Raw genomic sequence first — 69,566 nt, forward strand, 5'->3', positions numbered from 1 at the left:
CTTTTTTTGAAGTAATCCGTCTGTTCACTAATTCGTTAGAAAAAGGCGTTTTCAAGAAAGCTAATTATATGTCAGAAAGAATATTGATTATGACGTTAATAATACTCACATCTTGTTTGGCTACATATTTTTTTACTCTGCTGAGTGCTTTCAGTACAATAACTTTGTCAACATCGAATTTTGAGACTATAAGTGATTTGCGAAATTCAGATTATAAGATTTACACTCTTAGTTACCTTCAACGACGTTTACAAAAAGAAACTAGCAAAAAGATTTATTTGTTTAACAATGTAACTTCGTGTATAAAACAACTTTATAATAATGAACGTGTTGTATGTGTTGGAAATTCGCTTCAGCTCAATCTTTTTAAAGTCAAAGAAAATAAAGATATTCATATATCTAGGATGGTGGCAATGCAATACGACGGCTATCATTTTTCACCAGACATGCCGTTATTGCCGAGATTCAATTGGATTTTTCAACAAATGTTTGATACTGGTATCACCATACAATTTGTCCCGCGTTTAAGAAAGCGTAGACATCGTTACGATTTAGGTAATAGCGGTACAAAGGGAAGCGAAGTGGAGCTGGCCAATATTGTTTTGTTTAATGGTTGTGGAATTGCATTATTGATATTTCTATCGGAATTATTGAGGAAATGTATATGGTACTTCAATAAAAATACTGACGTGTAATTCACTTTTCATTTGTTATTTTATTAATTAAAAATAACTATGGGCTTGAATTTTAGATAAACTTGAATGGTGCATAAATATTTCAAACGCACAATTGATTTGAAATCATTACAATAATCGATTACCTTTTAACTTTGTGACATTTTTCGAAAATCGAAATATTGAACATCTGATCAAATGTACATTTTGTATTCAAATATGTATGGTAATCTTTGACAAGATAATTGAAAGAACTATCGATCATATGCAATGGCAGGTTATGGAGCACTCCAAACGCGCTATGGCGCCGAGGTGGAAAATTTTTGAATGAATATTACGAGCAAAAACCCTATTTTCATAGGATGAAAATCCACATTTTTTGGTATAATATTAATGATAGCTTCTTAAATATTTATCTATCATTAATATTCAAAAAGTTCATTCGATTTTACATTAAAAACCATGTTTTCATACTTTTTTAACACTCGTATGTACAATCACGCATCAAAGAAGTTGGCTAAAAATGAGCTATAAAAATATTTTAAATTAAATCAAAAACCTAAAACCGAATGGTGGCACGAGCAAACTGTGCAAACGGGTTGTAAAAACTTTTTTTTGGTACATAGATCATTTTTTTTTCTGGTCCGGGACAAAAGAAATGTATTTTTCAGTTCCAGTCCAATATACAAGCATGAGAATCTATTTACTCGACGTTTTTGAGTGATTTCGATGTTAGCTATCGGGGGCTTCTTTGGCAGTACTTACAAGGAGACCACCCCAGCTCCGGGTCATGGATTTGCTCCAAAATTTTTTTGGGGTCTCCTGGTACCCAATACTGAAGCCATCTGTGCTTAGTTTGATCTCATGGGCCTTAGGGCCCATTTTTTAGAGGATTTTCCACATTATAAAAAAATCTTTGTTATTTTCTATATCGATATTGAAGTACTTAAACGAAAAAATACGACGATCAAAAGTTTTAAAATTTTTCAAAGAATCTGCTTGAATTTTTCCAGAATTTTTGGGACCATCTATCACTTAATTCAAGAGGCCCAAATTTGACGCTTTTTTAATAGATTTTAGGACTTCTTAAAGAGAGTAGTAGATGGTCCCAAAAATTCTGGAAAAATTCAAGCAGATTCTTTGAAAAATTTTAAAACTTTTGATCGTCGCATTTTTTCGTTTAAGTACTTCTATATCGATATAGAAAATAACAAAGATTTTTTTATAACGTTGAAAATATAGATCACATCGGAAATGAGTTGGTCCAAAAATGACGTATCAACTAAATGCATTTCTTAAAAGTACATGAAAAAACAAAACTTTTCATGTGTTTAAAAAGTGCCATGGTTCCTTCCTTCAAAATCTACAGCTGCTCAAAGTTAGAATCTGAAAACTAACTTTTTTCTCCATAGGCCCAATGTAGCTATGAAAAATAAATCAAACATAGTATTTTTATGTATTTTTTGATTAGGAATTCATTGGTGATATGTAAAAAGTGATTCAGATACTCTTACACCATTAAAAATCAAAAAAATGCATTTTAGGCCCAAAATAGATGTGTTCGTCCTCTTAGATTTGCCTGAAATTAATAGAGTATCATTACAACATCAAATTAGAGCCCTCTACCAAGTGGCATTATCGGTTGGCCAATATCGAGGAAGATATACTATGAAATGTGGCCATCATTCACTTTTACATCATGATAGACTGAATGTCGACTATCAACACTGCCTAGAGCAATGAACTGCATTAAAAGCAAGCTAGAAACACTAATTGAACACATGAAAAGTTTTGTTTTTTCATGTACTTTTAAGAAATGCATTTAGTTGAGAGGTCATTTTTGGACCTATTAACTCATTTCTGATATGACCCATATTCTAAAAAATGGGCCCTAAGGCCCATGAGATCAAACTAAGCACAGGGAGCTTCAGTATTGGGTACCAGGAGAACCCAAAAAAATTTTGGAGCAAATCCATGACCCGTAGCTGGGGTGGTCTCCTTGTTAGTTCTTTTAGATGACCCAAAAATTCCTCGAAAGAATCGTCGCTAAGTTAAAATTTTAAATTGGTTCAAATTTTATAGGACAATCTATAAACAGATAAGTCAGTATCTTAATTGTAAATAATATAGTCATTAACGATTTAGACATAGTCCATCGATACACTGATCATGTTAAAAGTAAAAACAAATTAGATTGAATTTTGTCTTCCTCGAGTCTTAATACCAGTTCTCTTAATCCCGATGAGTCTTAATACAAGAAGATAAATTTTACTTATTCAATTTCGTGGCATTATATCGAAGGATCCATCGTCAATTTAGGCATCAAAATGGATAAAAGTAAAAAGAAATCCGAAGAAGTTGTCTCGATCGATAATTCAAGTGAACACGGCATTGTTGTTTCAGACGACAAACAACACGTTTGTAATATTTGCCAGGAGGCATTTAACCTCGAAACAAGCATGATAATACACCGAGACACAATTCACAATGAAAAAAAAGATTTTGCATGTAACAAGTGCGAAATGAAATTTGAGTTCCGAAGTCATTTGAGTAGACACCAAATATCAGAACATAAAAGCGAAAAAGATTTTGCATGCGACCAGTGCGAGAAAAAATTTGTGAAAAAATCGAGTTTGTTCACACACCAAAAATTAGTACACAAAGATCGCGAAAAATTCACGTGTCACAAGTGCGAGAGAAAATTTGAAAATAAATCGACTTTACTCAAGCACAAAAGAATATTCCATGAAGTTTTCAAAGATTACTTATGTGAAAAGTGCGCAAAAAGATTTACAAATAAACATACTTTGCTCTTGCATATAAAGACAGTACACGATAAGTATGGAAAGAAATTTGGACAAAAAAGTCAGTTACTCTTCCACCAAAGAACAATACAAGATGTTGAGAAAAATTACGCATGCGACAAGTGCGAACATAAATTTGGATGCAAATCGACTTTTTTTCGCCACCAAAGTACAGTCCATGAAGGACGCAAAGATTACGCATGCAATGAGTGCGAGAAAAAATTTGGACAACGATGCAATTTAATGAGACACCAAAAAATAGCCCACGAAGGTCGCAAAGATTACGAATGCGATAAATGCGAGAAAAAATTTGGACGTAAGTTGCATTTGCTCAGACACCAAAATACGGTCCACGAGGGTCGCAAAGATTACACATGTGACAATTGCGAGAAAAAATATCAAAGAAAAGAATATCTGCTCTACCACCAAAGGGCAATTCACGAAGGTCGCAAAGATTACGCATGTCACAATTGCAGGAAAAAATTTAAAAGTAAAGGAGGTTTACTCTACCACCAAAGGACCATTCACGAAGGTCGGAAAGGTTACGCATGTGACAAGTGTGAAAAGAAATTTAGGGATCGAAGCAATTTGATCATGCACCAAAAGACAATACATCAAGGTTGCAAAGATTACGCATGTGACAAGTGCGAGAAAAAATTAAGATATATATCAGATTTATTGAAGCACCAAAGGACAGTACATGAAGGTCGAAAAGATTTCGCATGTGACAAATGCGATAAAAATTTTGGGAATGAATACACTTTGATCAGACATAAAAAAATAGTGCACGAAGGTTATAAAGATTATGCATGTGACCAATGCGAGAAAAAATTTGGACAAAAATCGCATTTGCTCAAACACCAAAAAGTAGTTCATGACGGTCGCAAAGATTACGCATGTGACAAGTGCGAGAAAAAATTTGGATATAAATCAGATTTATTGAAGCACCAAAGGACAGTACATGAAGGTTGAAAAGACTTCGCATGCGACAAGTGCGAGAAGAAATTCGGAGCACGAAGCAATTTGACTAGACACCAAAAGACAATCCACGAAGATCGCAGAGATTATGCTTGGGCAGCAATGTTCTTTGATGAGACACCAAAATACAGTTGAATGCGAGTAAAGACAAATGCGAGAAGAAATTTAGACAGAAATCGAGTTTGCACTTCCAACAAAGGACAGTCCATAAAGATTATTAAGATTTGGCCCACGAACACAATTAAAACAGTCCTTGAAAAAAGATTTTATGAATAATTCATTGATCATACGGATGTGAAACTTATTGCAATCATATCCTCTAAATAGTTTCTCAGAGAATAGTTAACACTTCATTAATGAAACAATAAAAAGAGCTGAACTTTTTTTGTGAATATACATATTGATACTTATGTAGTTATTTTTCTAAATCAGATCTAAATCAATCTGATGGCAGATTGATTATTTTTGCTGAGATAGAGACGCGATCGGTAATAACACATGTTCTGACCGAAATAAACAACTTGTAAATCATTTCATATTTTAATTCAACCTAAAGGATGTTTTCTATAAATTTCTTCAAGATTAGTAATGACTGTCATAATTATTTTCGAATTACTTGAGCGGCTAATCAAACTTTGCGTGATGGGCGACATTTTTATCATCCACCACTGTTCATATGGTCTAGCTTTAAAATTAATAATTTTTCCCAAAAAAAAAAAAAAACAAAATCTATTTAACAGATTATGCAGACACGCTTGACACGCAAAAAAGAAGTCTCAAAGTCTATACTGATATGGCTCATCGCTCGCGCATAAAGACCGGATAAATGAATGTTTAATTTTGTAAAAACCCGGGTACCATCCAGTGTAATTGTTTATAAGACCGATGTAACAAATTTTATTTTTTATATGAAAAATTCTCCCTGTGCAATGATACTTGATGGAATACTTAAAGATAAAATAACATCATAGCTAAGAAAATTAAAAAAAAATCATTTTTAGTTGAGAAAGAATCATATCATCGATAAATTTTGCATGAAATAAAAACTACTTGCAGGTAGCACAGTAGAAAATTCCACCAAATTTCATATCCCTGATCATAAAAATTTATACAAATCAGTGTTAATTGACAGAAGAAAATGAAGGAATTACACCATCAATCCCTGGACCGAAGCGCACTGTAAAAGAGCTAGTATTAATTATTTAGTCTTTAATATTTATTAGAAATGCATTTGAAATACAAAATTGTCGTAGATAACTATTTTATAACTCATAATAGTAAAGCTTCATTGACATATAGGATGTATGACTGACTAATGATAAAATTTATTTAGTCTAGTAGAAAGTTATACGAATATTTTAGCATCCAAGAAATGTTTGCGATGATTAACATAGTAAAAATAATTGATACTTCTTATTTAACAAAAAAAATCTCTTTTTTCATTAATGTACACCTTTACAGGATACTCCTTGGAAATGTAAAATACAGAGCATATGATTTTTAATCCATTTTACAAAATTATTTTTTAAGTTTATTTTCTAATTAATTATTCTGTAATGAAAAGGACCCGCTGTTCATCGACAAAAAAGATATATTACGTACGCAATATATCTATATATAGTACAGTATACAGACACCATGTATATAGTTATATTTGATAATAGAAACTCACGCGGCCAACGTCTTACCAACAATCGACATAATTCTGGCTTCTGCTGTTCAAAAGTAGTGCCGGAAAATGGCTTTCCGCGTTTTAAAAGCCTATAACTCTTTAACAAAAGTTGTGACAAATCATAAATTTACAGTCTATGGTGAATACAAATTATTTAATTTAGTGTTTATATAATGACAAATCGTAATGAAGAAGGAATTTCATACGATACGTGCATATAACCTCAATCTCAGATCCGAAAAAATATAATAAACATCATATTATTTTTCTGTTAAGAATTTAATAAATGTTCTTAATGACTTATAGGCACATCATCTAACGTGAATAAAGGATGTCTCAACGCCCTAGCTGTAAATTTACCTATCACCAGCATTACACGTTCTGCATCATTTTTTACTAAATGTCAGTAAATGAAGGGTTTATATGATTTCAATACCATTTAATTTGATAATTGTTCAAAAACTATTATTTTTCGTAGATTCTGCTGAAGCCTTATGGAAATCTGTGACAAGCGTCAGTAATGCAGGTAAACAAAGAGGTCGAGCTAGGCAAACTCGGGGTTTGCAAAGAAATTTAAACAGAGGACAGTATATCGGTGTTGGCAAAATTAATATGTTATGGCCTGGTTTGACTGGTCCAATCATGCGTGGTACAAATGTTGTTAAACAGCAAAGGTTACCAGATGATCCAGACAGGGAAAGTAAACTTTACAAAATAAGGGATTCGACAACAAGAGGCAAGAAAGTCAGAACTCATCCTCTGGAAAGAGGTTGGTCTGGTGCCAAAATAGGTGGTAGAAGTCTTGGACCACCAGATCCTGTAAACGATGGTACCTAATTTTTCTAAATTTTAAACAATTTGGATTATTTTTCATTAATTCTATAACATTGTATTTTATGTTTAGAAACATTTGAAGGATTTGATTCAAGAGTAATTGAACATAAAATTGTCAATCATATGACTGGTAATTTAGGACGTAAACGAGGTTACAGTTCATTAGTAGTTGTAGGTAATGGCAAAGGATTATTTGGATTTGCACTGGGTAGAGCTCCAGATGCAAAAGGTGCATTGAGATTAGGAAGAAATAGGGCTGGTATGAAATTGATGTATGTTCCTCTGTACAAAGATCATACAGGTAAATATTTTTAAAAATGTGATTATTTTGTTCATATATAGAGCCTAAATTAAATTTTTTGTTCAACAGTTTATCATGACTTCTATGCTCGATTTGGTAATACAAAAGTATTTGTATCTAAAAAACCTGAGGGTTATGGATTCACAGGTCATAGAGCCATAAAATGTGCATGCGATGTTATTGGAATCAAAGATCTCCATGCTGAAGTAGAAGGGGCTAATCGTTATTTACATATAATTAAAGCTTTTTTCATTGGATTACTAAAACAGGTATGGCTACCATATTTTGTTATTATAATTAAATTAAAAATGAATTTTTTTTATTAATAAAAAATAATATTTTATTTTTATCATAGAAAACGCATCAACAGCTCGCAGAAGAAAAAAAATTACATTTGGTTGAATTTAAGAAGGAGAATTTAAATTATCCAGAAGTAGTTGCGAGTCCAGGAACAGTTAGAAAATCTGAAGAAGTACCGTCTACCGAAACGCTTGATTTTGTACAATACGTGTTAGGAGGAAAAGTAATTTTGCAGAAGCCAGATCACCCTCCGTTCTATCATAAATACAGATCTTATAAATTGAGACGAACTAAAGATGAAATCATAAGAAATCATGACAAAGTCAGAATTAGATTGCTTGCTGAGTATGGAGAATTCAGAAGTCACCTTACTGATCGTTTCCCAGAAGCAAAACCATTCAAATGGAGTTATAAGATAAAGAGGGAAGCTGAAAGACTAAAGGCAGCAGAAGAAGAAGTGTATTAGTGTAAAAATTGTAAAAAATACATGTTTTTGTTATAATTAGTATTTCATTGCATGTTTTTCATGTTTTTCATGTTTTTCACGTTACCTAATTCTAAATACTAAGAAATCACTAAAACTAAAGTAATTGAATATCATTAAAAAAAAACGGGCAAATATTTTGAACGTAATTTTTTCCATTATCAAACCAGCAGAGAGTGCGTTAAAAATCTGAAGTTCAAATTCCGAAACAGCCGCGCAAGGATACCTGACCGCTTCTACATTAATTTCTCGAGCATATTGCGATTGTCGACGTAACGATACGAAGAATCGCGTCATTGGTTCGGGGTTTTCGTTACAACGAGTGTAGGTAAGCAACAACACGGGTCATCGAGTGCACGCGCAGATAAGCGGATTCTACTCTTTTAGGCTGCTGCACTGCCCCGAGACATGAGAATCATCATAGTCGAGATTCGAGACACCGAGCCTTGGCAAAGGATTACGTGCACCAAGCTGACGGTTAACTTTTCGAATTCTGTCAGTGGCTCGTTTTCGCGTAACGATCTTAAATTCGTATTGTTATTCGAACGAGCCATCGGTAAACGGCTTTCGGCGCGCTAAATCAAGGCAGCTGCCAAAAACTACCAAACACGACGACGGCAGCAGCACGTTACAGCGAGCATTAGAGAAACTACGCGAGATTCGCACTTCGCAGTCACGAAATAAATATATATATAGGTATATAGATACGCACGCGTACAGGCAGGTATATGCGAGAGAAAAGGGGGAAGCGAGAGAGGAGACTGGATCGCTGCTGCTGCTTATGTTCGTACGAGGCGAGCGAGAAAGATAGCGACTCATTGTGCGCGAACTCGCATGCGATTTGTGCGAGAGCGAGCGCGAGCCAGAAAGAGAGAGAGAGAGACAACACCACAGTCGGCCAGCCAGCCAGCAGCAGGCAGGCAGTTGTGCGAACTTTTTGGCATTCCAGAGGAACAGAGCGAGTGAAACAACCGACGAACACGTCGGAACTTGGCACACAGCACACACGCACACGCACGTTTCGCAGGACAGTGGGTGGCTGCTCGTTGTAAGACTACTATAATACCTCATTATTATACCTCTCTGTCTGTCTCTCACCACACATTTAAACAAACACAACTCGCTCACACTCACACACACACAGGCATACATATAATCTCTGTTTGTTCGTTGTTGTTACTGCGCTGTGTGCACTATCATCTACTGCTGCTGTGCAGAGCTACTGCTGATTCCTTGTACTACTACTGCCACTGCATCGGACAAGAAGTCAGAGAAGAAGAAACAACAAACCGTGTCTCGCCGAGAGGAGAGCTCGAGGAGAAAGCGCGCCAGACATCATCGCCGTTGGTAGCTCGCAACGGCACGCACCATTATCACTTGCGAAGAAAAACGCACGGAGAGAAAATTCATAACCGTCGAAAATTTTGCTTCGGTGCGCGAAGCGAAAGCTCGAGACAGCAGCAGCCGCGGCACCAGCAGCGCAGCTCGTCTAGGTGTGCGCAAACGGAGAATCATCATTCGACGACGATCATCGTCGTTTTATCCATCGACGACGACCTCGAGGCATCCGCTAATTCGCGTCGCATGGGTTAAATGCTCTGGCGAAGATGGCCGATGACGATCCCCGGCAGCTCAAGGAGGATGGCTTCCTCAGCGTTGACGCCCCGTGCAGACAGATCGTTTACCACCCGAGTCTGAACGTCCTCCTCATCACCACTGCCAGCAATCAACTCGTCGTCTTCGATGTCAGCTCCGGTCTTATTTTGCAACAGACCGAGTCGGCCGGTAAGTGAAAAAAAAAAAAAAAAGAAAGGAACCTTCAATGAGATCGCGCAAGCAAATTTTCCTAAGTAGTAGTCCCTTTTATCAGCGCCAATTGACCCAGAGGCGCGTGCTGCTGCACACACACACACACACACATGCACATGTCCATACGTGCACGCGTGTTTCGCGAATCTTTTCACCATGTTTGCAATATTCTCGTCGTCATCTGGCATCCTTATTGTCTCGTCACATGATCTATATATGCTATGTGTCGACCGAAAAATTATGTCATTCGCTCGAGCTTATAAAAACACTTGCTCTGTCTCTCTCGCGTGTCTACACTTTATTTTTTTATTCACGCGAAAGTGACGTTGACGATGTGTATGCTGCATTTTTATTGCGTATATCTCACGCACACTGCTGTTTCGCACGTGCCTCGAGCGTCCAGTTTTTCCGACTCGAAGCGCGACAAATTAATATCTAGCAATTATTTGTACAAATCGCGTGTATATTATGCGCGACGAACACACCGGAATGTCGATGAATGTCTTTCGAATCAACAACGCCATTGATTGTTTACTTGTTGTCAAAAGATCGATTATGAACGGACCTAGTCTTAGTTTGATTTCACGCTTCTTGATTCATGATTTTAATTTTCATTTAGAAAGTTAAATTTATTACTTTCTTAAAAAGAATTTTCTTATTTAAAAAAGAAAAAATACATTGTTTATCAATACCCATGCAATTTAAGCTGTGAAAGTTTATTCTTAGAACATACTGATAAGAAACTTATCAATCTTGATTAGTGTTTTATAAATAAAATTAAACATATTTTTGGTTGTAGTAGAACAATAAATGTTGCTTACTGAATTATAAATTGGTGAATTTTTTTTCTAGGAAATTATGATGGAAAATTCAAGGGCGTTCACTTGGGAGGGGTTGACAAAATTTTGTACACTGATGGAAAAAGCATTGGTGTCAGAGGAGATTATAATGGTGTCTTACTCCTGGATACACTTTTACAAACTCCTCTATCTAAAGGAGAAGATATCGTTAAGTTGGAAATGTTGCGTTCAGAAGCTTTAATATTATATCATCATTTGTTACAATCAAAACTTGTTACAATAGATCATGTAACAGAAGTGTTGAATGAGTTGAACAAAAAAATCACTGCTGAAAAAGCAGCTAGGAATAAAGTAATTAAAGCTCAAAAGGTACCATTTAATTATAACATTTTTAAATTTGACTACTGGAACAATTCAATTTTAAAATCTAATTTCGATTTTTTTCAGTGGTCCACAATATGTGTAGAACTGCCACACACTGCACTAAAACTTGTGTGTTCGACTTTGGTAGTAGACCTTAAAAAACAAAACAAGCATATACCTGTTTTACCAATTGCTTCTGCAATTAATGAAAGACTCAATAGTCTATTACCGTCTTCGATTCCTTTAGATCCTGGAACTAATGGAAAAGTATTAATGTACAGTGAAGCAGCTCGCAGAGATACTTTTTTTAAATGGCCTCACATGAATTACAAGTAAAAATTTCATTCTTTTCAATATCCACTTTAATAATTATGAATATGACCTAATGATTGGTTTTTCTTCTAGATGGGCTTTACCAGATCAAATGGCTCAAGCTGGATTTTACCACCAACCAAACACTACAGGGGAAGACAGAGCAATGTGTTTTACATGTAGTGTTTGCTTAGTGTGTTGGGAACCCACAGATGAGCCCTGGTCTGAGCACGAAAGGCATTCACCATCTTGTCCATTTGTTAAGGGCGAATATACACAAAATGTACCATTATCTGTTACACTAGCCACAGCACCAGCTGTTTTTGTTAATGAAAATGTGGATGTTATTGGCTCAACAAACATTAAAACGCTCATTGCTACATCATCTCAAGGAGGGTTTATCAATGTTTGGAATGTTCAGAATAATTTGAAGGTAAACTTGAAATTTTGTAGATTTTTTATCTATAAAGTTTTTAAATCATTTCTTTTTTAAATGTATCATTATTATTTCCAATTACAGAAGGAGGCCCACTTTTATTTGACTGCTTGTAGTATTTCTTCGAGTAATAATGGTTGGTACGATTTCAGTGCAACGAAAACTCTTCCATCTTTAAGTTCTGGATTTTTACCCAACCCTCATGATACAGAAGCACTGTCAGATGATTACAAACCTAGTACCAGTACATGTTTAAATCCTAAAACTCAGCTGACAGCACTTGCATTAGTGAATGGTTTAAAATCAACAACAAATGACAAAGGCAAAAGTCAAGATCAAAATGAAAGTAGCACTTTAGCAGATTCATTTAAATCCAAACCATGTCTTGTCAGTGGTGTTTCTGTGAGCTCTAGATGTGTTCCTAGTATTAATGTTGTATGGTCATCTACATCTAATATTGCTTCATCATCATCTCTAGTTCATGCTATGAATAGTGCTAATAGTGCAGCAAGTGAAATGAACAGTCTTGACATTATGAAAGTTGCCACAAGTGAAGCTGCAAGTAAAGACTTGTCTACTACTACACACTATCTTGTAGTTTGTGATTTCGATCATAAATCCAACTCTTTAGAGTCTGTAAGTAAAGATAGTTCAAAAGACAGTTCGGGAAAGAGCAAAAAACAAATTTCTGGAACTGGTACAAGTGCTAGTTCAAATGGAGTGAGACAAGAAACTCTATATCAAGAAATATTTTTTAGTAAATTTTTGCTTGACGAAATTAATGAAGAAACGGAAATGAATACTAGTGACCAACTAGGAATGTATCCTACTGTACCTCTAGTTCCTCCAGTCTATTATAGCAATAACACCAATCCACCATCTAGTTCATTTGATACTAATTCAAATCCCATTGGTTCTTTTGTATCTGAACACGTTGCATCTACATCTGCAATTGAAAAAGCTTGGAGAGCATTAGATGTGAAAAAGTCCAACAATGCCAAACCAATTGTCATACAAACTTTGCGGGTCGAGGGTCATGGAGCATTAAGGATAAACAATATTTTGCCTACAAAGGATGGTAAACATTTAGTGGTTACTATGTGCCCTCAAGAAGAAGAGTCTGTAGATGACTTGATCACCAATACATTTCACATGGAAGTTGACGAGGATGGTAAGATTAGTTCATCAATTATTATTTTTAAAAATATTCATCGCATTATTTATTAATAATTATTAAAAAATATTTATATTTACGTAAAATTATACTAACAGGTAGTCCTAAAAATCCAATGAATTGGGATTCTACAGAAAATCCTGAAGAGCCTCCGGAAAAACCATTGCCAAATGGTGTATTTACTCATGCAGAAGATGAGGAACTTCCAAATGCTTTAATCATTATTTACGCTTTGGATTTTTCTGGTAAAGTTGTAAGATTAGCTCCTGAACCGATTTTGAGACGAGAATTGCCGCCAAGTCAATCGCCAAAAGAATGCGTACTTATACCAATATCTGAGAGCGATTCAAGTTTTGGTACAAGTATGTTAAATGCACCAAGTACTGAAGATGTATTACGAGGACAAATGGCTGTAGTATGTCGAGATGGAATTATTCGATTGTTGGATCTTGCTAGTCTTAAAACAATTACTGAAACAAACTCTGAAGATCAAAATCAAAAGTTTATATCAGCTGCTTATTGTAGTCGTGAGTGCCCATTAATAAACTTAAATTTATTCTATTTTACGTGAAAAAGAACATAAGAAATTAAAAAAAATTTCTTCAATGATAATTTTAGGATTGGATAAACTTTGTGCGTGTACTAAAGACGGTGCACTTCATTTTTTTAATATAACAAATGAAGATGAGTCTTCCGAAGATAAAGATTCTGTAACTTCTGACATGATTGTTGATGCAAACAGTGATGAAAATGAATTGAATACTCCAAGTACTTCTAGGTCATCTAACATTAATTCGTAAGTAAAAAGTGACGAGTCTAATTGTTTTATTTCTTCAATTTGTTTGTTTTTATTTAGTTGCACGAAAAACTGACATTCCTGAAAATTGGTACTTAATTTTCATTTTATATTTTTTCAGAGAACTTATGCTAGCAAACAAGCAAAATTTATCACATGCTGATCTTCAAATGCTCTATGGTCTGACAAGATTTGACTGGCATTCACCTGCATATGGAGCTAATGTACCACCTTGTTGGAGTGAAATGATGCAAGCCCAACGCCAACGTCGGTATCCCCAACATCTTCATCAGCAGGAGGACCAACATCACACACGAACATGGCGATTACAGAGTGACGGGTAAGTTTTTATTAGAATGAGAATGTTGAAAACATCAAAATCTAAACCACAATTAAATAATAAAAATTTTAAAAACTTCTAGTACATCTTGGGATGACCATTTATTTGAACTCACACTGCCACGAAATGCAGCTGGAAATGTTGGTCACGTTGATGTTCGTTTTACTTTACATTATCCATGTCACGATCTTCCAAACATTCAAGTGACACTGTACAAACAAAATGTAAACAGTATTGTTAACAAAAAAAAAGGTTTGGCTGTACAGGTTGATGAGGGAATCGATATCAATAAATATTGCACCGACCCTACAAGCGAAAATCCTGATACTTCAGAAGATGTGGGAAAAGTCGCAAATATGGAAATTTTGAGTGGTCCTATAAATCTTAAGAATTGCATGGATTTATCTGATCATTCGGGCTGTATAACTCTCACCAGTCCAAAATTGTTCAAAACTAAAGCCAAAACACTTATTGTTCATATTAAAGCATGCAATGATTCTTTGAAAGAAGGAACATCAAAATCTCAAACTAGTTTTTTGGAATCGAAGCCGCCGACTTCTAAAAAATTGAGAATAGATGAAACCGGTCCACTTCCGCCGGGTGCGACCATAGAAAGAGTTTCCAGTAAGAAATCAGAGAATCATATTGGTTGTGACTGGATTCATGAAATTTCCATTACGGTTAGAACTGTACATCCTACATCTATTCCTAATGAAAAATTGCAGAGGTGTGCTATGTTGGAATCCAAACGTTTTATTGAAAATTTGTTGAATATTGCTTGCTTAGAAACATCTGATAAGTAAGTGAATTAACATCTTCAAATTCAATTCATCGATTTGAATTTATTAATTTTTTGAAAATCGATCGTTTTAGGTCACCAGTTGTACAGTCATTAGCCTTGGATATATTAGTATGGGTTGCTGCAATACGACTGACTAGATACAATTCTCCTTCTAATACAAAAGTCCGAACATTCCAGTTGGAAATGATCCATTGTGTTGAGAAAAGTCTACCTGCATTGTTACGTAGTTGTATTTTGGATGCTGGCCGAAGTATCGCGCACAAGTGTATTAAGTTAATTATATTGTGTCTTGAGTAAGTTATTATTTATTTTTGAAATTTTTTTTAGCATTATAATTATTAAATTATTGAAATTTTTAGGGACGTTAATAATTTAGAAGATATGGCGCCTCGTACATTTGAAGATAGTCTGTTATCAGTTTTAGAGTCTATATTACCTAATATAGTAAGCATTAAATGGGCTGGCTCTTTAAGATGGTTTTCTGTACTTTTGACAAAACTGTTGACATTTGATAGAAGTCATAAAGTTGCTCATCAGTGCATCAAACTTATTCAAGACATATCTTCAGAAATGTCAAAACGAGTTGATCCTTATCACTTATTACTTGCAACAAGGTATAAAAAAATGCTGTAAAAATATTTCACTAGGGAATGTCTTTTATCGTTTTTAACAAAATGTTTTATGACTTTTTTAGATTTGGGTTGTACAACTCGCCATTTGAAACTGAATTATTTGAATTGGATCCACCCTTCTCGATGAAGCCAAATTCTTTATCTACAGTTTGTAGTAATATTTATACTTTCAATGGAGATTCAATACCGTTATCTCAAATCTCTTTACAATCAACACATTTGCAAGATTCCATTGATTTGAGGGATTTACTATCCTTACCCTTACATTCTGCTAATGATTTAGTTGTACCGAGCAAATTAAAATCACTCTGCAATAACCACACTATGAGGGGGCTTCTGGAGGTAATTATTGCCAACAATTTTATATTTATTAATCCAATTTCAAATTTAAATGAGATGTGTGAATTACAGGTTGAGCCTCTTCATTTCACTTGTCACGCAGCGTCCGATGGTACAAAACTGGAAAAAGTGGATGCTTTTGTACCCACAGTTTCTACCATAAATTCTGGTGTATTGTACGATTCAGCAGCGCCTACAACAGCAAATGCTACATCTGACACCAAAACAATTCATCATGCATACGTAAGTTCAAAAACATTTCATTTTTATCGAGTAATATCATTCATGGTACTGTTTCCTCGTGAGCATGGTGTTTGTTTTTATTAAATTAACTTGAATACTTATTGATGGGGTGCTTTGATAACGTATGATAGCTTTCAATAATACATCATAAGCGTGCGTAGTTACATATATCGAAAAATACGGTACAAAAAACAAATCACTTATTAAAAATTGACCGAGAAATAAGCAACGGAAAAAGAGATTATCACTCGTGGCACCCACTCACTGATGCAAGGTTCCTTGTAACATTGTAGAACTTTGATGCTGCTACTTTGGGTCCGGATCTTCAAGCAAAACTAACAACCAAACTTACGGATTTTCTGAGCCAATGTGTAAAAAATGTGCACAAACCGTCTACATTCGAATCATTTTCGAAGAAAAATCATGATTATCACACATATTCGTTAGAAGATCAGTCGGATAGCGATGAAATCAACATTCATAGTCAATTAGGAACTACTCACATCTGGAGTGTTTACAGTGACAAACCATCTCAATTGTCGACTGTACCTAAAAGCGTCAAGTCTCCATTAATCTCTAACGTTGTTTCTACAGCCTCTACTTCTGCAACCACTAGCAAACTTAAAGATGCAAGTGCTAAAAAGGTCAGAAATAAAGGCGAAGCACTGTAGTAATTTTTATGTAACGTTACTGGACATTTTTATAATTGTATTACGCTCGAGCTTATTATTTGATAAAATCATTAATTAATTTTGTTATGTCTATCGCGGTTTATGAGTGGTTTCACTGTATTATTCATTGTTTATATGTGAATGTATGGGTAATCTTATTTATTTTTTTCATTCGATATTTTATGCTCCAAGTACTTAAAATTATTTTTCTCAGTAATTTTGTAGATGAATTGATTTTACTAATTTTCTCAGCTTTACATAAAACGATTTATTTTACCTATCAAAATTTTAATTTAAATGAAACTTTCATTTTAAAATTTACTTTCCAGAAAGAGGATATTAATTTCCCATGGGGACGACTACTGTGTTGGCCACCGCAGCAAGCTTTGGTAGTAGAAAGAATGCATTCGGGAGCAAGAAGATTCGTTATTTTAGATTTCGGTGCTCCAGTGTTGCTTACCGATTTTATGATACCTGCGTGTAACGACTTGGTTTCCCTATCAATTGATGTATGGACTAAAAGTGAAGAAGCAGACGGTGTGAGACTTGTAGTAGCAGGTGACATAGGTACTAAACCATTGGCTGTAAATGATCTCCAACCACCACCAGTATGCAGATACTTGAAGGTAAAATTCTGGATTTTTTTTTCTATTTCCAGTAAAAATAGGCTTGAATCTTTTTTTTTTCTCTTATACATCATCATATTTCAAACCAAAATTTTTCGCTCATTTGATTTATATAGATAACGACAATCGGAAGATATGGCATGTCTACGACAAGATGTAAAATACCTTTAGGAACGTTTAACGGACACATGATTGTGCTACCGGGAGAAGATTATGCCGAACAAGTTAATGTTTCCAAAAATTATTCAGAATTGCCGTTACGGAACAACATTGAGTCACAGTGTACAGTTTTATCTGCCTTAGCTGAAGACGTACATTGCAGGTATGTATTCAATTTATTGATGCAAATTAATTTTTTATCTTAAATAATAATATTTTATTGTTCTGTAGATTTACATTAGCGACTGAAAGATTGAAAAGCTATCTAGACCCATTACTATGTGCCGAAACAGCTAATGTGTTACACATGCAATATTACTTGAGTCAAGGTAAACACTTTGAAACCAGACAAGACGGACCCTCGGGAAAAATTTTAACAACGTATCAAGAGTGTGTAATGTATCAACACCAACTTAACATAATAAGAAGTGTTTGGCAAAGGTTAGAGAATTGGAGAAATCCCGAGAACTCAACATCAAATACTCTTGCTAATGCATCCACCGACAAATTGAGGATTCTCGGTGAAACCCTTTTAGACATACTTTTGTATACTATCTATGAAATTGGCCCTATTCCTTCCGTAAGTATTTTCTATTTACAAATTATAACTTATATAAATTATATTTCCTATCATGCAATTCTTCTTCAGGTACCAGCTACGCTGTACGATGCTTTCACACCTTCAGTTTGTGAACAGTTATTCAATTCTATATGCGTTATGACGCCTGCACCACATTTACAACTTTATGTCGTGGCTTTATTAGCCAAAGCAGCTGGGCATAAGGATTGGTGGGGTCAATTCCTTGCTAATACTTTAGTCAATCTTTATTCAGTGTCCTCTATACACATTTTTCCTCAAGACCGGTAAGTTTACTTTAAAAGTAATTTAACATTATTCGACTTTTGTGCTCATGATATATTATAAATTAAAAAATTGATAATTGATTGCAGAGTTTTCATATTACTAACATTCTTGGGGCGAAAGTCTTTGATTACTTGTAATAATAAATCATTAGTAATTGACGCCATGGTTTCTACTCTTGGAAAATTGTTGACACCTCTATCATCAACACAACCAAACGGTTCTAATAGGTTGGATAGCAGTTTAATTGGATGGGTATTACTGTTTTTGTCAGTGTGTTTAGATACAACAGCTATTCATTCGTCTCCTGCAGAAGAAAATCAAGATAAAATGAAAGAGCAACAAGGTATTGTTTTATTCTATTTTAGTCATTAATAAGTATTCTTAAGTATTTAAACAATTTGCAATTTTTAAATTTCATTAGGAATTTCGAGTCGATGGGAATTCATTCAAGGTGAAGTAGCTATGCAGAAAAAATTTGTAGGATCAGGTAGAAATTCTGCTTCGCGGAATTATCGTAAAAAGTTACAGAAGCGCCTTATGCATCATAAACAAGTTTTGCAAGATGCTGAAGCAAAAAAGTATCATCCTTCCTCGTCGCAGGTAATTTTACGATTTAATTTTATTTCTTTTGCTTTTTATGTTTGGTATTTTTGAGTTAAAAATCTTTTTTGATATATTTTCCAAAGGCTACACTTTTTATGCAGACTGCCAGCTTATCATCTAAACTCGAAGCAGCAATCAAAAATCAAGAGAAAATGCAGAAAAAGCAAACAAAACAACATTCTTCTTCAACCAAACATTTTAAGGACATATTTGGTATAAGAAGGCATGAATGCCATTTTAACAGAGTTCCTAAAGCTGCATCAACATCCAGCGCAAGGTATGGAAACTATTCTTTTTATTTTATTTAAAATTGGTTCAATTTATTATCTAATTTTTAATTCACTGCAGTCGTTATCAATTTTAAATATATTTTTATATACTAAGCAACATTCAAAGATATTTTCGTTTTTACATTCTAGTCAATCATCAGAGCCTATGGATTCAGATGGAGGCGACAATTCTAGAAATTTATCATATCAAACTATTTTACCTGTAGCACGTGATTTGGTATCTTTGCTTTTAAACAATTCATCTAATGTTGATATGTTCCTTCTGACTTGCAAAGTAAGTATTTTTTTTTATTTGCAATTTTATTCAAGCCAAATACTATTAAAAATATCAATAATTTCGACCTTTTATTATTTCAATCAATCTAGGTTATTGCAAAATTAGTAATATCAACTCAGCCTGTTATAACATTAGGAGAACTCATGACGCAGGATCAACTTTTTAAATTAATGAAATTAGCTACTAAAACATCTGATATTGCTTGGTTATCCCACGCTGTATCGTGTTTATTACAAGATCTGTTAGAAGGTATTTTTTCAATAAATAATTCTAATATCTTCAATCTAAATTTATAAATATTAAAATGATTAATTTTCAGGTGAAAAATTGTATCCACGAAATGTCACAACTCATGAGTCCATAATAGATCAGGTCTTTGAAACGATACCTGTTGATGATATTAATATAAACATTGAGGAAAGTTACATGAATGAGCGTGCGTCTACTGCTATGCTAGGTTCTAAATTCAAAAATGATGAATCCTTTCACGACGAAGACGAAGATACTCAAGATAGCATTATTATTACACCAAATCCATCTACAAAGATAAATGCTTTCAATCTTCCATCGTTGCTCGAGTCTGATGATAGTGAATTTGAAGAATTTTTAGATAACATTTTAGAAAGAGGCAAAACTATTTTGAAAAAAGGTGGTACGAGCTCGAAGTATTCTACTATCACGAACTTTGGGTACGCTTTTATTTATCAAGTAATAATTTTTATTATTTTGTTCTATTTAATTGATTCATTATTATAATTTTCCAAGTAGTATTTCACAAGCAATTGATGCGAGATTAGAATATGGAGTAGAAACTGGCGTGGCTATTGCTCTTCGCAGACTTTCTACTTTGGGCAAATATAATTTACCTATTGGTATAAATGCTACGATTAATGTAAGTAAATTTATTATACTTTTAAAGGCACTCGATTGTTATGTAAAAAATAATTCATTACATTTTTCATATTTTTACAGCCACCGAAGTATACTTACAATAGTGGTAATTATGGAACGAGAAATGTAACAGATTCTCCGCCATCTAGTTTACTTATGTTAACAAGATGTTTTGATAAAATATTTTGTGAACGTCATGTACAGGTTGGTCCATGGATAAAATGTATATAATCATAAACGGAGATGTAAACTTATGGGTATTTTATTCTTTAGAGCTCAGGAAATTTGGAGACACTTTTACAATTATGGTTAACATTGAATCTTGATGCATCGAGTGATGCATCGAATTCGTCTCAGTATTCAATGCAACCAGTAATTCCATTGAGTGCAAATGCAATTAGTGGATTAATTTCTGCATTTTCATGGCACCCTGGTGTATCTTTGCGTGCTTGGTGCTATCTGTTGCAAACTTTAACTTTGGCTAGTAATCAAGCAATGAAGTCTGAGCTTAATGAAGCTGCTAGTTGCAGTGCTTCACTGGACGGATTATTGGGTGGAATGGCTAGCGTTATTGTAAAAGAAAAAAATATGGGTGCCATGCTTCTTCGGTTATTGTCTGGAAACGGTTTGAATATTGATTCGGCCAATAAACATTTTGGAATGGTGAGTATTCAAATTATAAACTTTTGGAATTAATGTTGTACTGCCCTAAAAAATTATATGCATAATTCTTTTCTCAAATTTTCCTTAGGCTGGTCCGACTTTGTGCCAAGCTCTACAAGAATTCCTTTCAAGACTAGCCATGCGTTGTGATATTGTCGCACCTGGTAGTTCGTTAGGAAATTCAATGAAAGAGCTTTTGTTATGGGTTGTGTACCAATTAGTCCAACCTGGTGGAGCATTGGTTGCAAGACGTGGACCGCTCGATGCACAATGCAGATTAATCAACTCGTTACTAAATATGAATTTCAACAACACCGATTTAGGCACGGCCATGAGTATAACCGAGTGCGTCGGAGAATTAGTTTCGAACCACGTTAGAGGAGTTAGAGGTATTGAAAGAATAATAACTCATTCATATGAATCGATTTCTAAATAATTATTATGTATAGTGGGAGCACAATGTGGTAGTACGGCTGAAGCTTCAAGTCAACTTGCTGGCTTCGGCGGACTTTACACTTGCGTTTTGGGAAATGATTCAAAGCAGAGTAAACCAGCTTCATGGGATGCACTGGTTGTAGCCCTTTTAAAACTTGTATGCAGACTTGTACAAACTCCATTAGCTCCTGTAAGTAGATAATACAAGATGCATATCCAGATCCAATCATATTATATTAACAATATCATATTTTTGTAGAATCCAACAGCACAAGATGCAGGTACCGAAATGGAAGTCGGAGAATCATATAGCACAACCTCTAGTCAATCAGATATACCAGAAAAAATGAATACATCGCAAACTGATGAAAGTAAAGCTGCTGAAAAACAATCTTCAACGCGCCCACCGGTTTCGGAAACACCTCGAGTTCCCTGCATTGCCGATACTGGTATATAGTCACGTACATTTAATTAGATAATCTTTTCAATATAATGATTCGTCATTGGTATTTTAGTACTTCAACATGAACCAACAATGATGCGTCTTATGGGAGCACTGGCACATTGCTCTAAAACTGCGTGGTCTCCTTCGAAAGTTCAATCGTCGAGCCCGAATAATGCAACGGCTGAAACAAACAATACTCCACCAACCATTATCGATGCTACTTTCCAATTATTGGTTTTGTTGGTGAAAAAAACTAGTAACCCTAAACTAGTATTGGGTCCGGTTTACATATATCTTGCATCTTGTACGTTTTTAATTTCGTAAAATTTTACTGAAAAGAATGAATCGACAATTATAAAGTTATTTTTATTGCAGCTACTATCCAAAATGTTGCTGATGGTCTTGGAGATATGATGGGTTTATCGGAGCCTTTGCTTAGTTTTATTTTACGAGCTTTAGACAACGAGGAATGTTTATCCCATTTCACGACCATGGGTGGTATCAGAATTCTATGTGAAAATCTTGTAATGTCAAGCAAAAATTATGTAACCAATAGTTCAAATGCACCTGGAGTGATAGCTCTGGTCATGCAACATTTATCGAATGCTTCGAATATTCATAATGTTGTGACAACGAATGGTGGCAATAAAAAGTCCTGCACCAGTTTAGAGCCTGAAGAAGTCTTGATGAATTTTGCACCTTTGGGTACAGTGACTTGGCTTCATCCCACTGCTCAAGCAGCCGACGTTCTTATTCAAAGTGCAACCCCTCACAGAAGAGCTAGAACTGCTGCATGGTCATATCATTTCTATCCTGATGAGAGCTGGATTGATCTTACAATAACTCTTCCTTGCGCTATTTTGTTGAAAGAAGTAGAGTTGCAACCGCATTTAACTTCACTTGCAAGTAAATATCTTCTCTTATTTAATATTTAATATTTTTTATTTTTTATTTTTCGGTTTTAATTATAATTATTATACTATGTACTATGAGATGGTGTTATTCCAGCATGCCCATCAGCCGTAGCTCTTGAAATATCTCGCGAGGGAAACACTGCCCTAGCTCCGATTTGTCCGCCAATGCCAACGGCTGGTCTAACTTTCATACGTTTAACGTTGTCACAGCCAGAGGTAGCGACGGCCGTTCTAGTAAGACTGTACAAACCTCGTGATTCAACAAATATAAGTCTGAGTCAAATTCGTCTTTTGGGCATAACTGCCTTCGGCAATTCTAAAACACGCGACAATGTCGACGTAGAGAAAGTTTCTAAATCAAGGTAATGCAAATAATGCACTATATTAAAATTAAAATTACTCTTAAAATGGTTAACATGAATTATATTTATATGCATTACAGTATCGGCTGGTTGAGACTAATACATCAGTGCTTGTCTCTAAGTTCATCAAACAGCCAACTATCAGAAAAAATATTGAAAGCCGCTTCTATGGTGGAAGGCTTGATAGAATCTTTCTGCGATCTTCTTTTCCTTCCTGCCCCATCATTCTATTTCCCTAACTTGGAAAAAGTTTTACTTCAGTTAGGTTTACACTCAGGAGAACTTGGATTAAAATTAATAAATTTAATGTTGAGTAATAGAACGGCACCGCTTTTGCAAAACACTTTATACAATAAAGAGTCTTGTCCGGTGCAAATGGTCGTAGAGTTACTGGAACAATTATGTTCAGCTCAAGATCAAAACACTAAGCATCGAATGGCAGCTGTTCTTGACTGGCTTCATACTGTTGCGGTAACATCTGTCATGAGAAATGCTGGCACCAACTTACCAGGTATCTCTAATACTGTATCACCCCCAGCAGTATACGTTCACTCAATTTCTACAATTATTTGGAAAACTGCTAAGATTGAAAACATAAACTATGATTTAAAAGAACTTCTCGCTGAAGATTTGTTTGAGTAAGTTGTATTCAGTTCGTTAACTCATATTTAACTATTCATAGATAATACATGTTGTATTTATTAATTTTTATTTTAGTGCTTTGTACCAATGGACTTTGACCCTGAAAACACATTCTGCGCTGAAACAATCTATTGACGCGGTTTTATGTGCTTTTTGTTACGTAAATCCAAACTTCTTCCAGTTACTACTGCAAAAAATACAAATAGCTGTACCAAATCTCACCAGTGGCAGTCGGTATAGTGCTTCTATTTCAGATGATCATAAGCAAAGCGAAGGGCAGACAGATGATGGGAAATGCGTCGACTTGAATGATTTATATGCTCGACTAGCACAATCTGAATTTAAGCGTCTATCGCTGACAGAAGGTCAACTATTATCTATAGCTTCAGCTGCTAGGTCTTCACCTGGAGTATGTCAGCTGATTAATTCGGGATTACCAACTTTATTAACTGCGTGCATAATAGAGTTTACAATTTTGGAACGATCACAGCAGACTCTACAGCAGAAACATCATGATGAAGTTGATATGGTAAAATTTTATTTTTATTTAAAAAATGTCTTGCTATATAAATCTATAAGTAACTGATTTTTTGTAGGCCGAAGCTGACTTAGGACCTTCTACTTCAACTGCTAATCATACGATGAATAGCAGTCGAAGTGTAACAGATAGTGACAAAGTTCGTAACGTGAAATTAGATAAGAGCGTCAGTGAATTGGATATGACTGATCCAGAAAGTATTGCCATAGTTCTCGAATTTTTGACTTTGGTTTGCTCTGAGAGTAAAATGCGAGATTGGCTTGGCTCAAAAGGTAGCGCATTTTGGTTGCCATTGTTACAGTTACTTTGCGAGAGACAAGTTGATTACCCAACAGCATCAACTGCAAGTTCCTCAAATTTAAACTTGTCTTACACTAAATTGGAAAGCGCTATTATCAAATTTTTATCAAAATGTTGTTGGTATCATGAAGCTAATCAAAACTTACTCGCTGAACTTTTGACACAAGTAATTGTTCAACAAAAAATACCATCAGGTAATGTTCAATTCAATCCAATTTCAATAATTTTTACAATTCTCTATAACTAAATTTATAATCATGAATACTTTAGGTGCTAGAGGATTACATGGTATTTCAGGTTTCATAAGGCGTTTGATTTTACAACTTCTACTCGAAGGCGAAAAGATCTTGGTATCAATTACATCTGATATTCCTATGTCACTGGTGCCTAGCAGTATTAGTACTATTCCTGTAATGCCACCACATCCAGCATTTCCTATTGGGCATTATCATCATTTGTTATACTTGTCTACGCAATCAACATTAAGTGATATTGCCGATAAACTCATAGGTAAGACTTTTATTTAAGTGCTCGTAGAACGATGGAAAATGTTCATTTACTTGCCTTTTGCACTTCATTTGTTAACTTTTCGATATGCTTCATCCAATTGAGTCTCGCATGAAGCGTATAGTTTGCGATGGCTTAATAATTATAAAAACTGTTAACGCTCTAATACGATAAAATAATATTTTAAAGAATAGCTTTCACTTTTCCGTCGAAAACATTGAACATTTTTTTTTAATAATTTTACAATATGAAATTAGGCGGTCGTCAAACTCGTGATCAATGGGCTGCCTGCTTGAGCGAAATTATGGATACCCTAAAAAAGAACAAGAAAACTAAAGATGCTTCGAATAGGTCACAAGCACGGGGACAACCGCCTTGTACAGGTCCAATGCGCACGAATAGAGGTACTTATACCAATAAAACAGTAAATCTCATGTATGCTATTCTATTCATTCGCGTTCCAAATTTTTCGGTCAATCGAGTAATGGAACATTTTCAAAAGTGATAGTTCATACTCATGTTTTAAACTTTGTTTTACATGGTGTATTTTTTACAGAAGAACCAGCATTCCCAGCTAAAGAATCAAATTTGAATCCAGCAACTCTTATAAGTGCGCATAAATTGAGACTTGCACCAAATGTTGGACCAAATGTTGTGTTGCAACCTGACCTTTCAATAGCTCAACTTTTAGCATTTATCAAAGAAAATGGAAATTCATTTGCAGAGCCCTGCCTTTATCTTTGCATAGACCAACGAAATACGTCAGTAAACAAAGGTAAAGTATCAACGCTGAAATTATTTGATTTTAATATTATCAATGAATAAGTACAATGTAACGTTTTTTTAGAAGAACAAATGAAATTTAACGCGACGATTCAATGGCCTAGTATCAGTAGTACATTAGAAGTTTTCAGTTCAAAAGGAGGGCTGGCTGTGCTTGCACAGTATTTGCCTCTTGTTTATCCCGATACAAGCAGACCAGTAACATATTTTGAAAAATCACCCAATCAAGAAGCGGCAACGGAAGCGGATTGGGTTAAAATTGAGCCTATTTCATCTGAAGCCAATGAATCTGCTTACGAAGAGATGGACGAAAGTAGAACGGAGACTATTCCAAAACCTATTGTCCCAACTCCGCAAGTGCCTCCACATTCACTGGCAGCTTTTGGTTTATTCCTTCGACTTCCGGGTTATTCTGAGGTTCTTTTGCGTGATCGTAAGCGTGCGCAATGTTTGCTGCGATTAGCTCTCGGCGTGGGTGACGACGGTGAAGGCAGAGATATTTTGAGCTCGCCCATAGCATCTTCATTACCAACTTTACCGTTCCATGTGCTCAGACGATTGTTCCACGACACTCCCCCTACCACGGATGATGGACTCCTTCTCCGCAGAAGTGCAGTAGAAGTGGGAGCTGTTCTTTTGCTTCTTAATTGTCTTGCAGTTTTTACTCACCAGACAAGTAGCATTGATGGTAAGTTATCACAGTTTTAAATATACCGTAGTAATTAATATTAAAATCATCAAAATTTAATGATATTCAACAGGATCAGAACAAAGAAGTTCCCAAACGGGTGGTCGAAGCGATGATAAGTCACATTTGTATTGGGCCAAAGGAACAGGTTTTGGTACCGGCTCAACTCAGCAATCATGGAATGTTGAACAAGCTCTCAATCGCCAACGTTCGGAAGAAGAACACGTCACAGTATTACTGCAAGTTCTTGCGAGTTACATTGGATCTGGAGAACAGCCCCAAAGAGAACTACCTAGTGCATTCACAGAGCTTTTATCGCGTTCTTGTCTTTTGCCGGCTCTCTCGTCATATCTACGCAACGATTCTGTTCTTGATATGGCTCGGCATATACCGCTTTATCGAGCTATTTTACATCTCTTGAGAGCTATGGCTAATTCGAGTCAATTAGCAATGCTATTGCTACCACAAACTGGACGATCGAATGATCCTTCCATTCTTTCTTTATTAACGAACATGCGACAATGTGTTGACAATTACGTTAATAAAATCAATCGAGCAAAAGCTCTTGGCACTTCTAAAGGAAAATCCGTTCCCAAATTTTTGGAGGAGAGCGATCAAGACGAAGGTTTAGCCTTGCTGATACCAGATATACAAAATAGTGCAAGTATTGTTCAAGATGCAACTGCTAAATTAGTTGAAGCGAGTGAAGATGTTGCAGGGCCAGCTTCATCGGGGCCCGAAATGCCACTCAGATCCATTGAGCAACGATACCTCGAAGTTATGAAAAAGCTTCAATTTGGTAAATATTCGTTTTTAAGTTCTGCATAATCAACATGATTTTTTATTCAAATATATCATTGTGGGATTCTATAAATAAATAATTAAATGAATTTTCTTTTTTTTCAGATGCATACGAAATGATAGAAGAAAGTCCCGATGGAGGATTTAAGTTCGTTGTGTCTTACCACTTTGAAACGAATATGCGCTCAGCGGGTGAACGTCATCATCCAAGCCGTACTAAGCGACTGGCTCAGGAAGCAGTTACACTTTCAACTGCCCTCCCATTATCCTATAGCAGCAGTGTCTTCGTGCGTTGTGATACCGATCGCTTAGACATTATGAAAGTCTTGATCACTGGACCGGCCGATACACCTTATGCCAACGGTTGCTTTGAATTTGATGTTTACTTTCCACCTGATTATCCCAACAGTCCTATGATGATTAATTTAGAAACCACAGGAAGGCGTACTGTTCGATTTAATCCAAATCTTTATAATGATGGTAAAGTCTGCCTTAGTGTACTTAATACCTGGCACGGCAGACCAGAAGAGAAATGGAACGCACAGACTAGTAGTTTTCTTCAGGTAAATTATTTTATCCCAAAGAAAAAATTTTGATCCGTAAATACTCATTTTATTATTTCATTTTTTCATATAGGTACTTGTATCAATCCAGTCTTTAATTTTGGTATCTGAGCCATATTTCAATGAACCTGGCTACGAAAGATCTCGTGGAAGCACCAGTGGTGCTCATTCCAGTCAGGAATACAACGCTAACGTATCTCAAGCTACCGTTAAATGGGCAATGCTAGAACAGATTAAAAATCCTTGTCCCTGTTTTAAAGAAGTAAGTTTACATAAGAAATAATGAAAATGTTTTTCCTCATAGTTATCAGTCACTTTATAAATTAATCATTACTATTATTTCGAAAGGTTATACATACACACTTTTGGCTCAAGAAACATGAAATTTGCGCACAAGTAGAAGGCTGGATCAGAGAAATGGAAAATTGTACTGTTGACCGACGAACTGGAAGAACATTGTCAATGACTGCTTTAGCCTTACAGGTAAGTGGTACCTTTATTATTCTTTATATATAATGTGTAAATATTATTAATATATCAATAACGTCAATTTTACAGAGACATTATAAGCACTTAAGAGAGGAATTGAACAAATTACCTACGCCTGAAGGCCTGGAAGATCTAGCAGAGCCGCTGCGCTCACCAGCCTCACCCCTTGACAATACTCTGACACCTGGTACACCTAACTCGCCTCCACCCTCAACAATGGCCTCACATTTCATTAACTTGACCAATCCCATTCAGAGTACTAGTGCGTCTGAGACAACGATGACTACGACAAGCAATCACGTACAAAACGACATCGACACAGATGTTGAAATGGAAAAAATAGTCTCAAAAGTGTGCGACTGAGAAGCGCCGTACACGAGCATATTGTTGGATATTCTTTAAAGTCTATTGTTACAGTTTTATTGTGAATATAAAGAGACATGCACGTAATCATCGACATTATTGCCGATGTCGTTGAGGAAAAACCGATATAGAACTGTCTATTGCGACTGATGTAGCATAAAAATGATACTGGGGAGAAACCGTTCTATAGTAAGATTATTAGTGAAAAAATGCGTGTGAAGAAAAAAATCAATAATTAGTGGAGAATATGTGTTTTATGTAAATGCTCTCTAGAAGAGTCATTAAAGTTATTTTGCGCGAAAGAATGAGGACGAAAAATGAATAGTTATGTTAGTAGTTGCCAACAACTGCTGTAATGATGTGACGTGTGCTGCGTTTGTTTTACTAATATCGTATGTATTAAGAGGGAAAATAACAATCGTTACCTTTGCTATTTATGTTACAAATATTTCTCATTTGCAATGACACCTGATTTTTATAAATAAACATCAGAATTCAGGGTCACGAGTTAGTTTTCTTTTATTTTATTAATAGTTATGAGGAAAGCCGTGTCGACCGCTGGGTTTATCCTTAGAATAATTGTTGTGAAACGCAGGATTTATAGTTGTGTGGTTGCTGATTGAGTAGGCCGAAATTATTTTTGAGTTCAATTAAATGTATCGCTCGAAATTTCCCATAAAGTGAACGAATGAGATCGATTTTTATTGTGGATGAACGAAAGAAATTTTTATCGACTCTTAAGAGTAGATGTCGGTGATATTGAGCTCCATGTACTATTTTAAGTCGGCCTTGTTAGAAAATAATGGAAAACAATTGAGCGTTTTATTGAAGTAGTGCGTTTTATAATTCTAATAGATCATTGGTGAAGTTGATGATAACCATAAGACGTACACCAGTTTATTAAGCGCGCAATTGTATTTTTCTTTTTTTATTTGCATTCATAAATCATTATTTAGTTTGTTGTTTATATATACATATTATATATGAAATATATATCTTTTCTCACTACAAAAGAAAATGTTGACTTTGATACTTATACGTGAAAATTACAAAAGAGAGTGTTTGGTGTAGATAGCGTTATGTTTATATGAAAAAGCGATGATGTGATCAGAACTAATCGTGAAGGAATATGAAAATGTCCTTGACGGTACTGTCGATCAATGTAAATAATTTTCGAATAAAGTAATATTGCACACACGCATATATATGTTTATAATTCTAAAGAGAGTAATAAAAAAATTAACTACGATAAAATGTCTTACAAATGTTGAAAAGAGTGAACGATACCGAATCAAGCAAAACAAAAATACCGAAAAATTTTTAATAAAACGAACAAACACTATACATATAGATTACTCTCTCTCTCTCTCTCTTGAATCACACGAGATGCGATATTGATTTGAATGTCGCTTTTCTGATCAACATGTTGTAAAGTGATGTATCGAACAAAAAAACGTGTTAATAGTTATTTATAATAAACAATTGATATTACCCTCAGGGCAAAAGATTTTAGTTTCATTGAACCAAAATACCAGATTCTACATCAAAATTTAACGTAGTCCGTGAAGTAATAAGTTTCGGGTTTATTTTTTACAGATGATATATTTAATATATTTATTTTAAGTAATACGCATTTGGAAATCGTATACTAAATAAATTAAAGAATCATTTGACTATTTGAAATATTATCAAAACTAGATAGATTGGGGAATCGCAAAGCAGTGCTACTTAAAATTGTAATGATCAAGGTGTTAAGTTATTTCTACTCTAATTTCCTTCAATAATTGTAATAATAAATTTTCCTAATTTTAGATCATAATAACAATCTTTTTGTTGAATATAGACAGCAATATCAATCGATTTTTACCACCTATTTATTCGTTTTGAAACATTGGTAGATAACAGATTCTCCATACTAGAGTTAGTAGATCTCAGCCCCTTAAAAAAACAACAATTTCATATATCTTATTTAAAATTTTTACTAAATAACGATTTAGAAAGTTCAGCGTTGATCAAAAGAATCTCCGGAAATTAACTGCCTCATCGCGTAACTTTATAAGCCAAATAGTGAAGATTGTATTTTTTTTAAAAAGTTTAACTATGAATTTCTTTGTGCTTTTGTGGATCAGGGATGGTTGTGTTTTTTTTGCTTTGTACGTAGTCAAAACGACTATTCGGTACATCGAATGATTAGCTTACACCCCCTCGAAACACTTGGTAATTTTACTGAAAATTATGATTCTGCAAAATTATGTCGCTGCAAATTTTTCATGCAGCACCAACGCACATCGATAAATTTGCGAGACAGCCTCGGGGAAATTTTCCAAAAAAAAAACTCGATCGACGCGACATTGTTCTCTCGTTGCGAGCGCGTGCATTGTATGCGTATACGAGACGCATTGATAAAAGTGCACCTCCGTTGCATCTCCGACGCATACCGACGTGTGCATTTTTATTGACATCACTCTCTCTCTCTCTCTCTCAGGTACTACACACATTGCGCGCACTTATCGTGATTTATTATTGTACAATATAAACATGAAATTTTCTTACGAGTCGCCTCCGCTCGTCGCTACTCTCTTAATGCAATGATAATTGCGGCTTAAAAACGATATCTCGTCGTGTGCGTGTGTCGCGAGCACCCGTGTAACGTCGTCGTGCGTAATCGTGCACTCAGGGATGTATGTACGCTCTTTGCACGAGACGAAAATTGACTTTACTTCAGAAGCCAATACAAACACAGAGGCGCTCACGGTTTATAGCGCAAAGAAAAAGCAACGACGACGACGACGACGAGGACGACGATGGAAAAATTGGTATTCGGCCTGACGGACTACCTGCTGCTGGGCGGTCTGCTGGGCTTGAGCCTGCTCATCGGAATATACTTTGGCTTTTTCAGCAAACAGAACAGCGCCGACGAGTACCTGTTTGGCGGCAAGCACATGGGCTACCTGCCCGTAGGTACCAGCATCATAGCGAGGTAAGCCTGAACTTATGTGCTAAAGCTCAAAGCTTGTACAAATTATCCTCTTATCCTTTTAGAAAAAATTGATTGATTTAAAAATATCGTAAAAAGTTTTGAGGCGATTTGGTTTTGATGAACGTAAGAAAGTCGCGGAACAATGAATCTTGCAGGTAATTTAATGGGAACGAAACGCGCTGAAAAATAACTGACATCATAAAACTTAAGGGATTCAACATTTTATCAACTACAAATCAATAATATACTTCATTTTTTTCCAATTATTTATTGATTATTAAGAAACTTGAACATTTTTTCTACATCAGGAAATGCCATTAGAGAAACACATGATATTATTGTAAATGAACTCGTCTTCCGAGATGTAAATTATATTTTATACGTTTATTCAGTTATCATGTGCCAGCACGGTGCACGGAGTCAATGTGGGTTTTCAGATTATTTTTTTGTGAAAATGTCTTACTGCATTTATTACATGCATGGGTGATTTTTTTATGCACCGAATCGATGTGTAGTTTGAGATTACCTTTAGTTAAGTATTTTTTTCCGCATATATCGCACGCATGTCTGACACCACTGTGCTTTGCGTTAACGTGGACTCCAAGACTAATTTTTTGTGAAAAAGTTTTGTCGCATATATCACATGAGTAGGTAATACCACTATGCATCGAATCTATGTGAGTTTTGAGATGATCCTTGCTTGAGATCACCATTGTGAACCGAATCGATGTGCCTTATGGCATTACGCTTATCTGAAAATGTCTTTCCGCAAATATCACATGCATGTTTGACATTTAGTGGGCCGTACTACTGTGGATTTTGGGTCTACCTTTCTGAGTAAATGACTTTCCACTAATATCACATGCATGTGAAACACCATCATGCATTGCATTTAGATAAGCCTTTGATGCGAATATTTTTCGGCAAATATCACATGTATGTGGGTCACCATTGTGCGGAGCATCAATATGGGCCTTAAGACTGTTAATATGTTTGAATGTCTTGCCGCATTTATCTCAAAAATGGGTAATACAACGATGTAATGATTTGAAATGCCTATTCAGACTATATTTAGATGAGAATTTTTTACTGCATGTTTTACATGCTTGAGTTGTATCATTATCTAAACTACCGAGGTGTTTTTTGAAATTATGTTTTTTATTTGGCTTGCCAAGTTCCCAGTCAAAATTAAAATTCAATTTTTCATCGATGTCATCAACCAATTCTTGTTTTACTTTCTCCGTGGGTTCTATTTTAATTATGTTTTGAGTTTTATAACTGTTGCTATACTTTTACACTCTGTAAATGACTTGGAAAATCATTGTCAATTTTCTTTACTGTTAATGAATTAATGTTGGGCTTGACGTCTTCGCATTCAACAACTATTTCCACTTCGCCATCATTTTCACTTTCATGATTTTCTTCACAATTCGGAAGTATATCGGTCTGTTTAAAAATCAAAGGTACGTGAAAGATTTCACAAAAAAATAACTAAAATATGAATGACTTACTGAATTTTCTCGCAGGAATGGTAAGAGTTGGATGTTTTTCAAATCAGGTTTCTCTTCAATCATATCATAATTATTTTCAATGAGTGAGTCATTAGTAGGCTCCTCTTTTATTCTGAAATAACCTCAATAAGATCAAGTATTATGTTATAATATCTTTATATCAGTCCTCAAAAATGAAAATTACCTGAGAGCACAATCAAGTATATCACTGGACTCCATATTTTTCTCTCGGAATTTTCTTAACAATCAATCTTTTAGTGATGATTGCTCATTTCAAACTAACAAAACACAAAAAGACTGACGATGGGCGATGTGCTGTCCTCGCTAAATTTTGGAAAACTGTGACTATGCAAAGGGCTCCAGCTTATGCTCGAGTAGCTCCGCGGCATAGTCGTCCGTGTATAGCTTACCGCAATGGCATACACGGCAAAGTACCATACAGAACAAATTCGGAGATCATGAGACGATGCACGACGTAAACAACAGAACAAAAACAGCTCTGAATGCTCTTAGACGGTCTTTTCGTGTAGCTTAAATTTAATTTATATAATATTTTCAAATTGTGTAATGAAATTTTGGAATTGTCAATTTAAACGAAACGAAAAAAAGAAATTATAATTATATTAATGATGAATTCACAATAAAAATATTTCCATCGCTAATAATAAACTGTAGCGAAAAAATGATAAATCATTCTACGTCGCGTTACAGTTTGCTGTCCGGCATCACTTATCTGGGCGTGCCGACCGAGGTCTACCTGTACGGGGCCTTTTACGCGTTCACCCTCATCAACACCTGCATCACGGGCTACCTCACGGCCTTCGTGTTCATGCCGCTGTTCTATCGGCTGCAAGTCAAGAGCACCTACGAGTACCTGGAGCTGCGCTTCAGTCGGCGAATCAGGCGCTTCGCGTCGTTCCTCTACATATTGTCGCTGATGGTCTACGTGCCGATCATCATTTACGTGCCGTCGCTGGCATTCGCCCAGGTCACCGATCTCAAGCTCAGCCTCGTCGCGCCCATACTCTGCGCCATTTGCATCGTCTACACGGCCCTCGTGAGTGCATATCTGCGCGGCGCTGTATCGACTCGATGATCCGCGCGCGATCTTGATTATTTTATTTTATAATTCTGAAAAAAACATCAGGTTTTTCCTCGTTTTATTTTCGGATAATTTGTTAATTCATTGTGTATGTTTGTGCCTCAGGGTGGGGTTAAAGCCGTCGTCTGGACGGACTTTGTGCAATTTTTCTTCGCCGTCGGAGGATTGCTGGCTGTCCTCGTACTCGGGGTCATTTCCGCGGGTGGTCTCTCGGCCGTCTGGCAAGTGTCGAGAGATGGACAAAGACTCGATATATTCAAGTGAGCTGATCATTATTACTACTTCTACTGAAGGATGTTTATAAGTTGAATATTTTGCAATATTTAATGTTCGCAGCATGGATCCGAGCCCGTTCGTCAGAAATACTTTCTGGGCCATGTCGTTTGGTACGGTTTTCTCCTCTCTCAGTCACTCGGCCGTCGGTCAGAAATTCATACAGCGATATTTGACCATCGATAATCTCACCGACATAAAAAAGTAATAATTCATTGTCTATAGATTCAGTTTCTTAGAACATCGTCGCTAATCGTACACCCTACCATATTTCAGAGCAGTATTGATAAAAACAATTGGCACTTTAGTCCTGGACGCTGGCTGCGTCTACTGCGGACTTGTCATTTACGCCAGGTATTTCAACTGCGACCCGATTGAATCTAAGGTATTATAATGTGTTTATACATTCGAGGAAACAAAAAAAAAACGATTACCTGTGTTATTATACTTTCTGGTCAGATAGTCGAACGAGGAGATCAGATCGTCCCGTACTACGTGATGGATATAACGAAAAATTTTCCAGGCCTCTCGGGAATGTTTTTGGCCGGCATTGCCGGATCGGCACTGTCCACCATGAGCGCCAGCATAAACACCCTGTCGGGCATCATTTACGAGGATTTCATCGATCAGTGGATACCCGAGAGCCCAACGAAAGACTCTAAGGCAGCCAATATCATGAAGGTTCGTCCATTTGTCTTTTTGCGCTAGCTTACCGATACTCACCTGCACTGAAAAACTTAAAAAAAAAAAAAAAAAAAATACAATACCAAGCGACGTTATAATATTTCCCAGATTATCAGTCTGTGTTCTCCGTACGATGTAGCATTATAATTTTAATTCGCAAAGTTTCTCATCGAGGAAAATGATAATTTTTACAATCCATTGTTTTTTCAGCTGAGTTCCGTGATAATTGGCGTAGTGAGCATCGGCCTGATCTTCGTGATCGAGCATCTCGGCACGGTGCTCGAGCTCTCCTACAGCGTGCGCGGCGCCGCGGACGGTCCGCTGCTCGGCTTCTTCTTTCTCGGTATGTTCTGCCCGTGGGCCGGCGAACGAGGCACCCTGACAGGGGGCTGCGTCGGCCTCCTCTTCATGCTCTGGGTCTCCGCGGGCTCCAAGTGGCACATCATGAACAATCGCATGCGCACACCGCACCTGCCTACTTCGATAGAGAATTGCTCCTCGGAGTTGATGATGAGCAGGAGTTCGGAATTACAGACGACGACTCTGGCGCCGCTCAGCCCGGACGAGGAGCCCATGCTGCTGTTCAAAATGACCTTTTTGTATTTCGCTTTTTTCGGCTCGATCATAACGGTCGTGGCGGGACTGATTACGAGCTTCGCCATCGGCGAGGTTGATCTAACGAAGGTGAATCCCGAACACATAAGTCCATTTTTTCGCAGGTAAATTATTTGGACTTTTGAACGCTTAAGTATTTACCGACGAGCTGTCACCTTGAATTTTCAGATTTTTACCAAAGAAAGCGTATCAAGAAGTTTCGAAGAGAGAGGAAAACGCGGTGGAAAAAAATCACATGGAGTCCCGATTGTAATAACTCGTCGATTACACTCACATCGTGGACGTTCAGTAAAAATGAAAATGCATTTTTTAATTTCAAAAATATCTCATCATATTATTTTAATTATTGTTATTAGTATCATAAAATGTATTACTGTACTTTGTTTGATTTGAGCTTATAAAACGATGTCGTGCATGTGCGAAATTGTGTGCAGGAAGATTAAAACGAAATTTCATGCACTGAAAAGTTCACAAAGTGAATCATGTAACACACGGTACGGTACGCACATAATTTATTTCCAATTATCTTGGAAAAATTTCTATAAATTTTTTAAATCTTATCAATTGTTGATATTAGTTAATCTAAAGCGCCTTCAGCTCAAAAATCGTTTTCTTTAATCGGCCGAATATGTTTTTCATTGACCAGATGGTTTTAAATAAATGCCAATAATTTTTCACTTTTGTGCATATTCGAATTCAAGTAACTTTGTCGTATTTTCAAGCAGTCGCACATGTCACACACTTATTACGTAGTGCCAGAAACTTTTACGAAGGCAATTTTGTACCAATTCGTATCACAAAATAAATCTTCAAGTTTAAACATTCTTATAATAAATAGTGATTGATTTCTTTGTAACATTAATAAATATTCAAAGATTTTCGATCAATTTTTGAAACATGATTTTAACTTGAAAACAAATAATCGAGTGCGGTGTATTTGAAAATCATCATTTATCACACTGTCATCGGGCGTCGCGTCAAGTTCGCGCGCGTCGGAAAGAGTATAGTATAATATACCGCACGCAATGTTTGCCCGGCTTGCAGGTGTGCACACGACGATCGAGCTCAACCAAGCTCAAATCGAGTATAAACCGAGACGTCGGCGCCGTCTTGTTTATATTATCTCACGTATTTATATTTTCCTTTACAGAAAAAAGTAAAAAAGAAAGAAAAAGGAAAAAACGTAAATACGTGTTCTCTAGCGTATATATATGGATGCTCGCGTGGATTCGATATTAGCGCAAGTAATTATGCAAACAGTACAAGAGATTGATAATAAAGCTTATCGCTTTACGATTCTCAATGATAAATCAAACGTCGAAGCTCTCTCGTTACATTTAATTATATACATACACCCGCGCGCGCCAGAGAGGATTCACGCGTGTACGGAAAAATTAGTCTCTCTTGACTCGTCGCGATTAGCAGTTCCGTTTAACTCGTTCGCTCGCGTCGCTCTCTCCTCTCCATGCAATTCCATCATCGAGAGCATTCTTTCGCGATAATCGAGAAATAACACAAAAATGGATTTGAACGCGACAACGGCAAAGTCGACGGTGGTGGTTACGATGGTGCTGGGTCAAGCGACCAAGTCACTGGTGTTCGGCTGGACGGACTATCTGCTGTTCAGCGCGCTGCTCGGTCTGAGCCTCTTCATCGGCATCTTCTTCGCCTTCTGCAGCAAGCAGGACAGCGCCGCGGAGTATCTGTTCGGCGGCAAGAAAATGGGATACTTTCCTGTCGCGGTCAGCACCGTCGCCAGGTATGATACACGCGTAAATTTTTTCACGCTCTCTGCATCCATCGTACGTCATTCGATCCTTTCAGCATGATCTCGGGTGCCTCGCTGATCGGCTTCCCCACCGAGGTCTACCAGTACGGCTCGCAGATCATCCTGCTGTTCGTGTCGTTCGCCCTCGGCAGCGTCCTTACGGCCTGCGTCTTCATGCCCGTCTATTACAAGCTCGAGGTGACGAGCACCTACGAGTATCTGGAGCTGCGCTTCTCGCCAAATCTGCGCTACTTCGCCTCGGTCATGTACGTCGTCTCGCTGATGATCTACATACCGCTGGTGGTCTACGTGCCGGCACTGGCCTTCTCGCAGATCAGCGGCGCCAACATACACACCATCACGCCCGTACTCAGCCTCGTCTGCATCACCTACACCACCATCGTACGTAATTTTGCACGTTTAATAAAGCTAGTTGTTCGTTTTTTATGAGTTTGTTGTTGTTATTGTTGTTGAATGTGTACAGGGAGGAGTTAAAGCTGTCATCTGGACAGACACAATACAGTTCATATTTACCCTTGGAGGATTGTTTACTTTCATGTTCTTAGGCGTCAAGTCGGCCGGTGGCATAGCGGCCGTCTGGAAAATAGCCGACGCCGGTGGCAGATTGGACGTTTTCGAGTGAGTTAGCGATCTAGGATGCTTGTTGATCAAAATAAGCGCTTTTTTCAATGTATTTATGATTTCAGCTTCGATCCGAGTCCTTTTGCTCGAACGACGTTTTGGGGTCTGATAATTGGTATGACGTTTTCGAACGTAAGCTCAGTGTCCATTGGCCAAAAATACGTGCAGAGACTGCTGTCTATCAAAAAGGAGTCCGACCTCGCCAAGTAAAAATTAAATCGACGCTCGTTTACCCCACACTTGTAACGCATAACTGTAATTCAATTATTTTTCTATCAAGGACACTGCTCTGGGTTGGCATCGGCTGCTTCATCATCGTCGTGGCAGTCACGATAACGGGCATAACCATGTACGCGAGATACGCCTCCTGCGATCCCATTAGCGCCGGGGTAACTATGTTGTTTTGCTAGCATTACATGTACCTACAAGCTTATTAAACGCAGCTTCTGCAAAATTCGCCATGCTCACCGAATCTCGCTCAAAGCCCGGTAAATCTAATTTTCGTACGCTTGTACCTGCGCAGGCGATCGATAAGAGCGACAAAATCGTGCCGTATTACATAATGGATATAGCCGGCGATCTGCCGGGTTTGCCGGGCATATTTCTCGCCGGTATCGTAAGCTCGGCCCTGTCGACCATGAGCGCGGCCCTCAACACGCTGTCGGGCACGATCTACGAGGACTTCATCGATCGCTGGATCCCGGAAAGCCCAAAGAAAGACGCCAAGGCGGCTCTCATCATGAAGGTTTGCTCGTAATGAAGAGATGCTCGTATCATAATTATCGCCCAATTGTAATTTTTATCAACTCAATCGATTTCGCAGGGCATTTCCTTCTTGATCGGTCTTATTACCATCGCCCTGATCTTCCTGATCGAGCATCTCGGCTCGATCTTCGAGATGGCCATGAGCCTGCGCAGCGTCGTCGAGGGCCCGATGCTCGGCATCTTTCTGTGCGGCATGTTCCTGCCCAAGGTCGGCAAGAGAGGCGCTCTGTGGGGCGGCATCGTGTCCCTGCTGATCATGGCCTGGATCCTCGGCGGCTCCAAGTGGTACAGCTCCCAGGGCAGGCTCAAGAATCCGACTCTGCCCATGTCCACGGAGAACTGCAGCGCTATTAGTTTTCCGGCGTCGATGCTCGATAATGCCACGACGACGTCGACGACGACCAAGAGCCCGATTCTCGATCCTGCTTTGGTGGCTGCGGACGAGCCGATGCTGATCTACAAAATATCGATGCTGTACTTGGTGATGGTGGGTACCATCATTGCCGTCGTCGTGGCTGTCGCGGTCAGCTGGATGACGGGCGAGTGGAACACGACCGAAACTCATCCGGATCTTCTCTCGCCGGTCGTGAAAAGGTAAGTGCTGCATGAAATTGTTGTTTCAGCTCGAATAATAGGAATCATTGATCACATCATTGTGTATAAACGTGCGCAGATTTTACGCAAAAAAGTCGTCGTCGTCCTACGACGAGGTGGCGACGGACGAGCGGCAGCTGCACGACCACGCGCTCAAAAAGCTCAACGATCAGCATCAGCTTCACACGGACGAACTTAAAGATACGTGACGTCGGCGTATCGAGATACGCAATGTAAACATTCACATCTATAATAGGTATGTGTACCGCGGCATCGGAGGCTCTGGATCGTCTGTGCAATCGTGTCAGTATATCACACACACACACACACATTGCGATGTAATGCAATTAAAGGCTGTCTCGCTGCTGCTGTTTATCGATATCGATGTGTACTTATATTTTTTTAGATGCAAAGTCATCACAGTGTGCTGAAGTATTATTGTTATATTTTTATTGTGTATATTTCGTTCGGCCGAGAATACTCGTGTTTTATTTTATAATAAATCGTAAAAAAATTGAAAATTTGCGATGGAAAAGTCACGATATTGTCGTATCAATATGAGAAAAGCATAGAAATGCATATCTATATTTGAAACATATCTGGAAATATATGTTGAAATAAGTCGTAAATTCTTCGCGCTTCGCGACAGATTTACGACGAAGCTGTATGAATAAAATTACGTATATCATGTCAATACGTGTGAAAGCGACGCGAATTAGTTTTATGTATTTTCATCGACTGAAATTACGAAACTTGTCAAATGTATTAGTATAGTCTTGTACAAAAGTGTCTTCGATCAAATAGGCTCTTCCCATTCAAATAAAAAACATGTTGACTTTAAATTGTATCATTACAATAGCTTAAATATATCGCCACATTGTAAATATTAATATTAGTCGCTAAACGAAAAAATGTACTCTTGTAAAACATCGATGTATTCCGATAACAACCCATGGCACGCGAGTATCAATTCCGAATCGATAAATTCTCGGTTTAAAGCCCAACAGCAGTCGCGGCAGCAGTGGCGCAACACGTTACAATATACATACGTATACGTACAGCTTTCAGCAAGAGATCGAGGTAATTGGCCCAAGTTAACGAGGTGTTATCGTAAACAGCCTCTCTAAATGTGTGCTGCACGCGTATACTATGTTGTGGATGCAGACGTTGCGTCTCGAGTGCGCCGTCTGTGTAAGTAGGTATACGTGCGTGTGTGTGTGCATGTGCACGCGGCGGCAACTGCATCACGTTCGAGTTTCGTTTGTGCTCCTGCAAGAGAGAGGGTAAGTTTGTCGTCGTCGTCGTTCTACTACGACCCTGTACATAGGTATACATATGCTGTTATTTACACGTACACATATACCCAGGCACCGATATGACGCACAAGTCGAGCCCTAAAACCAGCGACGAACTTGTACATGTACCGAGCGCGCGGAGGAACGACCAGTGCTTTCGCGCGCGCGCGCGCTTGACTGATGTGACTTTGTTTCTTGGCGTGGGTAGTGTATTTTTTTTACTTTTCTTTTTTTTTTTAAAGTCGAGAAGCGGACAACTTTCTTGCGCGCGCGTGGGTAATTTATACTTTTTTTCTGCGCACCCGCAGCAAACGCTATACAGTTAAGCGTGCACCCGGCAAATTGCTCTTTTCTTTACTCTCTCTCGCACTCATCTCTGTACATGCTCCGTCTTTTCTCTTTATGATGAAGTCCCCGGAGCCGGCGTCGGTGTATGCGAGAATTTTGAGCTTTTTATCATCTGTTTTTTTTTGAGCTTTCTCGTGGCCTGCGCGTGTATATCATACTTTGGCAATTTTGTTCAACGACTGCACCGGCACGTCGGAGAATGCGACTTTGCGATGCAGTCGCCAACGACACGTCGCACGGGTCAATGAACAAAACCATTCGTTCTCCATGCCGTGGCATAGCCGTGACTTTCGGGCAAAGAGCTGCCGATTACACCTTTCCAGAAGATGCGCAGCGCTGTCGACTCTTTCGATCTACCCTCGCTGTATGGAGTAATACCTACGATCTTGTCTCTTTGTTCTTGTGAGGTTGGTCTCGAGTCGATAAGTTGAACCCGCTTCGAGAGTTTTCGATTAACCCATTAACGCGCAAAAGTGCAATTTTGTGCATGAATTTTCCATTGTAAAAAAATTATAGATAAAGTTAAAATATTTTCTTGAAAATCCACACCCAGAGGTTTTTGGGTATGCTCTTTCAGTATTTTTGCGATAAATAAACATTATCATCGTTTATTTTGCCATTAAAAACAAAAAACCTGATTTTTTGACTCAAAATTTTTTTTCAAAGTCGATTTTCTACCTGGTCTTGCCTTCGGAGGGTTCCCATAACACCAGAAATCGTGCACTTTTTCTTTGAACCTTCAAAAAATGCGCTGCCGTGATTTTTATCTAGCCCCTACATTTCTAAAATGGAGAATTTATACCGGGCAGTGGTATAAAAATTCACTCATTTTTTACTCAGAACCTATTTTACATGCGCTAAATATGAACTCAAAAGTACAATTTGGAGTGTAAAAACTCATTTGAAATCGTTTAGAGAATACGTGTGATTTTTTCAGAATTTTTCAGACCACTTTGAAAATTTTGCAAAATACAACCATTTCCCGGCCTGTCGAAAAAAATCCAAAATATTCCAAAAAAATCTGAAAAATTCTGAAAAAAATTATTAAAAAATTCTAAAAAAAATTCACATATATTCTTTGAACAAATTTGAACACTTTTCATTGTATGACTTTCTTTTATAAAGTCAACAATTTACAAATAAAAAATAAGGCAATTTTTATATCGCTGCTCGGTATAAATTCGCCATTTTAGAAATATAGCGGCTACATAAAAATCGCGGCAGCGCACTTTTCGAAGGTTCAGAGAAAAAGTGCACGATTTTTGGTGTTATGCCCTCCGAAGGCAAGGCAAGGTAGAAAATCGACTTTGAAAAAAAATTTTGAATCAAAAAATCACATTTTTTGTTTTTAATGGCAAAATAAACGATGATAATGTTTATTTATCGCAAAAATAACACCGGATACTGAAAGAGCATACCCAAAAACCTCTGGGTATGGATTTTCAAGAAAATATTTTAACTTTATCTGTAATTTTTTTACAACAGAAAATTCATGCACAAAATTGCACTTTTGCGCGTTAATGGGTTAAAAATCGATTGCCCAACAGTTTTTAGTGCCATTTAATGTACGTAAAGGTTTTACTCATTGGAGGATTAGAAACAGTGCCGCCTCCACGCAAACTTTCATTTGCCTCTTACGCAATTCAAAAAGCATTAATATAATAATTTGGATAAAAGTACTAAAAAACGGACAAAAACAATTATGAAAGCTTTTACTAATTTTTAAGAAACGTAGGAAACATTTCAAGTTTAAATTATATTGCTAAATGGTTTCCAGTATAGTTTTTTTCGATAAATACTTATTGTTATTATCGATCACTAATTTCTTAGCAGAATAATTAGTCTGTTATGTTTGATTAATTCAGGATCGCGTATCACTACCCGAGGTTTATCAAAAATCCAGGTGCCAACCAAACGCTCACTTCATTCAAAAAATCTCTCGGCTGATCGTTGCACGAAATTCTGCAGAATAAATTAGCTGTAAAATTCAAGAGAGATTAGTGATTGGCCGTAAGAGAAAATTTTTCTTATGTCAACAATAAAGCTAACCACCGCAGGACAGTGAACCAAGATGTAAAAATAGTAATTGATAGTCTGAGGTTCGGGTAATACACAAGCATATTAGCCCAAATTTTATTGAAATTTTAGAAAAATATTTATACAAGTATCAATATGTATATTTACAATTGTCAAGAAAACGATCCGTTTTTTTTATTGTTTTATTATTATTAATAAAGTGCTAACTATTCTCTGAGAAACTACTCAGAGTGAATGATTATAATAAATTCGACACATTCGTATAAACAATGAATTATTCATAAAATCTTTCTTCAAGGACTGTTTATTGTGTTCGTGGGCAAAATCTTAATGATCTTTATGGACCGTATTACGGTGGAAGTGCAAACTCTTTTGCAATTTTTGTCCATATTTCTTTTCATATTTTTCTCATGCTTAATCTTTGCGACCCTTCGTGAATTGTACTTTGGTGGTAGAGTAAACTTTCTTTACTTGTAAATTTTTTCCTGCAATTGTCACATGCGTAATCTTTGCGACCTTCGTGGACTGTCCTTTGGTGTCTAATCAAATTTTTTCGATCTCCGAATTTCTTCTCGCACTTGTCGCATGTAAAATCTCTACGACCTTCGTGTACTATCCTTTGGTGCTTGAACAAATCTGATTTATAACCAAATTTTCTCTCGCATTTGTCACATGCGAAATCTTTGTAATCGTCGTGTATTGTCCTTTGGTGCCTGGTCGAATCTGTTTGATTCCTAAATTTTGTCTCACAATTGTCGCATGGGAAATCATACCGACCTTCGTGTATTGTTTTTTGGTGAATGAGCAAATTCGATTTCTGTCCAAATTTCTTTTCACATTTGTCGCATGCATGATCTTTGCGACCCTCATGGACTATCCTTTGATGCTTGAACAAATCTGATTTGTAACCAAATTTTCTCTCGCATTTGTCACATGCGAAATCTTTGCAACCTTCGTGTATTGTCCTTTGGTGCCTGATCAAATCTGTTTGATCCCTAAATTTTGTCTTGCAATTGTTGCATGGGAAATCTCGACGACCTTCGTGTATTGTTTTTTGGTGAATGAGCAAATTCGATTTCTGTCCAAATTTCTTTTCGCATTTGTCGCATACGTAATCTCTGCGACCCTCATGGACTATCCTTTGATGCTTGAACAAATCTGATTTGTAACCAAATTTTCTCTCGCATTTGTCACATGCGAAATCTTTACGCTTTTCGTGTACTGTCCTTTGGTGTTTCAACAAATCTGATTTATAACCAAATTTTCTTTCGCATTTGTCACATGCGAAATCTTTGTAATCTTCGTGTGTTGTCCTTTGGTGCCTGTTCAAATTAGTTTGATCCCTAAATTTTGTCTCGCAATTGTCACATGGGAAATCATACCGATCTGCGTGGACTGTATTTTGGTGTCTGAGTAAATGCGATTTTAGTCCAAATTTCTTTTCGCAGTTGTCGCATGTATAATCTTTGCGACCCTCATGGACTGTCCTTTGGTGCTTCAACAAATCTGATTTATATCCAAATTTTTTCTCGCACTTGTCACATGCGAAATCTTTACGACCTTCGTGTACTGTCCTTTGGTGAATGAGCAAAGTTAATTTTCGCGTAAATTTACTTTCGCAATTGTTGCATGAGTCATTTTTGAGACCTTTATGTACTGCCCTTTGGTGCTTCAACAAATCAGATTTAGTTACACATTTATTCTCGCACTTGTTGCATGCGAAATCTTTACGCTTTTCGTGTACTGTCTTTTGGTGTGACAGCAAATTTGATTTATGTCCAAATTTCTTTTCGCAAATGTCACATGCGTAATCTTTGCCACCTTTGTTTGTTGTCCTTTGGTGGAAGAGTAACTGACTTTTTTGTCCAAATTTCTTTTCGTCCTTATCGTGTACTGTCTTTATGTGCAAGAGCAAACTATGTTTTTTTCTAAATCTTTTTGCGCACCTTTCACATAAGTAATCTTTGAAAACATCGTGGAATATTTTGTTGTGCTTAAGTAACGTTGATTTATTTTCAAATTTTCTCTCGCACTTGTGACACGTGAAATCTTCGCGATCTTTGTGTGCTAATTTTTGGTGAGTAAACAAACTTGATTTTTTTATAAATTTCTTTTCGCAATTGTCACATGCAAAATCTTTGCCGCGTTTGTGTTCTGATATTTGGTGTCTACTCAAATGACTTCGAAACTCGAATTTTTTTTCACACTGGTCACATGAGTAATTTTTCTGATCATCGTGAATTGTGTCTCGGTGTGTTATCATACTTGATTGCATTGTAAATGCCTCCTGGCAAATATCACAAACGTATTTTTTGTCTTCTAAAGCTGTAAAATTGTGTTCACTTAAGTTATTTTCCGAGTCAACTTCTTCGATTTTCTTCTTACTTTCATCCATTTTGGTGTCTTAATTAAATGAGAGATTCTTCGATTTAGTGCTACGGAAATTTAACGAGTAAAATGTATCTATTGGTATTAAGGCTTGTTTCATAGAGAAAGAAAACATTTAAACTAATTTAATTTCACTGTAAACATGATCAGTATTCGAGGAACGTTGTCAGAATCGTTTATGATACTATTGTTTACAATTAAATAACCGTTTTATCTGTTTATACTTAAACTACTTGAAAGATTTTAAAATTTTATATTGGCGGAGAATCTCTCGGGGATTTTTTACGTCTTCTAAAACCGAATACAGGAGTCCCTTGTATAACGCGGGTTCTTATAACGCGGTATTCTCTATAACGCGGTTTATCGAATGTTCCGACCCCTCATATAACGCGGATTTTTGGAACCCTATAACGCTTATTTACGTAGCAATGTTCATTGTTTACGCGTAAAATTTTTTTAAATAACCTATTTTTTTTACATCGATATACGCGTATTTTTTTGGAGAGTCCTTTCTATTATTTGATTTATATTTTTATTTAACTGCAATGGCACCGAGTCCAAGAAAATCGTTAAAGCCAACGAGGAAAGGCTTGAATTTCGCGGAAAAATTAAAAGTGCTCAATCTTTTGAGAAGTGGTGAACGAGTGGCTGTTATTGCTAGTCGTTTCGACGTCAATGAATCGACGATACGCACAATTCGCTCAAACGAAGAAAAGATACGTGAGAGTGCAGAAATATTGGGAAAGCATGCTGTGAGCTCTACAAGAATCCTGGCAGAATTTAATTGAGAAAACCGAAGAAATACTAATGATCTGGATACAGGATCTGATGCACAAAAAAATCCCAATGAGCACAGCAGCTATCCGCGACCAAGCTCTGGTTTTTCATTCATACTTAAAAAGTTCTTAAAATTTATGAAGAACTTCATAAAGATTTTTTGAGAAGAGCCAAACGATCAAAAATAACGGATTTTTTAAAAAATATATAAATGAGCAGTTTTTTCATATATGTACAACTTTTGTGCGGGGGGTTCTCGGATCTGCCCCAAAATTTAGTATGTTATTTGGGTATGTGAAAATAGCCTTCAGGTAAATTTTTAGCCCGCTAGGGGCCTTAGGGCCCAAATTTGGGCCCCTCGAAGGTCCAAAAATAGCCGTTTTTACCTATTTTTGCGTATTATTCAAATATTTGTAACTCGGGCACCGGTGCATATTTTTTAACTCTGAGGGTCGCATTTTTTAGGTCAAGACATGTACTTTTCGTAAAAAAATTATGTAGAGCTCGATAGACCAACCCCCGGTTATGGGGGGGCAATGAAGGGGGATGAAAAATCGCAAAATTGACGTTTTTTAGCTTTTTTTGAATTGATGCAGAAGGCGACTGGATTGACGTATTTACTTTTGCAACGTCTCATTTTAAAGGTATTTTTATTACCTTTAAATTGCCGTGCGCAGAATTAAGATTGGTTCAAAAACGACGGAGATAGAGCTGTTTAAAGGTGTCAACATTATGAAAAAAGGCGTTTTTTCGAGATTTCGATAAGCTGTAACTTTTTTCTAGTAACATGAATCTCTTTGAAATTTTATGTGAAAGTAGTTGATTACATGTAGTTTGAAGCCATGTAGGTAAGGATCTTGGTATTTGCCTCTATAACCGAAAACGAGGCCCCCGAAATCCGGCACTTTAGCCCTTATATAGGCAAAATACATGTTAAATTGGGCGGCAAAACTATTTGGTAACTCCTGAAATTATCGCAAAATAAACATAAAAAAAAAATCAAAAACCCCATATTAAACGTATTTTTCGACGAGGAATCCAATGGTAACCTCGAATTTGACCTTGAACATAACCTCTAAACTATAGCGAACCAAAATTGATTTTTCGCACGGTGACCCCCTTTTTTTATTTCAGATTTGAAAAGAGCGGAAAATTTCACGTTCAAATACATATTTCGTTTTTTTTTTCAAGGTAATTTTAAGGGCCCCACAGATCAAGAATAAACTCTTTGGCTGAGTTTAATATTAGTTTTAATGGAGCCTTCATTTTCAAACTGTGGGGCCCTTAAAATTACCTTGAAAAAAAAAACGAAATATGTATTTGAACGTGAAATTTTCCGCTCTTTTCAAATCTGAAATAAAAAAAGGGGGTCACCGTGCGAAAAATCAATTTTGGTTCGCTATAGTTTAGAGGTTATGTTCAAGGTCAAATTCGAGGTTACCATTGGATTCCTCGTCGAAAAATACGTTTAATATGGGGTTTTTGATTTTTTTTTTATGTTTATTTTGCGATAATTTCAGGAGTTACCAAATAGTTTTGCCGCCCAATTTAACATGTATTTTGCCTATATAAGGGCTAAAGTGCCGGATTTCGGGGGCCTCGTTTTCGGTTATAGAGGCAAATACCAAGATCCTTACCTACATGGCTTCAAACTACATGTAATCAACTACTTTCACATAAAATTTCAAAGAGATTCATGTTACTAGAAAAAAGTTACAGCTTATCGAAATCTCGAAAAAACGCCTTTTTTCATAATGTTGACACCTTTAAACAGCTCTATCTCCGTCGTTTTTGAACCAATCTTAATTCTGCGCACGGCAATTTAAAGGTAATAAAAATACCTTTAAAATGAGACGTTGCAAAAGTAAATACGTCAATCCAGTCGCCTTCTGCATCAATTCAAAAAAAGCTAAAAAACGTCAATTTTGCGATTTTTCATCCCCCTTCATTGCCCCCCCATAACCGGGGGTTGGTCTATCGAGCTCTACATAATTTTTTTACAAAAAGTACATGTCTTGACCTAAAAAATGCGACCCTCAGAGTTGAAAAATACGCACCGGTGCCCGAGTTACAAATATTTGAATAATACGCAAAAATAGGTAAAAACGGCTATTTTTGGACCTTCGAGGGGCCCAAATTTGGGCCCTAAGACCCCTAGCGGGCTAAAAATTTACCTGAAGGCTATTTTCACATACCCAAATAACATACTAAATTTTGGGGCAGATCCGAGAACCCCCCGCACAAAAGTTGTACATATATGAAAAAACTGCTCAAATACATGTATACTTTGAAAAAAATGTACATTTTCATTTAATTTACGAAATTTTTCATCTCTAATTTTCATGACCAGGAACGGAACCCCTCTTTTCCCATAAGACTAAGGTCTCGTATAACGCGGTTTCACACTACGCGGTACATGTTTGGAACGTAACCCCCGCATTATACGAGGGACCCCTGTACTTCCAAAAAAATCCTGACAGACAACAGCGAGTTCACTTATAATATATCCAGTAAATAGATCCTTATGCTCATGCAATAAGAAATTTCAATATTTATTCTGAAATTTGCCGTCCCCGTGTCATGGTGTGATTAATATGCTCCATAAATCGCCACTGGTTCTACTGATTGCCTCAAATGGATTCTTGGAATGTAAAAAACTATGCGAAGTAAGTACAGTAGTAACGAATAAGAAAACGGCATAATTTGACTGAAAAAATTGAAGCGAAAATGGCCCATTCTTGCCAAAGAGCTAAAAATTTATGTATCCTATTAAAAAAGAGATGGCCTGTTGGTGAGATCGCAGTAAGCGTGTTATGATTGGTTATTGCAATTGGTGTGGTTCTGTTATACCTACAGTGAGCGTAAGTTTACAAATTAATAACAACGCGACAGCCTTTGAGTCGTACACAGCGGGCTTGTATATGGATTGTGCGCACGTTAGAAAGTGCATACTTCATTTATATTTGCACTGTTTATAGCCGTCCACGTCTTTAAACCAATTTGTTACCCGCGAACTTAATTAATGATCGAGCGAAGGTAGTCAGCTTGGGAACAGAGATTATCGCAAATTACGAAGCGCGTTAAATTGTAAGCTAAATGAAGTAAGAGTAACCCAGAAAATGCATTTTCTGCGGCCATTGTAATTCCGCAATTTGTATGGAAATAACGCGGAACTCACATAACTTAATGCATTATGTAGATTAACTCGAAGTAACCAGTAAAGTTTGTTTTTCGTTGAAAAATTTATTGATTCTTTTAAATGAGCTTTTATGTGAGCTTTGAGGTTCCTTTTTTGTCTGAAAATTTTTTCGCAGAAATTACACGCACGGGCGATACAATGATGTAACGAGTCTATGTGTCTTTTAAGAGTACTCTTTAGTGTGAATATCTTTCCGCACACATCACATGCATGTGTGACACCATTGTGCTTCGAATCAATATGGATTCGGAGACTTTTCTTGTATTTGAATATCTTTCTACATGTGTTACACTCATGCGTGACACCTATATGTACTGCATCAATATGGAATTTAAGATTATTCATTTTCATAAACGTCTTTCCGCAAGTCTCACATGTTTTACGTGTGTTCATAATCCCCTTATGTAACACTCTAATGTGTTTCCGGAGGCTAGATCGGCCTGAAAAATTTTTTTCACAAATATCACATTTATGAGTGATTTTGCGATGAAGCGAATCGATGTGGGATTTAAGACGGTCTTTTCGTGAAAATGATTTTCCGCAAATACCACATGCATGTTTGGTACCATGATGAATTGTGCCTATATGTGCTCGGATATATTTCTTTGTTTTGAATATCTTATTGCATAGATCACATTTATACACCACTATGCACCGTGTCTATGAGAACGTTGAGACTACACTCGTGGGTGGGCTCTTTTGTAAGGGACGTATCGCAGGAAAGTATAGCACCGTCGAACGATGAGTTAACATTCCTATTAACATATCTTGTACGTTCAAACGTCTTTGCACATGTTTCATATGAATAGTTTATATCATTATGAACCGAGTCGATTTGGGGTTTGAGTTTATCGTTACTGCTGAGTTTTTTTGTATCTCTTGTCCTTCTACTTTTCTCGCTGATTTTACAATCAGGAATCAAATTCATTTCCTTTTTCACTCTGCCCTCATTTTCTATTTTAATTATGTTTTGAGAATAATCATCAATTTTTTTATTTTCAAAGAAATTCATACTGAGTTTCATGTCTTTACACTCGAATTCAATTTACATTTCGTCAAGTTCCGGCTGATTATATTTGTTACATTTTTGAAGCATCTGTAATAAAATATCAAGTTATCTTAAATTTTTCCAAAAAAAATGATTTCTTTGTAAATGGCGATTAGCAATTCTTACTGAATATTCTCTGAAGAATTGAATATTTTTAACATCGGACGTATCGTCAATTGCTTCACGAAACGACTCATTATGAGGTTCCTCCTTAACTCTGAAATATTTTTAGTAAGATTAAATATTTTGCTATAATATTTTTGTAATTAAATTCTTATAAAATAAAATTTACCTAACATTACAGTTAAATACACCGCTAGATTCCATGTTTAACACTTGAAATTTCTCGACTGATAGTAATGATCGGTAATAACGATACACATCGAACTAACTAAGCTAAATTTAATAACATTTACAAATTGTTAGATCAAATTCTGATCAAACTCATGTAAACAAAGCGGCAGCAAGTCATTACATATCATTGAAAAAGAATTATACAAATATAATCTCCATAAGCAATAATTATGTTTTCTATGAATAATACTTCTTTAATAAAGAGTTAAATAAAAAAAAGAAGATTCTACAACGTGGGAAGCGAGTCGAGAAAGATCTAGTATGGATACACCGCTATAGCACATATCGAGTCATATCTCTTGGTGGTCGAGGAGGATATTACTCTCTTGGCAGCGGGGCAAGCATTACTTCAATATTAGTTTGGTTGGTCCTGCGGTATAATTTATAGTTTCAAGTTTATGTTCGCGGCTTCGTTCGAATGGAATTTCCGAGCTATTATGCTTGCGCCGGCCCCTCAACTTCGTTTACCCGTCGGACATACGTGTGTACATGTAGCGCGCGTGGTACACAAGCAGCTTACGTATGTATGTGTGTGCACATTATAACAATACTTGAAATAATAGATGAAAATGGATGAGTGTTACGGTTGAGATATTGTAAAGAATCGGGGTATTTTCCAGATAAACACCGAAGAAATAAGATAGCGAATGGTTTTTAACGAAGTAACGTACTTCATATTTTATCCTTTCGATGAACGTTTAGGGCCAGAGAAATTCGACTAAAAAAGAAACCAGAAAAGCCATTGATTTATTGGCCCTTTAGGTATACATTTCATACAAAAAAAGGGAAAAGCGAACGGGCCAGAAAATAGCCTCGCACGATCGTAAGGGCAAAAACAACTCAGCCATCCGAGCGTTTAAAATTTCCTCCTACATGCGAGTATATAACCGAAGTTTCTTTCTCGAGACACACGCGGACTTACTTACCGAGTTTTTCTCGCTATTATACGCTCGCGATGGTGTACATGTATGTGTGAGCGTGAGCCAGCAGCAGCTGATCGGGAAAATGTCTACGTTGCTCGCGCGCGCTCGAGATACCTTCAAGTTGGCTGCACAACTTCCGACCCGCGCCCCGGCCTCGCGCGAGGCTGCGCATATTTTCTTTTTTGTGTCGTGCAATCGCATCAATGAGAAAACTTTCACGGGAGCTTTAAAAGACCTGCAGCGTGGAGTAATTTTTGCTACGCGATTAGATTCGAAGCTTCGAGCGCGTCAGAATTTTATACGACTTTTTCGCTTTAAAAGTTTGAACGAATCATAGATAGATACAGACTGGGCAAATCCTTTGAACAATCATTACCTTTGCGTGTTATCATCGAGCGATTTTTCAAAAATTGCATCGCAGCCGCACAAGTGTTTTTTGGACCGATACTTTGAAAATCGAATCACTAAAACTCACCGATACCAAAAGCTTCGCACGCGTGTGAGCTTCGTGCGAGCGTGCATACACGTATTTTTTACTCTCTCTCTGGCATCTTTATGAAACCTACTATTTCATATTTACTGCCTTTTACCAGCTCGTACGATATTCAGTTTCTTTCTGCTGCTTTCGTGGTATTAGCCTGGTTTGTTTTTTTTCTGGTTCAACTCGCAACTTGCGAGCAATGTGTATTCCTTTGGCTTTGATTTATCGGCTGATTCTTTTCACTCTTTTTTATATGTTTGTACATTTCGAGAGTATGTATCCTCGTATACGGGGAAGCACAGTTAAAATTTATATATTATTGCAGTGAAAAATATTATTATTGCTTTATAGTGCATTATTTATTTTCTATGACTTTAAATTTCAATGTTAATAGTGATGAATAATCATTTATTTATAAAAAAAATGCATGAATTTACAAGTTTGTCATCGAAATGCATATAGTTGTATGAATCGTAAAATATGTGAAAATTTGATCACTATTTATATAAAACGAAGTTCCAGTTTTTAAATAAAAGAAGTATTAGGTCAAATAAGAACAATTACAATTCTTGGTTAACAAATTCATTTAACTTATTATTAATTACCAATACTATTACAATAGTATTACTGGTATTACTTAATATTACTTAATTTACTTAGCATTAAAAATTAGGAAATTAAATTTTTTAATTTATAACAGATTACTTTGTTAAATTGTTAACAAACTTTTGATGCTTAATCTTTAACAAGTAATTGGCATTTTTGGATATTACATCACCGTATATCCTTACATGTGCAAAATAAATCTAATTTATTTTATAGCTTGCTTATACGATATGATTCTATACTCGATTTAGAGTACATTTATGAACTTTCATTAGTTCCAACTAAATTTGATTCTTTCGCAAAGTTGCAAAAATAAAATTTGAATGCTTGTTTTGTAAAAAAAAAATTACAGATTTGATCTATATAACATTTTAAAAGAAAAAAAAGTAACAAATGGGATGCGAGATAGATTACAAGAAGTATAAAGTATTTCGCAGAGCCTGATGCGCCGGGGTTCTCAGCGCTTGGGACGTGAAGAAGGCCAGCTTATGGGCGTACTGGCAGGGCGCTGGCACCCGCACGGTACCGCTGAAATTGAAGTACATGTGGCAGAACTTGTAGGTGATTTTCTGAAGGGCGTTGGCGCTGAGATTGCCCGAGTTGTGAATGATGTTGTAGGCGGTGGGCGAGACGGTGCCCTGGCGCACGTTCTGCGACACGAGGAAGAAGTCGAACTTCAGCGGGGACGTGATGACGTCGTCGACGATGGTGCCGGGCTGAGGATTGCGGCCGTTGTGGAAGATGCGCGTGTTGATGCGCTTGGTGACGATGATGAAGGTCAGCTTGACCTTCTCCTCGCCTCCGTAGAGTCCGGCCAGGCGCTTGTAGATGTGGCTGACCTCATGGTCGGCTACGTAGCGCAGCTGGCCCTCGCCCACGCCGTCGCGATAGACGAGGATGCGCTCGGGCAGGCAGTTGTTTTTGCGCCGATACTCGTGCAGAGCGTGACTGATGTGCACGGCGATATTGTTGGACAGCTCCTCGCCGTTGCTGTGCTGGGTCACGGCCGAGTAGTAGCTGCCGTAGTGCAGCGGATCCAGCGAGGCGACCATGGCACCTGCGTAAATGAAAGCAAAAAATCGAATGAGACGAAATTGTTTTTTCAACTCAAACTTCGCATGAATGTTTTGGATACGTACCGTAGTCGGTGCTCGCTTTGTCGTGGCACACGTCGAATCCGATGACCATCATGTTGGGCACCTTGTGGCTGAGCTCGACGGTCCAGGGATGACCGCCGATCTTACAATTCAGCTGCACCGCTACCTTGCTGCTGACGGACTTCATCATGCCCTGACTCTTCTGTCGCAGCGTCTTGGCCTGCAAAACTTGACTGGGGCAGGCCGCCGTGATGCATAGCTCCTTCTTGATGGCCGCGTAACGATCGCCGTTGACGTTGGGCACGATGCACAGGATCAGCTGGGGCGTCTCCTTGTCGAGGGTGTGGCGCAGGCCGTGCACGTACTCGTCGGTACGATCGCCGGCGGTGCGCACGATCTTCGGCCGATCGATCTTGAAGTTCATGGCCGCGGCTGAGCTCATGATGGATTGAATGAAGGTCTGCAGTAAGAAAGAAAATCATTGTTATCGTCGAGTATATTAAAAGTGTCAAAAACGTAAAAATGTGTACTCACTTTGGCGTCGTCCACGTGCTTGGACGGCACGATCACGTGCCAAGAGTTGAGCTTGGACACGGCGAACATCTTGTTCTCCTGGGCGTCGAAGTTCCAGTCGCCCGAGACCTTGGGCGTGATGGCCCTGCCGTGGAAGTGAATCTTTTCGGTCTCGATGATGCGCGCCGGCACGTCGGTCAGGTGGTCCTCGAACTTGAAGTTCCACTCGTCGAACTCGTTGGAGATGTCCTTGTTGGTGGACAGGCGTCGATTGAACTGCAGCAGGCGCTCGATGCGCGTCTGCGGGACCAGCCTGGTGTGCTCGGCCAGGGCGCGCATGGTCTTGAAGTCCTTGCGCATCGTATCGGTGAGACCTGCGTGAAACGAAAAATAAAAGGAACGGTTGTTCGTGCTTCGAATTTAAAATTTTAGGGTATAAGAGTTGCTTACCGGTGCTTCTGCACAATTCCGGAATCAGATAAATCAGTTCCGATTGGCCAGCTCGACGATCTCGGGCAGTGGATCTGGAGACGAGCAGCGGTTGTCCCATGTCTCGCAGTTTGATCGAATATTTATTTCGATAATAATCAGCGTAGATGATCTTCTCGTCATCCTTGCTCGTGAAAGTGTGCTTGGGATTATTTTCCCAATCGATGTCGTCGATCTTGTAGGTTTTATTGTTGTAATCTGTCAATACAACGCTGCCCAACACTTGATCGGCGTACATGTTCTGCGAAAATTGAAAATTATTCGTCAGTTCGAATTTCAATTACCACAAAAAAACAAAAAATAAATAAATGTTCTTTACCTTGAAATCACGAGGATTTTTCTCCCTGCACTCCGTCAAGAGATCATAGAGGGTTTGCTGCCTCATTACTTTGAACGAGGTCTCAACGCACATCATAACGTCTCTCTCGTGCTGACGAATCGAGGTGATGTAACCTGGCCAGAGCTGCAGCTTGTACTCCCTTACGTCGATCTGAAATACAAACGTAAAACGACTCGAGTAATTATATTGCGCTAAAATTTCGATGAAATTGAATAGTTTGATAAATGTGTATATTACCGCACAGCTTGGATCGTAGTAGTCGCGTCCGACCAATTGCAATTTCAAATGCTCCAAGCATCTTCGAACTACGATGTTGAAGAATTGCAAATAATGATAATCGCCAATCGGCAAGTCGCCAACGAGACGGATTTTTATTTGCACTACTTGCGCAGGAACAATATCGGAATAGGGAGACTCCGATGTCAACTCGAGAGGCTGTGAATTGAAAACAAAAAAAAAAAAAAATAAGTAAATCAAATTCCAATGAAAGAAAAAAATAAACAAAAGAAAACATTACCTGCGGCAAACGATGACTCGTATACAACACGGTACCGTCGAAAATATAAGCGCCGAGCTTATCCTTGTGCGTTCTTATTAAAGCCTTCTTTGTTCTAGTGCGATCGTCGCAGGGGCTGAAATCGACTCGGTACATATACAAACACCAATCGGTCTTGTTTGTAAGTTTGAAGTAGTTCGATTTACACAGGATCTTGGTGCCCAATGTGCCTGCAACGATACGGTAATATTTTCAAAATAACGAACGAAGAAATGACTTTCAAGCGCGTCCGAGCGACTCACCTTGCTTCGAGGCGCAGTTTACAGGCTTTGTAAGAATCTCATGTTCGGGCGCGGGCCTTGGAGCTTTTGAGCGTAGTACGGAAGTCATGATGATTTACAATTGATTTACAATCTGTAACAATATTTAAATAAAATTATTATTAGTACTGTTACTATTGATGATTACGTTTAATTTTAATTCTGAGAATTTTTCGAAAAAAATCTACATGCTTTCAAACAAATTATGTAAAATATTCCAATAAAATTTATTGTTCGTATGTAAAAAATTTAAATTGTCATTAACTTTTAGTTAGAATCACTCCAAGTAAATTAAAATCATTCAATTATACGATAATGAAAGAAGTTTTTCACAATCAGTTGGTAACTTTATCGCGTTGAATTCTCTTTTGTGTTTTATTTTTTTATAAAAAATTTAAATAATCGCATAAAGACACCATGATCGACAATTATTGCATTCGTTAAGGTGGAAAAAAAAGAAGTACTCACAGTTTTATTTTCAATTGATAGTAAAAAAAACAAAGTGCGATATCACGTGTTAACCTCTAATCGTCAAGACAGATTATAAAATCATTAGCTCAAACGATTTTACGAAACAGTGTATGCGAACTGAACACCAGAAACAAATTGAAAAGAAAAAACTCCTTACAAAGATTCTCAAAAACTGATGAGTTTGCTAATTCGTGCAACGCTCCAATGTATATAGAGATACGCTGAGGCGTGCACTTAGCAAATCGATCGTTTTGAAACTGATCAGGCCGCCGCGAGGATTATCTATGCTTGCTCCGCCGCAAGCAATGAGGGCGCCGATTTTTTGCGAGTAAGTAGGGGGACTCGGTCGTGGGTAGGGGGTCAGGATCTCGACGGCTATTCGTCTTATTATATGATCGCGTTGTTCCGTAATATTTCTCCTCCCTCCCAATTAAGCATATTACAAGTGAGCTCCTGCTGTACGGTAGTACTCTCCCCTCCAAACATCAAATCTTTCTGACGAGCGATTGATTTCGATGCAATTTTTATTTGCTATAATAAAATTGTACTAATGTTATGCATTTGTTGCAATTCTATAATTTTTTATGATATGTATTGAATTTGACATCTCGTCTAGTCTGCGAGAGTCGTTCATTGTTTTCATTAGCGAACATGACTCTAGACACGCTTCTTGGAAATTTTTATAATCAAAGGGTCAAATGATTGTACGTATATTATAACTGCGTACGTGCTAGTGACATACACTTTTTTCTTTTGATTGCTTGTTCAAAATAATTTTTTCATCGTTCTAGAAAAATGATCAACAAGAGTATTACTAAAAATTCTCGTTGTTATTTTAGAAATTGCATTGAAAAATATATTAACGATTAAACGAGCAAAACTAAAACAGAAGGTTTTAAAACATTTCATCGTAACAAAAAAGTATGATATTACACTGGTATTACGCTGGTACATTCCAAGTTTTATCTTTCTCGACTTTTTGTTTCTTCTTTGCTCGCTATACATGACTCAATTTTACAGACCAAGAGTGTCAAATTGCCGACGGGCAATGAATGTAACGCGTATATGCAAGAAGGAACTTGAAGGCAAATTATCACTTGTTTATCTACTTTTATAGGTATCTCTACAAATTTTAGCATTTTCTAACGTTCATTAATTTTCAATCGTTTTCCAGTAAGTTTGAATGAGCACATACTCTAAAAATATTCGTGGAATTTATTGCTATTTTACAGATTTTACAGATTTACAGATATTCTCAATATTTTAATAAATATACTCGACTTTTCACGACGTGCAAAGATTTTCTTACATAAAATAATTGAAAATCCGTTTTCTCTCTCGTGTAAGCATGAAACTTTTATCAGCGCAAGCCCGAGGTTCCATCGAAACTGGGCGTCGCAGATACATAGATATACAAGCATAATTATCTATTTATAGCGCTTGATTTGTTCCTCTCGAACAACAAGATCCGAGCCCTCTTCTAATTTCCCTCGGCACGAATAGTTTTCAAACTTTATACGATAACTCGAAAAGAATGTCTCATTCCCTTTGTTTAAAATTTAATTTTCATCAGATACAAGTTGGCCGATTATTTTAGAAGATAAATATACATCGAAATGTACCCCTGGCACTGACAATCTTTTAGATAGTTTTCTGTTTGAGTAAATGAAGATAAACGATCGTACTTGTAGTTTCGCGAACTTTTTGTTTCCACCTGATGCGAAATCTAAACTATGTTCATCCCTTCTTTTTTCATTGTATTTGTTGGGCAATAGAATCAATTCGATCGAATCGTTCGCGAAGCTTGTTTATTGCCTTCCAATTTCCTTCGATGATTAAAATTTATTCGACGCAATAATGACACGCGAGAAAAATAATAACAGCAGCGCCCCTGTGTATGCGTTGGTGCATTGTGCCAAGTTATGAATATTGATGCGAATCGCACCGAAACGTTGCAATTCGCGCCAATATGCGTTCGAACGCTACCTTTAGTCTAATTAAATAATGGCATGTACGTTGCGTCATTATTATGTACGCGCGCGAGAGCGAGCGAGGTAATGTAAATTTTAGACAGCTCCGACCAAGTGAATAATCAAAAACAGCCATAGATGAAAATTTCGCGAATTATTTCACGTCCTTTGCGGGGTTGTCGCTCTCGTATGACCGAAGATCGATCAAGGATATATAAACACACGACCGAGCGATCGAATTCAAACGTTTTGTCGTCAATGTTATATAAAAGAGCCTCCGAGACTCGCGTGCAAACTTCGGCGTCAAGATCACGCGTTTCTGTGTTTGTTTACGCGACGAGCCCCTGCGTGTGCACGACTATGCCTATATGTAGCGTTGTCTGCTGCATACCTATAGTTTCGCACTGCCCAAGCGTTACATAATATACAGTGGATGATACAGCCGAGGTCCAGTGCAAAGAAATTCATAATAAAAAAATGCGGTCGCGTTGAAAGCAACGTTTGATTTTCTCTTTATTAGAATATGTACGTGTAAGACATAGAAAATCCAGTCGAAATCGCAAGCCGAGTCGGAGATAAAATCGATACACGAGAAATATTTACATTTTGACCTCTTCAAGATCATCCTCTCGCTGCGACACATGTGTATAAACACCCAATCTACGATAATGTTACATTTTTGTACGGTACAAAACTTCGAAACGTCTAACGAAAGCGAAAATCCAATTTAAAATATAACATCAAATTATTGCTTGACTTATTTTACAATAAAATTTTGTACGCAACAGTTTAAAAGTTTGCAATACGATTATTGAAAAATAATCGGTCAATAACTTATTTATAGCGATCTCGAGATCTTAAAATTCTAGACAAAACGATTCGATAATACTGATAATTTTATGATACATTTTACGAAGCTCTTTTCACTCTTTTCACGCGGCCTCGTCGCTGCTTAGTTAACTTTTGATAGTCCTGAATGAGTGTCGGATACAGTCGGCACAGCTGAGCGTAGTCGTTGCGCGTCATGGCTATCCTCTTGCGTAGCCTGATTTGGGGATCGATGTTCTCAAGAAACAGCCTCGGCTCGCCGTCGAGGACGTCCCGCTTGATCCAGGCCTGCACGTCGAGGTTCTGAAACAGCAGACACCCCGACGTCTGGTTGAAGTAGTACTGGCTCACCTTGTGCTGCATCTCGCACAGAGCGTCCAGGGTCTCCCTGTACATGTCCAAGTACGCGACCTCGATGCCTTGGCGCACCCTTTGCTTCTGCTTGAGGCGGCACAGCTGATTCGGTGGGCACGGCGGAGGCTCGAAAGAGACGAAGCCCAGCATTATAGCGAGCGTATTATCGTTGTTCACCGGGAACTCGGCCACGTGGGGCTCGTACTCGTGCGCGCCGTAACCGTTGTACCGCACGGTGCACGTTGGATTTTTCATCAATACGTGATTGGTCAGTTGAAATTCGACGTCCACGGCGGGCGCGGTTGAGTTCGGTCGGAAGGACTTTTGAGATTCGCCGTCCGAATCGGGTGCGGATGAAGACGGCCGCGAGAGAAAAACATCGTCCGAATCGGGCCCGGGCGAGCTCTGCTTCGAGTTGTCATCGCCGACGCTGTCGATTTCGCCTTCGCTCAACCGCTCGGAGTCGTTCGGTTCGACTTTTTCTATAGCTTTGACCATGTTTAATGTTATGCTGTTGATGATGTGGATTTTTTCGATTGAAGGTAGCTCGCCATCGCTTAGTAGAATTTGTCGAATACAATCGATGCGTTCATCGGGGTCGTGAATACTTTTCAAATTTTTTAAATACGCTGATCTATGTATGTTTCGCTTTCTTGTGCTTCGACGAGACTTGTCCGACATGGCAGACTTGCCCAATTGTTCAAATGTTTAACGACAGGTTTAAATCAGTCATGGGCACTGTAAGACATTACATAAATAGTCAAGTTGGACAAATGAATCTATCTCTTGAGAATTTTAATGTTTATGAATTAACATTTTAATTATTAATCAAATGCAAATGATGATGTGAAATGCAAATGTAAATGATGACGAATAAAATAATATACTTGTGAACTGATACAAATATTTTATAAAAAACTTCTTCATTTTTCAGAGACGAAAAGAAAGTATTCAACAATTTGGATACTTCAAATTTATTGTTACAAAAAAATACTCATCACACATTATACATTTTTTCTAATATTTTTAAAATCTTAAATTTATCAAATAGTAAATCTCATAATAGTACTAGTATGTATTTTGATTATCAAAAAATGTAGCTATTTACTTTAGACTGAAATTGAAGCTCTTATAAAATGTTTGTTTTTAACAAAATTTAAGCATCAATTCCTCATTCTCTAAAGTCCTCCGTGTCTAAATCCGAAGAAATAATAAAAAAATTAATTTCGCTTTAGCGTCGTTCGTTTCGAATTAGTTTCGTTTTAGCGTTAATGTCGCTTCGAGTATTTAAGCCAGTTTTCAAATAGTTCGCGCGCACTGTTCCTGCGCATTTACACAGACATGCTCCGCAACGATCACTCGAATACACTCAAACCAATTCTGTCGATAAATGCAGAATTCGTTATCGATTAGTAATTTTTCTATTTCGGATGTTTTTTTATTCGACGATTGCCTCAAACGTGAGTGCATTGTTTTATGAAAAATGCGATCTTAAAAAAAAGGAAGGTACTCACTCGTTTATGGAAGTAAAGAGCCGCAGGTTAGAGTATAGAAGATACTACATGTGTTCACACCAAATGAAAACTCATCAGCTCAACGATTCGAAAGTACAACGTGTGTCTTTCATTACCGCATAAAATCTCAAAAATGATGCTCTGCGCAAACGCTATAGCTCATATATAGAACAGTTTCACTTTTCTCACGTTTTTTTCTCCTTTACGTACGTACCATCGGCACATCGAAAGTTCCCTGATCCTAATGGTCAATGATCATTTCTTACTGAAAATAGTTTCATACATTCTTAGTAATCGTCACTAAAAGATTTTCATTAAAAATATTGTTTTAAATAAATTACGAAAAATTTTGGACAAATTTAAAAAAAAAAAATTATTCAGTATCGTTTAGACCACGTTTGACTTGATTCATACAACTTTTTGCTAATTAACTTCATCCAAAAAAGTACTTGACTGCAAAATTTATTGTTTAGAAATATGAATTTTTTTTATTTAATGATTAACCTAATGGCGAAATCGTTAAAGATATAAAGAATTTTATGTATGAAATATAAGAAAAACACACTTAACTTGTAAGTTGCATTGTACGATTCATGTGTTCCAATTCTCGATAGTTTTTAAACAAGCGAAGTGAGATAACATAGCAGCCGATGAAACACGACTTTTGAACAAGAGCGTCAACGAGGTAGACTTCTCGGATTTGCACTAAATTTTGCGCGCTGATAAAGTAAATAAATAGTGAGCCTCTCATCTACTGCTTGGAATATTTCGGAGATCAGTATCATTTCAGTGTTTGTGCTGAGTGGAACAAAGTTTCGAGATGTTCAATCCAGAATCACTGCATGATGCCGTGGAGTGTGAGAAGTTGGAAGTCGTAGAATCATTGTTAAAAAATGGAACTAATCCGAATATTGTCAATGAAGAAGGCATGTCACCTATACATCTAGTTTGTTACCGTCCAAGTTTGTCGAATAAGCAGTTGGATATTGCTCAAATTCTCATCCGGTACAAAGCTGATCTCAACTTAAAAGATAAATATGGTAATAGTCCAATGATGAATTTATTTCAGCATGATCATGACTATAATACATATCGCTTAGACATGTTGAAATTACTGCTAGAAAATAACGCAGAAGTTCCAAATAATTACAAGACAAAAAAAGACTTAGACAACCAAAAAAATTCCAAATTGATCGAACAGATTGATATGTTAATTAAAAATTCGAATGGTTTAAGTTTTTACAGTTTTCCAAATGAGTCTCCTCTACATTTAGCTGTTCATTTCAGAGCTTTAGAAACTGTTGAACTTCTTCTGAAAACTGGCATAGATTCGGATCAGTTCGACGATGAAAGCACGACACCTTTGAATAGAATATGTAACTTGCCAAAATTAACAGACGTCGATATAAAAATGATTCGACTTCTTATTCAGTATAGAGCCGATGTCAATGCAAAAGGTTACGATGTAGAAGAAGACGACGATGACGGCGAAGAAATGGAGTACTATTCAGATTTTGAATCAGATTCAGAAACAGAGTTTCCAGTCGGAAACACTCCTATGATAAACCTATTTTATCGTAAGCAAGACTATGAACTACGTAAGGAAGCTTTAAAATTATTGCTGGATGGAAACGCCGATTTTACTCTTTCTGGTCGCGGAGGCCGTACAATACTGGACGTTCTTCTTCAAAAAGAATTGAATACAAATATAATCGAAATAATTGAATTGTTGATAAAATACGGAATGGATTTGAATAAGGTAAACAAAATAAATGGTATGACTCCAATATACTATCCTCTTATTGAAAGAGAGCCAGAAAAAGTAGAATTCCTATTGAAAAAAGGGGCAGACCCAAATGTTCGTTGTTTCCTTTCTTGGACACCTCTGAACTTCATCTGCGTTGAAAATGAATTAACGCATTCCGATGTGGACATGATAAAACTTCTCATACAGTACAAAGCCGACGTTAACATCAAAGATGAAAATGATAATAGTGCTGTGATAAACTTATTTTCCGTCCCACGGAATCGCAGGAATGCAAGGCCGAATACTAATGATTTTAATACGAATGATCAAGTATATCGTATGCAAGTGTTTGAATTACTCAAAGAAAATAACGCCGATCTAACCGGTCTTGACTGGTACGGTGAATGATTCACTTGAACATGAATCAAATCGATCTTACTTATAAGTCGATTTTCACTAAGTTATTTTGTTTTACCTTAGTACCAAAAGTTCAAAGTGAAATAAAAATTGAAACAATAGTCTGTAATCGTGTATTATGAGTGTAAAACAAATTTTCAGTGGCAAATCATTGGAAATGAGTTTATAAATTACATATTTTTGTTATCACACAAGTTTATTTATCGATATTAATATGTTTCGAATCGACCGATGCTCTGACAGCGGCAATCTGTTACTAAAATAACTTTTGTTAATAAAAATTAACTGAAAAGTAGCCGTGAATATGGATTAAATTTTTATTTGTATACCTTATGAAGACAACAAAATTCGTATTAGTAATTTTGAACTTGTAATTTATAAATTCTTTTTGGAAATAACTGCAGATAAGCCAAGTATAATTATCATTCTAGTATAATCGTCTTTCTATATTCAACAACAAAATCCATATCCAGTTGTAAATGTGAAATTTTTCGCGAGAAATTTTTATTGCTTTCAAATTCTGGCCAATCTCATTATTATCCTATGTATATAGCGGTAAACGTGAAATTTCTTGAAGATGTCGAACTCCTCCAAAAATTGTCATATTTCATCTCGGCGAGAGTATCTTTTTTTACTATATGTAATCAATAATAATTTATTTATGGAAATACCAATTCATTGCAAAATTTATTGTTTGAAGGAAAAATTCTCTCAAACTGATTTAAAAATTAATAATTTTCCATATTTTTTTATCAACTTAAATTACTTACTAGTTATAAATTATGTAATTATAATTGTGAATTTTTATCGCAAAACACCAAAATACTGAATAGTCAATTATTTAATAATATTTGAAGGCAGATGTCTAAAAAGAGACTTAATCGGGCAGCACTTGTAAGCACATCAAAACTCTTCTGAAATTAACAAATAAATTTTTTCCATGAAATTCTAAGCTAGCATTAAAAGTTTGTGAAATGCTTTGGGATTCCCAAAAAAGAACCGATTCATCAGCAGTACTTTTCAAGGTATCATGACACCCGCTTTTGTAATATCCGGAAGGGACTTAATTTTTGTGGACTAAATGTCCACATAGCTTTGGATAATTTTAGCTCTTTCTTGTGCTTCGTCCATTGAGGGGACGAGACACGAGAAGTCAGCTGAGACTGGCGACTTGCGTTCGTTGATGTGGCGGGTGTGTTGCGGGGTCACTTTCGCCTCGACAAAACGGTTGCTTGTTCATTGCCAGGTCGGCAGTGATTAAATTAGGAAAATGTGTACAAATGTATTCAAGGTAGAAAGAAAAAGAAGAGACAAGTTATTTATTAGAATAGACAAGTATTTATACTAACAGCATTAATTATATCTTGAGTGGTTTCAATTGCACAGTGGAATCTCGGCTGGATGGCCAGGGAAAAGACAGAGAATACTAGGCACTTTATTAAAAGGGAATTTCACTGTTAGGCTGCTGAAGCACGAATAAGCTGAGAAATCCCTGTCTCGAGGAGACAACCCTTGCTTGAGTTTTGGTGCTAAAATTTTTATTGATTTCTGAGAGCTTAGATTAAATCGATTTTTTGTCAGCGGCGAAATGATAGTTTTTCTCTGTTTCTTCAACGGACGTTCAAATATTCGAATTCTTTTTAGAAAGAAAAGGTGATTTGAAAAGGGAGTGAGTAGTAGGAGATTGTTCCATATTGATTCTTATTTATTGAGTCAGGCGTCAGACATAATTCTCGTTTTATACTAGGTTATATTTTGTTTTTGTTTAATAATAAATATTTCTACACAAGTTCTGCTAAATTATCGAACATTCGAAAAGTAGCAAGATGGACTAATGAAAATTCTTGGAATTACAGGACTGTCTACTTTTTATAGCGATCGTAAAAAAAGGTGTGAAATTCTGGCCGATGATCCGAACAGTTCAACAAGCCCGCTCAAAATTGAGCGACTGGCTGCGTGTGTTGCTGGTTTGCGTAGGCTAAGGCGCTTCGTTGGTTTTTTAAAATTTTGAATTTTGTAGTCTATTTGTAGACGATATTAGACTTCATTTAGTTGATCGCTTTCAAATTTTAATAAACACTAAATTATTCGGTATTGTACCCGACAAAACTGTTTAAATATAATCAAACACATACTTATAATGTAAGCAAAAAAAACTTAAATGTTTTATTTACTTCTTTTAGTGAAAAAAATTGTAATATAAAAGTGCGATCTTTATGCTAAATGAAAACGTCGCCTCAAAACATTAATTTACTGTTATTTCAATCGAAAAATTCATTAGTACCAATTTAAAAATTCAATCTTTTGTAGATCTTGAGTTAGAAGAAAACATGCTCCAATATTCAGGTCTAAGATTGTTGTCTGAATGCCACTTTTAATTAATTATTGAACTGAACGTCGGATGGAACAGTCGATACTAAGTGACAGAAATAATCCATTCCGATATATACAGAAACCAAGTTATTTTTTAATAATTGCAAGAAATGATCGAGCTCTAGTTACGATATCAATCAGTAATTGTGAAAATTTCTTAGTTCGTGGCTGCCCCAATCTTGATGGTTTCTTTCTATTTTATATTTCAAGCTTAAGTTCAAGATTAAAAAAATGAATTAGAAAAAAGCCTTAAGTTTCATTTCCCGCACGTCGTCATAAATATAGACAACTGGAGTGGTTGACATTCGTGCAACATAAACAACCACCGCTGTCGCTGTGTATGCGAGTCGCGAAAAAAAAACTCTTGGAGCTAGTTATATCCTGAGATTTTTCGGATTTATCTGCCCTATAAAGCACTAATATACTATTATTTTTGAGTAGTTTCATCGAATTATAATTTTTTCAACTCTAAACAGTTATTAAATTAAACGAAGTGAGATAACGTGGCAGCCGATGAAACACGACTTTTGAACAAGAGCGTCAACGAGGCAGAATTCTCGGATTTGCACTAAATTTTGCGCGCTGATAAAGTAAATAAATAGTGAGCCTCTCATCTACTGCTTGGAATATTTCGGAGATCAGTATCATTTCAGTGTTTGTGCTAAGTGGAACAAAGTATCGAGATGTTCAATCCAGAATCACTGCATGATGCCGTGGAGTGTGAGAAGTTGGAAATCGTAGAATCATTGTTAAAAAATGGAACTGATCCGAATATTGTCAATGAAGAAGGCATGTCACCCATACATCTAGTTTGTTATCGTCCAAGTTTATGGCATAAACAATTTGATATCGCTCGACTTCTCATCCGGTACAAAGCTGATCTCAACTTAAAAGATAAATACGGTAATAGTCCAATGATGAATTTATTTCAGCATGATCATGACTATAATACATATCGCTTGGACATGTTGAAATTACTGCTAGAAAATAACGCAGAAGTTCCAAATAATTACAAGACAAAAAAAGACTTAGACAACCAAGAAAATTCCAAATTGATTGAACAGATTGATATGTTAATTAAAAATTCGAATGGTTTAAGTTTTTACAGTTTTCCAAATGAGTCTCCTCTACATTTAGCTGTTCATTTCAGAGCTTTAGAAATTGTTGAACTTCTTCTGAAAACTGGTATAGATTCGGATCAGTTCGACGATGAACGCACGACACCTTTGAATAGAATATGTAACTTGCCAAAATTAACAGACGTCGATTTGAAAATGATTCGACTTCTTATTAAGTTCAAAGCCGATGTTAATAAAAAAGAAGATGATGAACATTTCATACACTATTCAGATTCTATAAAGAGCCCAGTTGGAAATACTCCTATGATAAACCTATTTCATTATAAAGAAGATTATGAATTGCGTAAGGAAGCTTTAAAATTATTGCTGGATGGAAACGCCGATTTTACCCTTTCTGGTCGTGGAGGCGATACAGTACTGGACGTTCTCCTTCAAAACGAACTGAATACAAAAATTATCGAAGTAATTGAATTGTTGATAAAATACGGAATGGATTTGAATAAAGTAAATAAAAATGGCACGACTCCATTGTACTATCCTCTTTTTGAACGAGAAACGGAAAAAGTTGAAGTTCTATTGAAAAAAGGGGCGGATCCAAATGTTTGTTGTTTCAATTCTTTGTCACCTTTGAATTTTATCTGTGTGGCAAGTGATTTAACATGTGCCGATTTGAATATGATTAAACTTCTCATACAGTATAAAGCCGATGTTAATATTGAAGATGATAATGGTTACAGTCCTGCGATAAACCTATATTACGTCTCACATTATCGTAGGAGTCCATGGGATAAAAATGATCACACTCATCGTGAATCGGAAGATCACTTATATCGTAAGCAAGTGTTCGAATTACTCAAAGAAAATAACGCAGATCTCACCGATCTTGACTGGGACGGCGAATGTATCACATGTAAATAATAAGTTAGATCCATCTTACGTGCGCTATTTACAATGAGTCAATGTTCGGAAATTATTTGAAATCATCGAGTTATTTGAAAAAGTTTGTACTTACCTTATTCCAAACTTATTCATGATGTAAACTGTAAAGCAGTACCGATGATGTTATTAATTTATAAATTAAAATCACAATAAACATTGAAACAATTGATATTATTAATATGATTCGATGTGGCAATGTGTTACTAATAATTTTTGTTAATAAAAAATAGTTCTGAAAAGAAAAGGTTGACTTTTGATTAAATTTTCATTTGTATACCTTTAAAAAATTCCTAAAAGAAAATTTTATAGATCAATTGCAATGTCATTTTAAACTTTTAATCCTATTCAGCACTAAATGAAAAGCTAAGTCTAAGAATCTTATAAAGTGATCGATAATTCAAATCTCAGACAAACGCTTGTTAGTATTGAATTACTTTAAATATATTAATTATAAATAAATTTTTAAAATCTAGAGTAGTATCTTTCGTTTAATCTTATAGCTACGAAGAAGTTGTACAAGGTCGCACGGACATTTTTTCTTGAGAAAAGCACTAGAAAATTTCAGTAGTCATCGGAACAACGATTATTAGTATATGCTACAGTTATGACAGTCTATTTTGTTGTGTTTAGCATTGTACTACAAGTGTGATGTCTTCATGATTCAGTAGATTGTTGTGTTGATGTTAGAAATTGAACAATGATTCGTTCTATGATTATATAGATTTGCATACACTGAACACATATTAAAATGTTTAAACTTTCAAAATTTATGATTCTTATTGGTATAAAATTATTCAAAAAAGAACTGATATTATAATATAGTCATATGATATTTATACATTTATACATATTTATAAATACATGATTTAATTTAATACATAAAAAGATCACAACGTCGAAATTTATATTCGCAGTTTCAGTATATGTTATCAAAATTCAGTTAAAACTTCGGGATACATTAAAAAAATATATAAATATTTACATAAGTATTTGATAACACAGGATTCTAGTGGATTCTATAAAAACTGTAACGTCCGGAAGGGACTATGTGTTGCGAACAGAAGGTTCGCGTGGCCTTGGATTGCGATTCTAGCCTTTTCTCGCACCGCGTCCACGAGGAGACGTAGCGCGAGAGGTCGGCTGAGGATCGGCGGCTTGCGTTCGACGTGTATACGTGGGAGAGAGGGTCACGTTCGACCCAGCGAAACGATTGCTCGTTCATCGCCGGAGCGGCAGCGATTACATTAGGATAATATTATCA

The 69,566-nt window shown here is 36.8% G+C and overlaps 8 protein-coding genes across 17 annotated transcripts; 6 read left to right on the forward strand and 2 right to left on the reverse strand.

Annotated features, from left to right (window-relative positions):
- Positions 1-6,131: 6,131 nt before the first annotated feature.
- On the forward strand, positions 6,132-8,071 carry LOC106654409 (28S ribosomal protein S5, mitochondrial). Its single transcript, XM_014374257.2, has 6 exons — positions 6,132-6,267; positions 6,435-6,530; positions 6,607-6,957; positions 7,033-7,263; positions 7,333-7,532; positions 7,619-8,071. Exons 1-6 carry the CDS (start codon positions 6,195-6,197, stop codon positions 8,027-8,029), a joined length of 1,362 nt encoding a protein of 453 aa, XP_014229743.1. The 5' UTR covers positions 6,132-6,194; the 3' UTR covers positions 8,030-8,071.
- Positions 8,072-8,922: 851 nt separating this feature from the next.
- Positions 8,923-30,473, forward strand: LOC106654447 (baculoviral IAP repeat-containing protein 6). Of its 7 annotated transcripts, none has more exons than XM_023463676.1 (46): positions 8,924-9,095; positions 9,265-9,832; positions 10,709-11,025; positions 11,104-11,351; positions 11,425-11,764; positions 11,852-12,938; positions 13,040-13,468; positions 13,560-13,737; positions 13,859-14,077; positions 14,160-14,876; positions 14,951-15,172; positions 15,239-15,493; positions 15,574-15,853; positions 15,923-16,093; positions 16,387-16,737; positions 17,094-17,390; positions 17,507-17,712; positions 17,781-18,129; positions 18,199-18,413; positions 18,501-18,757; positions 18,836-19,014; positions 19,101-19,294; positions 19,437-19,581; positions 19,674-19,833; positions 19,904-20,273; positions 20,353-20,476; positions 20,557-20,679; positions 20,749-21,138; positions 21,227-21,527; positions 21,588-21,763; positions 21,833-22,022; positions 22,089-22,322; positions 22,394-22,924; positions 23,012-23,294; positions 23,375-23,932; positions 24,012-24,465; positions 24,533-24,968; positions 25,045-25,284; positions 25,539-25,685; positions 25,838-26,056; positions 26,129-26,752; positions 26,826-27,551; positions 27,659-28,116; positions 28,190-28,378; positions 28,465-28,599; positions 28,675-30,473. In XM_023463676.1, exons 2-46 carry the CDS (start codon positions 9,655-9,657, stop codon positions 28,966-28,968), a joined length of 14,196 nt encoding a protein of 4,731 aa, XP_023319444.1. In that variant the 5' UTR covers positions 8,924-9,095; positions 9,265-9,654; the 3' UTR covers positions 28,969-30,473. The 7 variants fall into 7 exon arrangements, with proteins under 7 accessions (XP_023319447.1, XP_023319444.1, XP_023319445.1 ...); XM_023463677.1 differs by having other exon boundaries at positions 26,132-26,752; XM_014374335.2 differs by having other exon boundaries at positions 23,027-23,294.
- Positions 30,474-31,688: 1,215 nt separating this feature from the next.
- On the forward strand, positions 31,689-36,957 carry LOC106654421 (sodium-coupled monocarboxylate transporter 1-like). Of its 2 annotated transcripts, XM_023463665.1 has the most exons (9): positions 31,689-31,784; positions 31,868-31,948; positions 34,171-34,516; positions 34,667-34,821; positions 34,898-35,038; positions 35,111-35,219; positions 35,294-35,515; positions 35,729-36,237; positions 36,302-36,957. In XM_023463665.1, exons 2-9 carry the CDS (start codon positions 31,911-31,913, stop codon positions 36,384-36,386), a joined length of 1,605 nt encoding a protein of 534 aa, XP_023319433.1. In that variant the 5' UTR covers positions 31,689-31,784; positions 31,868-31,910; the 3' UTR covers positions 36,387-36,957. The 2 variants fall into 2 exon arrangements, with proteins under 2 accessions (XP_023319433.1, XP_014229757.1); XM_014374271.2 differs by having other exon boundaries at positions 31,689-31,948.
- A 594-nt stretch (positions 36,958-37,551) lies between these two features.
- Positions 37,552-40,722, forward strand: LOC106654414 (sodium-coupled monocarboxylate transporter 1-like). The gene is made up of 8 exons (XM_014374262.2): positions 37,552-37,892; positions 37,958-38,303; positions 38,386-38,540; positions 38,609-38,749; positions 38,824-38,932; positions 39,067-39,288; positions 39,367-39,902; positions 39,982-40,722. The coding sequence occupies exons 1-8, from the start codon at positions 37,654-37,656 to the stop codon at positions 40,109-40,111; spliced, it is 1,878 nt and encodes a 625-aa protein (XP_014229748.1). The 5' UTR covers positions 37,552-37,653; the 3' UTR covers positions 40,112-40,722.
- Positions 40,723-53,318: 12,596 nt separating this feature from the next.
- On the reverse strand, positions 53,319-57,346 carry LOC106654392 (piwi-like protein Siwi). Of its 2 annotated transcripts, none has more exons than XM_014374221.2 (9): positions 57,082-57,346; positions 56,596-56,707; positions 56,315-56,523; positions 56,035-56,232; positions 55,777-55,947; positions 55,419-55,698; positions 54,990-55,342; positions 54,498-54,915; positions 53,319-54,415 (listed from the first exon to the last, which is right to left on the reverse strand). In XM_014374221.2, the coding sequence occupies exons 2-9, from the start codon at positions 56,681-56,683 to the stop codon at positions 53,769-53,771; spliced, it is 2,364 nt and encodes a 787-aa protein (XP_014229707.1). In that variant the 5' UTR covers positions 56,684-56,707; positions 57,082-57,346; the 3' UTR covers positions 53,319-53,768. The 2 variants fall into 2 exon arrangements, with proteins under 2 accessions (XP_014229707.1, XP_014229709.1); XM_014374223.2 differs by having other exon boundaries at positions 57,242-57,341.
- Positions 57,347-59,542: 2,196 nt separating this feature from the next.
- On the reverse strand, positions 59,543-62,428 carry LOC106654418. Of its 2 annotated transcripts, none has more exons than XM_014374266.2 (3): positions 62,321-62,428; positions 61,751-62,015; positions 59,543-60,974 (listed from the first exon to the last, which is right to left on the reverse strand). In XM_014374266.2, the coding sequence occupies exon 3, from the start codon at positions 60,915-60,917 to the stop codon at positions 59,964-59,966; it is 954 nt and encodes a 317-aa protein (XP_014229752.1). In that variant the 5' UTR covers positions 60,918-60,974; positions 61,751-62,015; positions 62,321-62,428; the 3' UTR covers positions 59,543-59,963. The 2 variants fall into 2 exon arrangements, with proteins under 2 accessions (XP_014229752.1, XP_023319441.1); XM_023463673.1 differs by having other exon boundaries at positions 62,316-62,428.
- A 142-nt stretch (positions 62,429-62,570) lies between these two features.
- LOC111694676 (ankyrin-1-like) lies at positions 62,571-63,905 on the forward strand. Its single transcript, XM_023463637.1, has one exon. The coding sequence runs from the start codon at positions 62,571-62,573 to the stop codon at positions 63,903-63,905; it is 1,335 nt and encodes a 444-aa protein (XP_023319405.1).
- Positions 63,906-66,970: 3,065 nt separating this feature from the next.
- On the forward strand, positions 66,971-68,284 carry LOC111694677 (ankyrin-1-like). Its single transcript, XM_023463638.1, has one exon. It carries the CDS (start codon positions 66,971-66,973, stop codon positions 68,282-68,284), a length of 1,314 nt encoding a protein of 437 aa, XP_023319406.1.
- The last annotated feature ends 1,282 nt before the right edge of the window (positions 68,285-69,566 follow it).

The sequence above is a fragment of the Trichogramma pretiosum genome, unplaced genomic scaffold, assembly GCF_000599845.2.
Source record: "Trichogramma pretiosum strain Unisexual culture from Peru unplaced genomic scaffold, Tpre_2.0 scaffold47, whole genome shotgun sequence".
Classification (NCBI taxonomy): Eukaryota; Metazoa; Arthropoda; class Insecta; order Hymenoptera; family Trichogrammatidae; genus Trichogramma; species Trichogramma pretiosum.

What these genes read in the sequence shown, in the direction of transcription:
- LOC106654414 (XM_014374262.2), top strand. Translation starts at nt 37,654, where the DNA reads ATGGATTTGAACGCGACAACGGCAAAGTCGACGGTGGTGGTTACGATG. An exon ending in GCATCACCTACACCACCATC is followed by an intron (nt 38,304 to 38,385) that starts GTACGTAATTTT and finishes GAATGTGTACAG; the next exon opens with GGAGGAGTTAAAGCTGTCAT. An exon ending in GGCAGATTGGACGTTTTCGA is followed by an intron (nt 38,541 to 38,608) that starts GTGAGTTAGCGA and finishes TTATGATTTCAG; the next exon opens with CTTCGATCCGAGTCCTTTTG.
- LOC106654421 (XM_014374271.2), top strand. Translation starts at nt 31,773, where the DNA reads ATGGAAAAATTGGTATTCGGCCTGACGGACTACCTGCTGCTGGGCGGT. An exon ending in AATCTCACCGACATAAAAAA is followed by an intron (nt 35,039 to 35,110) that starts GTAATAATTCAT and finishes ACCATATTTCAG; the next exon opens with AGCAGTATTGATAAAAACAA. An exon ending in GCGACCCGATTGAATCTAAG is followed by an intron (nt 35,220 to 35,293) that starts GTATTATAATGT and finishes CTTTCTGGTCAG; the next exon opens with ATAGTCGAACGAGGAGATCA.
- LOC106654418 (XM_014374266.2), bottom strand. Translation starts at nt 60,917, where the DNA reads ATGTCGGACAAGTCTCGTCGAAGCACAAGAAAGCGAAACATACATAGA.
- LOC111694677 (XM_023463638.1), top strand. Translation starts at nt 66,971, where the DNA reads ATGTTCAATCCAGAATCACTGCATGATGCCGTGGAGTGTGAGAAGTTG.
- LOC106654392 (XM_014374221.2), bottom strand. Translation starts at nt 56,683, where the DNA reads ATGACTTCCGTACTACGCTCAAAAGCTCCAAGGCCCGCGCCCGAACAT. An exon ending in CGAGTCATCGTTTGCCGCAG is followed by an intron (nt 56,233 to 56,314) that starts GTAATGTTTTCT and finishes TTCAATTCACAG; the next exon opens with CCTCTCGAGTTGACATCGGA. An exon ending in CAAAGCGAGCACCGACTACG is followed by an intron (nt 54,416 to 54,497) that starts GTACGTATCCAA and finishes TCATTTACGCAG; the next exon opens with GTGCCATGGTCGCCTCGCTG.
- LOC106654447 (XM_023463676.1), top strand. Translation starts at nt 9,655, where the DNA reads ATGGCCGATGACGATCCCCGGCAGCTCAAGGAGGATGGCTTCCTCAGC. An exon ending in GCTGAAGACGTACATTGCAG is followed by an intron (nt 17,713 to 17,780) that starts GTATGTATTCAA and finishes ATTGTTCTGTAG; the next exon opens with ATTTACATTAGCGACTGAAA. An exon ending in CACATTTTTCCTCAAGACCG is followed by an intron (nt 18,414 to 18,500) that starts GTAAGTTTACTT and finishes AATTGATTGCAG; the next exon opens with AGTTTTCATATTACTAACAT.
- LOC106654409 (XM_014374257.2), top strand. Translation starts at nt 6,195, where the DNA reads ATGGCTTTCCGCGTTTTAAAAGCCTATAACTCTTTAACAAAAGTTGTG. An exon ending in ACCAGATCCTGTAAACGATG is followed by an intron (nt 6,958 to 7,032) that starts GTACCTAATTTT and finishes TTTTATGTTTAG; the next exon opens with AAACATTTGAAGGATTTGAT. An exon ending in TCATTGGATTACTAAAACAG is followed by an intron (nt 7,533 to 7,618) that starts GTATGGCTACCA and finishes TTTTTATCATAG; the next exon opens with AAAACGCATCAACAGCTCGC.
- LOC111694676 (XM_023463637.1), top strand. Translation starts at nt 62,571, where the DNA reads ATGTTCAATCCAGAATCACTGCATGATGCCGTGGAGTGTGAGAAGTTG.